Source organism: Erythrolamprus reginae, chromosome 11, assembly GCF_031021105.1.
Source record: "Erythrolamprus reginae isolate rEryReg1 chromosome 11, rEryReg1.hap1, whole genome shotgun sequence".
NCBI lineage: Eukaryota > Metazoa > Chordata > Lepidosauria > Squamata > Dipsadidae > Erythrolamprus > Erythrolamprus reginae.
This window is the reverse complement of record NC_091960.1, coordinates 30,003,918-30,076,006: the sequence shown is the minus strand read 5'-3', so window position 1 is coordinate 30,076,006 and position 72,089 is coordinate 30,003,918. Positions and strand designations below refer to the sequence as shown.

At 42.6% G+C, this 72,089-nt stretch overlaps 1 protein-coding gene across 1 annotated transcript; it reads left to right on the top strand.

Annotated features, from left to right (window-relative positions):
* The first annotated feature begins 24,374 nt into the window (after nt 1–24,374).
* Nucleotides 24,375–70,928, top strand: IFNLR1 (interferon lambda receptor 1). Its single transcript, XM_070764094.1, has 8 exons — nt 24,375–24,671; nt 28,233–28,350; nt 29,396–29,580; nt 31,638–31,783; nt 34,020–34,191; nt 42,215–42,339; nt 52,786–53,610; nt 70,856–70,928. The coding sequence occupies exons 1-7, from the start codon at nt 24,608–24,610 to the stop codon at nt 53,596–53,598; spliced, it is 1,623 nt and encodes a 540-aa protein (XP_070620195.1). The 5' UTR covers nt 24,375–24,607; the 3' UTR covers nt 53,599–53,610; nt 70,856–70,928.
* Nucleotides 70,929–72,089: the final 1,161 nt, after the last annotated feature.

Genomic DNA, 72,089 nt, shown 5'->3' with positions numbered 1-72,089 from the left:
CCGGAGGGGTCCCAGGCTGAACCACAACACTATCTATCTATCTATCTATCTATCTAATCTATCTATCTATCTATCTATCTATCTATCTATCTATCTATCTATCTATCTATCTATCTATCTATCTATCTATCTAATCTATCTATCTATCTATCTATCTATCTATCTATCTATCTATCTATCTATCTATCTAATCTATCTATCTATCTATCTAATCTATCTATCTATCTATCTAATCTATCTATCTATCTATCTTTCTATCTATCTATCTAATCTATCTATCTATCTATCTATCTATCTATCTAATCTATCTATCTATCTATCTATCTATCTAATCTATCTATCTATCTATCTATCTATCTAATCTATCTATCTATCTATCTATCTAATCTATCTATCTATCTATCTATCTATCTAATCTATCTATCTATCTATCTATCTAATCTATCTATCTATCTATCTATCTAATCTATCTATCTATCTATCTATCTAATCTATCTATCTATCTAATCTATCTATCTATCTATCTATCTATCTATCTAATCTATCTATCTATCTAATCTATCTATCTATCTATCTATCTATCTATCTATCTATCTATCTAATCTATCTATCTATCTATCTATCTATCTATCTAATCTATCTATCTATCTATCTATCTAATCTATCTATCTATCTATCTATCTATCTATCTAATCTATCTATCTATCTAATCTATCTATCTATCTATCTATCTATCTATCTATCTATCTATCTAATCTATCTATCTATCTATCTATCTATCTATCTATCTAATCTATCTATCTATCTATCTATCTAATCTATCTATCTATCTATCTAATCTATCTATCTATCTATCTATCTAATCTATCTATCTATCTATCTATCTATCTATCTATCTATCTATCTATCTATCTAATCTATCTATCTATCTATCTATCTATCTATCTATCTATCTATCTATCTATCTATCTATCTATCTATCTATCTATCTATCTGTTCTGTCTGGGTTTTCCCAGACCTCCACACCCACTGAAAAACAGCCAGACACTCTGGTAAAATCCAAAAGTAATTTATAGCAGGAAAAAATAAGCACACAGGAAAACCTGTCTTCACAGCAGACAGGTTACAATACTTTACAACAGGGTCCTGATGTCCAGTCAATTCCAAAAGCTTCTTGCTGGCACACACCCCCAAGGTTTCAAGAGTCCAAGGCACAAACCAGGATTGTAGCCACCAAAGTTCACAAACAGGTCTCACGAATCTCCAAGATAAAACTCCACAAGCCAGGAAGGGTGGGGCCGCCTTTTATCCTTTCCCAAGCACCACACCCAAACCCAGCTGCGACCCCTAATGCTGGAAATATCTGGCCAATTGCGTTCTTCTCTCGTTAGCTCTCCTCTGTCGCATATCTATGAAGTCACTAGCATCTTCCCCCAGGGAATCCAGGCTGCTTGCTGGGGAGAGCTCCCCCTGGTGGAACTCTGGCTGTCCTTCATCTTCAGCCTGGGATTCAGCTTCTTCATCAGTCTGCCCCTCCTGGTCCTCAGCCTCTGAGCCGGACACCGACAGCAAATCAGCCATTCCCGGAGGGGTCCCAGGCTGAACCACAACACTATCTATCTATCTATCTATCTATCTAATCTATCTATCTATCTATCTATCTATCTATCTATCTATCTATCTATCTATCTATCTATCTAATCTATCTATCTATCTATCTATTTAATCTATCTATCTATCTATCTATCTATCTATCTAATCTATCTATCTATCTATCTAATCTATCTATCTATCTATCTATCTATCTAATCTATCTATCTATCTATCTATCTATCTAATCTATCTAATCTATCTATCTATCTATCTATCTATCTATCTATCTATCTATCTATCTATCTATCATTTATTGGATTTGTATGCCGCCCCTCTCCATGGACTCGGGGCGGCTAAGAACAATGATAAAAACAGCATGTAACTATCTAATAATAAAACAACTAAAAAACCCTTATTATAAAACCAAACATACATACAAACATACCATGCATAAATTGTAAAGGCCTAGGGGGAAAGAATATCTCAGTTCCCCCATGCCTGGCGGCAGAAGTGGGTTTTAAAGAGCTTACGAAAGGCGAGGAGGGAGGGGGCAATTCTAATCTCTGGGGGGAGTTGGTTCCAGAGGGCTGGGGCCGCCATAGAGAAGGCTCTTCCCCTGGGTCCTGCCAAGCGACATTGTTTAGTTGACGGGATTTGGAGAAGGCCCACTCTGTGGGACCTAACTGGTCGCTGGGATTCGTGCGGCAGAAGGCGGTCCCGGAGATATAGAGCTATTGCTAACATGTTGTAAGCAACCCTGAGTCTAAGGAGAAGGGCGGCATAAAAATTGAATAAATAAATAATAAATAAATAGGGCATAGAATGCAGCCGCATGAGCTCTTGTGGGTGCACCTAGATATACCCACATTACATCAACTCTCCGCAAGCTGCCAATCAGTCTCTGGATGCAATTCAAGGTGTTGGATATCACTGATAAAAACCTACAGGCAGGGGTGGGCAGCAGGCAGGACGGGGTGGAACACAGTTCCACCAGCGGAAATGAAGCTGTGTGCCCAGCTCCAGCTGACCATCCTCCCCTCCTGTCCTCCTCCTCAGACAGCGGCAGGGAGACCAGCACCAGCAGGAGTTGCAGGGGACCCATTTCCTCCCCCCTATTTTCTCAACAACTGATCAGCATCCATCTGCCTAGCTACCCAGCCTGAGGCAGGGGGCGACCCAGAAAGGAGAGCGCGGGAAACACAAAGCAAATTGTCACCCCAGCGAGCGACATTGGTGAGGTTGTAAGTCGAGGACTTAACAGTTCACTTGAACGATGATGATCATTCAAGCCACTTCCAAATGGTCACATGGCCAGCAAGCCACTCCTACCCAGTCACATGACTATCAAGCCAATCCCACAAAATAAGCCACACCCACACTATGGCAGTAAAAAAAATTTGCCCGACCATTACTGCCTACAGGGCATAGGGCCAGACTATCTTCACGGCCATCTCCTGTCGCATAACTCCCAGTGGCCGATAGGGGCCCACAAGGTTAGCCTTCTCCAGGCTCCATCGTCTAAGCAGTGTCGGTTGACGGGGCCGCAGGGGAGGGCCTTCTTTGTGGTGGCACCAGCTCTCTGGAACCAGCTGCCTCCAGAGATCCGTGCTGCCCCCACCCTACTGGCCTTCTGGAAAGACCTGGCTCTGCCGACAGGCCTGGGGCCGTTGACCAAATGACATCCCTTAGATCCGGCCCCCAAAGATACATATCCTTTTTAAAGGGATTTTAATTGTTATTAAATTGTTTTTAGGTGTCTTTTTTTTTCTGTTGTAAGCCGCCCAGAGTCCGTCGGGTGTTGAGCGGCATCTAAATTTGATTGATTGATTGATTAAGTAAGCAAGCATGCAAGCATGCAAGTAATTAAGTAATAATAATAATAATAATAATAATAATAATAATAATAATAATAATTTATTAGATTTTTATGCCACCCCTCTCCGAAGACTATAATAATAATAATAATAATAATAATAATAATAATAATAATAATAATAATAATAATAATAATAATATAATTTATTAGATTTGTATGCCACCCCTCTCCGGAGACTTGGAGCAGCTTACAATAACAACGATGTGACATACATACATACCATACTTACATACATACTTACTTACTTACATACATAAATAAATGAATGAATGAATGAATGAATGAATGAATAAATTTCCAAACACTCTCCTATTAAACCATGATTACTCCAGCAGAGTTAAATTGAGTTTAAACAATTTATTTATTTATTTATTTATTACTTGGATTTGTATGCCGCCCCTCTCCGAAGAATTGCTGTAGAAAAGAGCTTAGTGGCTGATAGTAATAACACTTAGAATTAAATACCGCTTCATATAGTGCTTCATATAGTGCCCCTCTAAGCATTTTACAGAGAGTCAATCTATCGCCCCGCAAAATCATTTTACTGACCTCGGAAGGATGGATGCCTGAGGCAACCTTGAATAGTTGAGATAGCTTCCAGGGGTCTCCAAATGTCTGGACTTCAACTCCCAGAATTCCTCATGCATGGCTTGCTGAGGAATTCTGGGAGTTGAAGTCCAGAAGTCTTAAAGTTGCCAAGTTTGGAGTCCCCTGAATTAAACCAAAGCATGGAGGGAGGGCTATAAAGCGTGAAATTAAATCAAGTGATTTTTAAAAAAGAAGAACAAGAGCACATATGGTATCCGTTGGAAAAATTCATTCCTGTATCATGCCACTTATTCTTAGATAATTTACTCCGTCCACCCAGAAAAAAAATTAAATCTCAGCAATATATCCAGTTGGCCAGTCACTCTCACTCAATGCCACTCACTCTGTAGTGGTGATAGTGTGAAGAAAATAGGAGGAGGAAGGAGCATTAAGTACATTCACTGCCTTGAGTTATTTATAAAAATAATAAAGACAGGATTTTTTTAAAAAAAAATCTTTAGAAAAACAAATAAAGACATAATGTGACAAATGATTACATAAGGAAAATTGACTGTTCTGATGCTTGACATTCCTCCACTTAATTAAAATAACCATCAAATCCACGGATTCCTCCATTAGGTTATTCTGACTTTTGTTCTTTTGCTTTGGGTGATTACAGAAAATAATAAATGAAATTGTTCTACAACTGCATTCAAAGGCCAAGAATCACCCCTTGCACATTTCATCTATAATGGCAGCCTCAATCTTCCTCCTTCCTTCCTTCCCTCCTTCCCGCCTTCCCGCCTTCCTTCCTTCCTTCCTTCCTTCCTTCCTTCATTCATTCATTCATTCATTCATTCATTCATTGGATTTATATGCTGCCCCTCTCCGCAGACTCGGGGCAGCTAACAACAGTAATAAAACAGCATATAATAATAATCCAATACTAAAAACAGTTTAAAACCCATTATTATAAAAACCAAACATACATACAGATATACCATGCATAAAATTGTAAAGGCCTAGGGGGAAAGAGTATCTCAATTCTCCCATGCCTGGCGGCAGAGGTGGGTTTTAAGCAGCTTATGAAAGGCAAGGAGGGTGGGGGCAATTCTAATCTCTGGGGGGAGTTGGTTCCAGAGGGCCGGGGCCGCTACAGAGAAGGCTCTTCCCCTGGGTCCCGCCAAGCGACATTGTTTAGTTGACGGGACCCGGAGAAGACCCACGCTGTGGGACCTAACTGGTCGCTGGGATTCGTGCAGCAGAAGGCGGTCCCGGAGATAATCTGGTCCAGTGCCATGAAGGGCTTTATAGGTCATAACCAACACTTTGAATTGTGACCGGAAACTGATCGGCAGCCAATGCAGACTGCGGAGTGTTGGTGTAACATGGGCATATTTGGGAAAGCCCATGACTGCTCTCGCAGCTGCATTCTGCACGATCTGAAGTTTCCGAACACTTTTCAAAAGTAGCCCCATGTAGAGAGCGTTACAGTAGTCGAGCCTTCCTTCCTTCCTTCCTTCCTTCCTTCCTTCCTTCCTTCCCTCCGGGCCTTCCCACCCTCCCTTTCTCCCTTTCCTTTCTTTTCCTTTTGTTTCTTTCTTCCCTCCTTCCTTTCTTTCTTTCCTTCCTTCCTTCCTTTCTCCCCTCCCTCCCTCCTTCCTCCTTCTTCTTTTTTCTTTTTTTAAATATCTTTATTAACTATTAACATTAAAAAAGACAAAGCAAATACAGAACAACAGAAAGAATTTACAATAAAGACAGAAACAAAAACTAAAAACAAAACATAACCTATACGAACATAAAAACCAACTTAAACACTTAAAAGATTTATAAGTTTGCCAACCTACTTATTGGCATTGCTACTACAGCTTTCTAAGTATTATTTTCTATATTGTTTATAAAAATCTTGACCGTGTTAATTTTACATTTATATCTAATAATATATTTTTTAAAGTAATAAGATTGCTAAACGATAATATATTTGACTGTGATGTGAATATTTAGGATTTTAAGTATTTTATTTTTGTTAATCCAATTGTACCATCTATTCCAAGTTTGATAGAATTCTGAGTTGTCTTTTTGTTGAATTTCCATTGTCATTTTGTACATCTCAGCGATTGCATAAATTTTATTTATTATATTTAAAGTTGATGGGATATTGCTTGATTTTCATGTTTGCGCAAAGGTAATTCTGGCTGCAGTAATTATATGTATTATTAAATATCTATCCTCTTTTGATATTTTTTGTCTAATAATTCCAAGCATAAATAATTCTGGTTTCAAAGGAATTTGTAAATTGGTTATTTGTTCTAGGTAATTTTTAATTTTGCTCCAAAACTTTTTGGCCATTGGACAGGTCCACCATGTATGATAGTATGTTCCGATTTTCTTTTGACATTTGCAACATTTTGGTGATAAATTTGGATACATTTTGGATAATCAAACAGGTGGCAAATTCCACCTGTAAAACATTTTGTAAATATTTTCTTTATAGGTGGATGATATTGTCTTCTTTCTTTCTTTCTTTCCTTCTTTTCTCCCCTCCCTCCTTCCTTGTTCTTTCTTTCTTTCCTTCTTTTCTCCCCTCCCTCCTTCCTTGTTCTTTCTTTCTTTCTTTCCTTCTTTTCTCCCCTCCCTCCTTCCTTGTTCTTTCTTTCCTTCCTTCTTTTCTCCCCTCCCTCCTTCCTTGTTCTTTCTTTCTTTCTTTCTTTCTTTCCTTCTTTTCTCCCCTCCCTCCTTCCTTGTTCTTTCTTTCTTTCTTTCTTTCCTTCTCTCCTCTGACCCTGGACTCTGCCCTCTCAGGAGGCTCCCATGGCTTTCCTTTCCAAGGGCAGTTAGGGGTTAAAAGCCCCTTCAAAAGATGAGCTGGAAAGAATGTCAGCCTGGGATCTCCAAAGTAGAGAGCTAATCCCAGGAACTTTCCATAAAGGAAAAAGGCCCCCTGGCTGTCTGGGGAGGGGGGCATGGGGGTTTCTCCCAAAGCCCTCCTGTCTCTCACCTGGCTGCAGAGACATACCTGGGGGTGGGGCCGGGGGAGGAAGGTTGCTAGCAGAAGCCTTAGGGCTGTTTTGACAGAGATTCTTTCGGTTAAATGTTCACGGCCAACAGGGAGGGTGAATGTTGCACTGCTGTGAAAAGCAGATGGAGTGATAAGGAACTCTAACCGAAAGTGAGGAAAATGAGATGTGGCCCTTTGGAGGAGAGGAGTGGAGAGGGGGGCAGAGGAAAGGAGAGGAAAGGAAAAAGAAGAGGAAAGGAGAGGAGAGGAGAGGAAAGGAAAAAGGAAAGGAGAGAAGAGGAAAGGAAAGGAAGGGAAAGGAAAAAAAGGAGAGGAGTGGAGAGGAAAGGAAAAAGAAGAGGAAAGGAAAGTAAAAAAAGAGGAAAGGAAAGGAAAAAGAAGAGGAAAGGAAAAGAAAAGAAAGGAAAAAGAAGAGGAAAGGGAAGGAAAAAGAAGAGAAAAGGAAAAAGGAGAGAAGAGAAGAGAAGAGGAAAGGGAAGGAAAAAGAAGAGGAAAAGAAAGGGGGGAAAGAGGAAAGGGAAGGAAAAAGAGGAGGAAAGGGAAGGGAAAAGAAGAGGAAAAGAAGAGGAAAGAAAGGAAGAAGAGGAAAGGGAAGGAAAAAAAGAGGAAAGGAAAGGAAAAAAGAGGAGAGGAAAGGAAAGGAAAAAAGAGGAAAGGAAAGGAAAAAAAAGAGGAAAGGAAAGGAAAAAAAGAGGAAAGGAAAGGAAAAAAGAGGAAAGGAAAGGAAAAAAAGAGGAGAGGAAAGGAAAGGAAAAAAGAGGAAAGGAAAGGAAAGGAAAAAAGAGGAAAGGGAAGGAAAAAAAGAGGAAAGGAAAGGAAAGAAGAGGAAAGGAAAGGAAAGGAAAAAAAGAGGAAAGGAAAGGAAAAAAGAGGAAAGGAAAGGAAAAAAGAGGAAAGGAAAGAAAAAAAGAGGAAAGGGAAGGAAAAAAGAGGAAAGGAAAGGAAAAAAGAGGAAAGGAAAGGAAAAAAAGAGGAAAGGAAAGGAAAAAAAGAGGAAAGGGAAGGAAAAAAAGAGGAAAGGAAAGGAAAGAAGGGGAAAGGAAAGGAAAAAAAGAGGAAAGGAAAGGAAAAAGAAGAGGAAAGGAAAAGAAAAGAAAGGAAAAAGAAGAGGAAAGGAAAGGAAAAAGAAGAGAAAAGGAAAAAGGAGAGGAGAGAAGAGAAGAGAAGAGGAAAGGGAAGGGAAAAAAAGAGGAAAGGAAAGGAAAAAAAGAGGAAAGGAAAGGAAAAAAGAGGAAAGGAAAGGAAAAAAAGAGGAAAGGAAAGGAAAAAAGAGGAAAGGAAAGGAAAAAAGAGGAAAGGAAAGGAAAGGAAAAAAGAGGAAAGGGAAGGAAAAAAAGAGGAAAGGAAAGGAAAGAAGAGGAAAGGAAAGGAAAGGAAAAAAAGAGGAAAGGAAAGGAAAAAAAGAGGAAAGGAAAGGAAAAAAAGAGGGAAAGGAAAGGAAAAAAAGAGGAAAGGGAAGGAAAAAAGAGGAAAGGAAAGGAAAAAAGAGGAAAGGAAAGGAAAAAAAGAGGAAAGGGAAGGAAAAAAAGAGGAAAGGAAAGGAAAGAAGAGGAAAGGAAAGGAAAGGAAAAAAAGAGGAAAGGAAAGGAAAAAAGAGGAAAGGAAAGGAAAAAAGAGGAAAGGAAAGGAAAAAAAGAGGAAAGGGAAGGAAAAAAAGAGGAAAGGAAAGGAAAGAAGAGGAAAGGGAAGGAAAAAAAGAGGAAAGGAAAGGAAAGAAGAGGAAAGGAAAGGAAAAAAAGAGGAAAGGAAAGGAAAAAAAGAGGAAAGGAAAGGAAAAAAGAGGAAAGGAAAGGAAAAAAAGAGGAAAGGAAAGGAAAAAAAGAGGAAAGGAAAGGAAAAAAGAGGAAAGGAAAGGAAAAAAAGAGGAAAGGGAAGGAAAAAAGAGGAAAGGAAAGGAAAGAAGAGGAAAGGAAAGGAAAAAAAGAGGAAAGGAAAGGAAAAAAGAGGAAAGGAAAGGAAAAAAGAGGAAAGGAAAGGAAAAAAAGAGGAAAGGAAAGGAAAAAAGAGGAAAGGGAAGGAAAAAAAGAGGAAAGGAAAGGAAAAAAAGAGGAAAGGAAAGGAAAAAAAGAGGAAAGGAAAGGAAAGAAGAGGAAAGGAAAGGAAAAAAAGAGGAAAGGGAAGGAAAAAAAGAGGAAAGGGAAGGAAAAAGAGGAGGAAAGGAAAAGAAAAGAAAGGAAAAAGAAGAGGAAAGGAAAGGAAAAAGAAGAGAAAAGGAAAAAGGAGAGGAGAGAAGAGAAGAGGAAAGGGAAGGAAAAAGAAGAGGAAAAGAAAGGGGGGGAAAGAGGAAAGGGAAGGAAAAAGAGGAGGAAAGGGAAGGGAAAAGAAGAGGAAAAGAAGAGGAAAGAAAGGAAGAAGAGGAAAGGAAAGGAAAAAGAAGAGAAAAGGAAAAAGGAGAGGAGAGAAGAGAAGAGGAAAGGAAAGGAAAGAAGAGGAAAGGAAAGGAAAAAAAGAGGAAAGGAAAGGAAAAAGAAGAGGAAAGGAAAAGAAAAGAAAGGAAAAAGAAGAGAAAAGGAAAAAGGAGAGGAGAGAAGAGAAGAGGAAAGGGAAGGAAAAAGAAGAGGAAAAGAAAGGGGGGAAAAGAGGAAAGGGAAGGAAAAAGAGGAGGAAAGGGAAGGGAAAAGAAGAGGAAAAGAAGAGGAAAGAAAGGAAGAAGAGGAAAGGAAAGGAAAAAGAAGAGAAAAGGAAAAAGGAGAGGAGAGAAGAGGAAAGGAAAGGAAAAAAAGAGGAAAGGAAAGGAAAAAAGAGGAAGGAAAGGAAAAAAAGAGGAAAGGGAAGGAAAAAAGAGGAAAGGAAAGGAAAGAAGAGGAAAGGAAAGGAAAAAAAGAGGAAAGGAAAGGAAAAAGAAGAGGAAAGGAAAAGAAAAGAAAGGAAAAAGAAGAGGAAAGGAAAGGAAAAAGAAGAGAAAAGGAAAAAGGAGAGGAGAGAAGAGAAGAGGAAAGGGAAGGAAAAAGAAGAGGAAAAGAAAGGGGGGGAAAGAGGAAAGGGAAGGAAAAAGAGGAGGAAAGGGAAGGGAAAAGAAGAGGAAAAGAAGAGGAAAGAAAGGAAGAAGAGGAAAGGAAAGGAAAAAGAAGAGAAAAGGAAAAAGGAGAGGAGAGAAGAGGAAAGGAAAGGAAAAAAAGAGGAAAGGAAAGGAAAAAAGGAGGAAAGGAAAGGAAAAAAAGAGGAAAGGGAAGGAAAAAAAGAGGAAAGGAAAGGAAAGAGGAGGAAAGGAAAGGAAAAAAAGAGGAAAGGAAAGGAAAAAGAAGAGGAAAGGAAAAGAAAAGAAAGGAAAAAGAAGAGGAAAGGAAAGGAAAAAGAAGAGAAAAGGAAAAGGAGAGGAGAGAAGAGAAGAGGAAAGGGAAGGAAAAAAGAGGAAAGGAAAGGAAAAAGAAGAGGAAAGGAAAGGAAAAAGAAGAGAAAAGGAAAAAGGAGAGGAGAGAAGAGAAGAGGAAAGGAAAGGAAAGAAGAGGAAAGGAAAGGAAAAAAAGAGGAAAGGAAAGGAAAAAGAAGAGGAAAGGAAAAGAAAAGAAAGGAAAAAGAAGAGGAAAGGAAAGGAAAAAGAAGAGAAAAGGAAAAAGGAGAGGAGAGAAGAGAAGAGGAAAGGGAAGGAAAAAGAGGAAAGGAAAGGAAAAAGAAGAGGAAAGGAAAGGAAAAAGAAGAGAAAAGGAAAAAGGAGAGGAGAGAAGAGGAAAGGAAAGGAAAAAAAGAGGAAAGGAAAGGAAAAAGAGGGAAAGGAAAGGAAAAAAAGAGGAAAGGGAAGGAAAAAAAGAGGAAAGGAAAGGAAAGAAGAGGAAAGGAAAGGAAAAAAAGAGGAAAGGAAAGGAAAAAGAAGAGGAAAGGAAAAGAAAAGAAAGGAAAAAGAAGAGGAAAGGAAAGGAAAAAGAAGAGAAAAGGAAAAAGGAGAGGAGAGAAGAGAAGAGGAAAGGGAAGGAAAAAAGAGGAAAGGAAAGGAAAAAGAAGAGGAAAGGAAAGGAAAAAGAAGAGAAAAGGAAAAAGGAGAGGAGAGAAGAGAAGAGGAAAGGAAAGGAAAGAAGAGGAAAGGAAAGGAAAAAAAGAGGAAAGGAAAGGAAAAAGAAGAGGAAAGGAAAAGAAAAGAAAGGAAAAAGAAGAGGAAAGGAAAGGAAAAAGAAGAGAAAAGGAAAAAGGAGAGGAGAGAAGAGAAGAGGAAAGGGAAGGAAAAAGAAGAGGAAAAGAAAGGGGGGGGAAAGAGGAAAGGGAAGGAAAAAGAGGAGGAAAGGGAAGGGAAAAGAAGAGGAAAAGAAGAGGAAAGAAAGGAAGAAGAGGAAAGGAAAGGAAAAAGAAGAGAAAAGGAAAAAGGAGAGGAGAGAAGAGGAAAGGAAAGGAAAAAAAGAGGAAAGGAAAGGAAAAAAGAGGAAAGGAAAGGAAAAAAAGAGGAAAGGGAAGGAAAAAAAGAGGAAAGGAAAGGAAAGAAGAGGAAAGGAAAGGAAAAAAAGAGGAAAGGAAAGGAAAAAGAAGAGGAAAGGAAAAGAAAAGAAAGGAAAAAGAAGAGGAAAGGAAAGGAAAAAGAAGAGAAAAGGAAAAAGGAGAGGAGAGAATAGAAGAGGAAAGGGAAGGAAAAAAGAGGAAAGGAAAGGAAAAAGAAGAGGAAAGGAAAGGAAAAAGAAGAGAAAAGGAAAAAGGAGAGGAGAGAAGAGAAGAGGAAAGGAAAGGAAAGAAGAGGAAAGGAAAGGAAAAAAAGAGGAAAGGAAAGGAAAAAGAAGAGGAAAGGAAAAGAAAAGAAAGGAAAAAGAAGAGGAAAGGAAAGGAAAAAGAAGAGAAAAGGAAAAAGGAGAGGAGAGAAGAGAAGAGGAAAGGGAAGGAAAAAAGAGGAAAGGAAAGGAAAAAGAAGAGGAAAGGAAAGGAAAAAGAAGAGAAAAGGAAAAAGGAGATGAGAGAAGAGGAAAGGAAAGGAAAAAAAGAGGAAAGGAAAGGAAAAAAGAGGAAAGGAAAGGAAAAAAAGAGGAAAGGGAAGGAAAAAAAGAGGAAAGGAAAGGAAAGAAGAGGAAAGGAAAGGAAAAAAAGAGGAAAGGAAAGGAAAAAGAAGAGGAAAGGAAAAGAAAAGAAAGGAAAAAGAAGAGGAAAGGAAAGGAAAAAGAAGAGAAAAGGAAAAAGGAGAGGAGAGAAGAGAAGAGGAAAGGGAAGGAAAAAAGAGGAAAGGAAAGGAAAAAGAAGAGGAAAGGAAAGGAAAAAGAAGAGAAAAGGAAAAAGGAGAGGAGAGAAGAGAAGAGGAAAGGGAAGGAAAAAAGAGGAAAGGAAAGGAAAAAGAAGAGGAAAGGAAAGGAAAAAGAAGAGAAAAGGAAAAAGGAGAGGAGAGAAGAGAAGAGGAAAGGAAAGGAAAAAAAGAGGAAAGGAAAGGAAAAAAAGAGGAAAGGGAAGGAAAAAAAGAGGAAAGGAAAGGAAAGAAGAGGAAAGGAAAGGAAAAAAAGAGGAAAGGAAGGAAAAAGATGAGGAAAGGAAAAGAAAAGAAAGGAAAAAGAAGAGGAAAGGAAGGAAAAAGAAGAGAAAAGGAAAAAGGAGAGGAGAGAAGAGAAGAGGAAAGGGAAGGAAAAAAGAGGGAAAGGAAAGGAAAAAAGAAGAGGAAAGGAAAGGAAAAAGAAGAGAAAAGGAAAAAGGAGAGGAGAGAAGAGAAGAGGAAAGGAAAGGAAAGAAGAGGAAAGGAAAGGAAAAAAAGAGGAAAGGAAAGGAAAAGAAGAGGAAAAGAAGAGGAAAGAAAGGAAGAAGAGGAAAGGAAAGGTTAAAGAAGAGAAAAGGAAAAAGGAGAGGAGAGAAGAGAAGAGGAAAGGAAAGGAAAGAAGAGGAAAGGAAAGGAAAAAAGAGGAAAGGAAAGGAAAAAGAAGAGGAAAGGAAAAGAAAAGAAGGAAAAAGACGAGGAAAGGAAAGGAAAAGAAGAGAAAGGAAAAGGAGAGGAGAGAAGAGAAGAGGAAAGGGAAGGAAAAAGAAGAGGAAAAGAAAGGGGGGGAAAGAGGAAAGGGAAGGAAAAAAGAGGAGTTGGGTTGGGTTTGTTGTGGAAAGAAGTGGAAAGGTAGAGAGGAAAGGAAAGGAAAAGAAGAGAAAAGGAAAAAGGGAGAGGAGAGAAGAGGAAAGGAAAGGAAAAAAAAGAGGAAAGGAAAGGAAAAAAGAGGAAAGGAAAGGAAAAAAAGAGGAAAGGGAAGGAAAAAAGAGGAAAGGAAAGGAAAGAAGAGGAAAGGAAAGGAAAAAAAGAGGAAAGGAAAGGAAAAAGAAGAGGAAAGGAAAAGAAAAGAAAGGAAAAAGAAGAGGAAAGGAAAGGAAAAAGAAGAGAAAAGGAAGAAAGGAGAGGAGAGAAGAGAAGAGGAAAGGAAAGGAAAGAAGAGGAAAGGAAAGGAAAAAAAGAGGAAAGGAAAGGAAAAGAAGAGGAAAGGAAAGAAAAGAAAGAAAAAGAAGAGGAAAGGAAAGGAAAAAGAAGAGAAAAGGAAAAAGGAGAGGAGAGAAGAGAAGAGGAAAGGGAAGGAAAAAGAAGAGGAAAAGAAAGGGGGGGGAAAGAGGAAAGGGAAGGAAAAAGAGGAGGAAAGGGAAGGGAAAAGAAGAGGAAAAGAAGAGGAAAGAAAGGAAGAAGAGGAAAGGAAAGGAAAAAGAAGAGAAAAGGAAAAAGGAGAGGGAGAGAAGAGGAAAGGAAAGGAAAAAAAGAGGAAAGGAAAGGGAAAAAAGAGGAAAGGAAAGGAAAAAAAGAGGAAAGGGAAGGAAAAAAGAGGAAAGGAAAGGAAAGAAGAGGAAGGAAAGGAAAAAAGAGGAAAGGAAAGGAAAAAGAAGAGGAAAGGAAAAGAAAAGAAAGGAAAAAGAAGAGGAAAGGAAAGGAAAAAGAAGAGAAAAGGAAAAAGGAGAGGAGAGAAGAGAAGAGGAAAGGAAAGGAAAGAAGAGGAAAGGAAAGGAAAAAAAGAGGAAAGGAAAGGAAAAAGAAGAGGAAAGGAAAAGAAAAGAAAGGAAAAAGAAGAGGAAAGGAAAGGAAAAAGAAGAGAAAAGGAAAAAGAGAGAGAGAGAGAAGAGAAGAGGAAAGGAAAGGAAAGAAGAGGAAAGGAAAGGAAAAAAAGAGGAAAGGAAAGGAAAAAGAAGAGGAAAGGAAAAGAAAAGAAAGGAAAAGAGGAGGAAAGGAAAGGAAAAAGAAGGAGAAAAGGAAAAAAGGAGAGGAGAGAAGAGAAGAGGAAAGGGAAGGAAAAAGAAGAGGAAAAGAAAGGGGGGGAAAGAGGAAAGGGAAGGAAAAAGAAGAGGAAAAGAAAGGGGGGGAAAGAGGAAAGGGAAGGAAAAAGAGGAGGGAAGGGAAGGGAAAAGAAGAGGAAAAGAAGAAGAAAGAAAGGAAGAAGAGGAAAGGAAAGGAAAAAGAAGAGAAAAGGAAAAAGGAGAGGAGAGAAGAGGAAAGGAAAGGAAAAAAAGAGGAAAGGGAAGGAAACTATGAGCAGAATTTTAAAAAAACATGAACAGTTCTTTTTGCTTTCTGGGCTTGGTTGTTTTCTTGCAGACGTTACATTATCCAAACTACATAACATGCTAGTGACTGGTTTTGTTAATAAAACATCTGCAAGAAAACAACCAAACCAAAAAGCACCAAGGACCCTTGTTTCAATCCTGAGCTATTAAGAAAAAGGAAACAACCCTACAGGTTCCTTTGGTAAAATGGTAAAAAAAAATATTGCACAATGGCTGAGGCCCCTGGCAGAAAGTCAAACAAGTCACTGTTGAGACAGAAAAGAAAAGCTACTTTCTAACATTTGTGTGTCCAGCAATAATAATGATAAGGTGGAGTTAAAATTATCAGTGAGGATGAAGTAACTCTACTTGCACCAGAGAGTAACTATGGTTCACATTGCTTTTCAAAAATTAATGGAATCTTGAAGGCAAATGCTGCCACCCAGCGGCATTTTTCCTTCATGGCATCACCAATTATTAATTACTATGCACCCCGTGCCGTTGCCCATTGACCTGCAGATTATGGAAGAGCAAGTTAAGGACCTGGCGTGCTGCTCACGGCACGGCGAGCGGCAGTGCAGTGGAATCTAGGAATCTCCTGGGAGGAAACAGGGCCAGAAAAGGTGGGGAGAAGCCTCCGTGGGGCCTCTCTAGGAATCTCCTGGGAGGAAACAGGCCCGGAAAAGGCTGGGAGAAGCCTCCGTGGGGCCTCTCTAGGAATCTCCTGGGAGGAAACAGGCCCGGAAAAGGCTGGGAGAAGCCTCCGCGGGGCCTCTCTAGGAATCTCCTGGGAGGAAACAGGCCCGGAAAAGGTGGGGAGAAGCCTCCGCGGGGCCTCTCTAGGAATCTCCTGGGAGGAAATAGGCCCGGAAAAGGTGGGGGAGAAGCCTCTGTAGGGCCTCTCTAGGAATCTCCTGGGAGGAAACAGGGCCAGAAAAGGCAGGGAGAAGCCTCCGTGGGGCCTCTCTAGGAATCTCCTGGGAGGAAACGGGGCCGGAAAAGGCAGGGAGAAGCCTCCGTGGGGCCTCTCTAGGAATCTCCTGGGAGGAAACGGGGCCGGAAAAGGCAGGGAGAAGCCTCCGTGGGGCCTCTCTAGGAATCTCCTGGGAGGAAACAGGACCGGAAAAGGCAAGGAGAAGCCTCCGTGGGGCCTCTCCAGGAATCTCCTGGGAGGAAACAGGGCTGGAAAAGGTGGGGAGAAGCCTCTGTGGGGCCTCTCTAGGAATCTCCTGGGAGGAAACAGGCCCGGGAAAGGCGGGGAGAAGTCTCTGTGGGGCCTCTCTAGGAATCTCCTGGGAGGAAACAGGCCCGGAAAATGCAGGGAGAAGCCTCCGCAGGGCCTCTCTAGGAATCTCCTGGGAGGAAACAGGCCCAGAAAAGGTAGGGAGAAGCCTCTGTGGGGCCTTTCTAGCAATCTCCTGGAGGAAACAGGGGCGGAAAAGGCTGGGAGAAGCCTCCGTGGGGCCTCTCTAGGAATCTCCTGGGTGGAAACAGGGCCTCCACCATTCCTGTGGTTTCCCCAATCGCACACATTATATGCTTTTATATTGATTCCTATGGGAAAAATTGCTTCTTCTTACAAAACCATACAACACACACATACCATACATAAAATGTAAAAGCCTGGGGGAGGTGTCTCAGTTCCCCCATGCCTGGCGATACAGGTGAGTCTTAAGTAACTTGCAAAAAGACAAGGAGGGTGGGGGCAGTTCTAATCTCTGGGGGGAGTTGATTCCAGAGGGCCAGGGCTACCACAGAGAAGGCTCTTCTCCTGGGGCCCACCAAACAACATTGTTTAGTCGACGGGACCCGGAGAAGGCCAACTCTGTGGGACCTTATCGGTCGCTGGGATTCGTGCGGTAGAAGGCGGTTCCGGAGGTACTCTGGTCCAATGCCATGTAGAGCTTTAAAGGTCATAACCAACACTTTGAATTGTAACCGGAAACTGATCGGCAGCCAGTGCAGGCCACGGAGTGTTGTGGAAACGTGGGCGAATCTGGGAAGCTCCACGATAGCTCTCGCGGCCACATTCTGCACGATCTGAAGTGTCCGAACACTTTTCAAAGGTAGCCCCATGTAGAGAGCGTTGCAGTAATCGAGCCTCGAGGTGATGAGGGCATGAGCGACTGTGAGCAATGACTCCCTGTCCAAATAGGGCCGCAACTGGTGCACCAGGCGAACCTGGGCAAACGCCCTCCTCGCCACAGCCGAAATATGGTGTTCCAATCCAAGCATTACAGTGTTGTAGGAATGACAAGACTCAGACCACGGAGTCAAAATAAGTTTGCCTTATTTGCACAAAAGGATTCAGAGCAATATAGCAGAAGCAACATCTGAACCCCCTTCTTATAGAAAAGCAAGTAGTTATATACTCCTCAAAAGTAGCAAAACACGGACACATCAATGATTCGTTACACATAGATCAGCTCTTGTTGCTATATTAAAGAACGCTAAAATATCTTGTTATCTATCTAAACTCCCTGCAGTTCATTTGTGGTTAATTCCACACTTGAAAAGCTGTGAATTCTGAGGTTTGACACCTGCCATTTCCTTTGTTCTTTCACATCCCTTAATGTCTACAGAGCTACATTACTTTATGACCTTCTTTATGTCTTGCTTCACTCTATGACTTGCTTCACTTTATGTCCTGCTTCAACAGGAAACAATGTCTTTATAAATATCTAAAATATCTTTATCCTGTTGCAAATATATATTTGTTCCTTAGTTAGGTGCCTATGAGGAAAAGCCCTTGGCCTGGTCTCAAAAACAGAATAAAAAACAACCCCCACCCCCACCCAAAAAAGATGAGAAATAAAAGAATGATGCAGCCAGCCCATATTTTTATAGTTTCTCTTCCTCTTTCCCTCGTCTCATTCCTTGTGGCTGTTTTCGTTTCGATTAGGAGCCTGCAGGTGAGATTAGCTCAGGTGCTCTGAAAGCTTTTTTGGCTGCAGAGCCGAGGGAAAATGTCACCCGTCCATAAATGAGGGACATTTTTCCCTTGTACGCTCATCTGCACACGCGTGGAATAGTGGCAGGGATGCAAAGTCCACCCAGTGTCTATGTTCTGCCTGGCCTCGAGCCACCCGGGAACAAAGTAATTAATCAAACACACAAAAAGCAGGCTTGTAAAAATAAAGCAATGATTGTCCTTTATATTCAGAAAACTGCAAACCACGGAGTTTCAGAGCAATTGTTAGTTTAACAAGTCAATAGGTCAGAGTAAATTACTCCAGTCAGTGCAGGAGCCCTTCAGACTTACGTCAGTCAGAAATAACTCACAAATTGAATGTCAGAAGGTCCAGAAAGCCTCAGCAAATACCAAACCGCAATTCATCAAACTTTCTTCAACGCTGAACGATAGACTCCCACAGAAATCATTCCAACCCTCCCCTTTTTCAAGGTTGCAGCAGCATTATTAAGTCTTATCATTATTATTATCATTAATGCAGCAGCATTATTAAGTCTTATCATAATTTGTTTCTGCGTTTGCATTTGTTTCTGTCTTCCCAGCATTCTCCGGACCCAAGCATTCAGAATAGGGTTGTTCATTAACTCTTCCCCTTCTGATTCAGATGAACCTCTGTCTGGAGATCTGACTGACTCCATTCCCCTCTCTGTCTCTCCAGTCCCTTCCTACTCCCTTTCCCTCCTTGTCTCTGCTTCTGGTTCACTGTCTGATTCGTCCTCCAGCCAGACTGGTCTTCTGTGAACAGACGGCTCCCACTCCTCTGCGTCAAAATCAGCCACCACATGAGCTGGCCTGAAGCCCACAACAACAGTCTACAAGTCACCTTTTACTCTGGGCTGGTTGGTTCGCTGAACCCATAGTGAGTTGGGTCTTGGCATCATCCCAAATTGCAGTTGATAAAGTAGCTAACTGCCTTGCTCATTCAACACAGTTCCTCAAGGGTGGCAGAGGCTGAAGCAGAGCCAGTTTGGTGTAGGGGTTAAGGTGTTGTGAGTTCTAGTTCCAATGTTGGCATGAAAGCCAGCTGGGTGACTTTGGGCCAACCACCAGGAGATTGTGGCTCAATCATTCTTCTTTGGAAGGACAGATACTGAAACTGAAGTTACAATACTTTGGCCACCTAAGGAAAAGAGAGGACTCTTTGGAAATGACCCAGATGTTGGGAAATAATAATAATAATAATAATAATAATAATAATAATAATTTATTGGATTTGTATGCCGCCCCTCTCCGTAGACTCAGAGCGGCTAACAACAATAATAAAAACAACATGTACAATCCAATAATAAAAAACAACTAAAAACCCCTATTATGAAACCAAACATACACACAAACATACCTGGGAAAGATGGAAGAGAGCTATTAAGTAGAAAATAACCTCTTAAATAAAGAAAATAAACTATTTGGTTACATTTTAGCCATTAGGTAGGTAAGCATTCATTCACTCATTCATTCATTCATTCATTCGATTTTTTGTGCCACCCTTCTCCTTAGACTCAGGGCAGCTTACAATGTGTTAGCAATGGCACTTTTTTTGTAACAGAGCCAGCATATTTCCCCCACAATCTGGGTCCTCGTTTTACTCACCTCGGAAGGATGGAAGGCTGAGTCAACCTTAAGCCAGTGATGAGATTTGAACCTCTGACCTGCAGATCTACAGTCAGCTTTAGTGGCCTGCAATACTGCACTCTAACCACTGCGTCACCTCGGCTAAGGTAGGTAAGTAGGCAGGCAGGCAGATAATAGTGATAGCACTTAAGATTTAAATGGCACCGGACCAGGGTATCTACAAGTCCACCTTCTGCCGCATGAATCCCAGCGTCCGGTTAGGTCCCACAGAGTTGGTCTCCTCCGGGTCCCGTGAACTAAACAATGTCATTTGGCGGGACCCAGAGGAAGAGCCTTCTCTGTGATGGCTCCAACCCTCTGGAATCAGCTCCCTCCAGAGATTAGAACTGCCCGCACCCTCCTTGCCTTTCGTAAACTCCTTAAAACCCACCTCTGTCGTCAAGCGTGGGGGAACTGAAACATCTCCCCCTGCCTATGTAGTTTTCCGTGTATGATATGACTGTATGTATGTTTTTTATACATTGGGGTTTTTTTTGTTTTTTAGACTTTTTAAATGTATTATTGTTATTTTAGATTCTAACTATTAGATTTGTCATTATATATTGTTTTTATCATTTGTGTAAGCCATCCCGAGTCTACGGAGAGGGGCGGCACACAAATCTAATTAATAATAATAATAATAATAATAATAATAATAATAATAATAATAAATAAATAAATAATAATAAAAAATACCGCTTCCCAGTGCTTTTCAGCCAGTGAAGGGCTACCAAAATTTTTACTACCACTCTGTGGGCGGGGCTTATGCATTTTCTTTCAACATCTTTCAGTGCAAATTGGGTACTCTGGGGTGGAGCTCCATTTTCGCTACCCCACTGCCTCCCCCCCCCCATCCAGACTGTAGCCCACACCTGTTTTCAGCCCTCTCTAAAGCCACCATATTGCCCCCAGCAATTTGGGTCCCCATTTTACTGACCTTGGAAGGATGGAAGGCTGAGTCAACCTTTGAGCCTGGTGAGATTCGATCTGCCAAACTGCCAGCAGGGAATAAGAGATAAAAAGACCTGAACTCTGTTTCTGAGTGGTCCAACACATGGAAACCCCAAATCTCAACTAGCAAATGCTCTGTCCTACACAATGGGAAAAAGAATCTGAACTTCAAATATCAACTGAATAATCAAATTATCACAGATAATCCCCACTCGGACCTCGGTATACTAACAACAAAAGATTTAAGTGCCAAAGCCCACTGCAACAATACAGTGGTCCCCCGATTATTGCGAGGGTTCCGTTCCAGGACCCCTCGCAATGATCGGTTTTTCGCGAAGTAGCGCTGCGGAAGTAAAAACACCATCTGCGCATGCGCAGATGGTGTTTTTACTTCCGCCGCAGCAGCGAGGAGCCGAAGATTGGGGTTTCCCCGCCGCCCACGCGAACTCCTCGCTGCTGCCGTGCCCGCCGCTTGTCTTGTCCGCCCGCCGCTTGTCCGCCGCCTGCCTGCCCGCGCGCCCGCCGCTCGCCTGCCCTTCGCCCGCCCACGCCGTTCGCTCGCGCTGCTTCCCAGCTGAGTCCTGAAGCCAGAAGGCAAAGGCGAACTTCCGTGTTTGGCTTCGGGACTCAGCTGGGAAGCGGCGCTGGGGTTTCCCCACCGCCCATGCAAACTCCTCGCTGCCGCTCACCCACCCTTCGCCCGCCCACGCCGTTCGCTCGCGCCGCTTCCCAGCTGAGTCCTGAAGCGAACTTCCGCGTTTGGCTTCAGGACTCAGCTGGGAAGCGGCGCTGGGGTTTCCCTGCCGCCCACGCAAACTCCTCGCTGATGCCTGCCGCTCGCCCTCCCGCCAGCAAGAGGGGGAAGACCCAGGGAAGCCGCCCAGCAGCTGATCTGCCCGGCGCCATCTACGCATGCGTGGCCATAGAAAAAAGGGCGCGCATGCGCAGATGGTGTTTTTACTTCCGGGTTGAAAAATCGCCATATAGCCGTTTCGCAATGATCGGGATCGCAATACCCGGGGGATCACTGTATAGCCAAGAAGGCTTCAAGAGTTGTAAACCTAATCCTATGTAGCTTCTCCTCTGGCAATCTCACACTACTTACCAGAGCTTACAAAACTTTTGCCAGACCCATCCTCGAATACAGCTCATCTGTTTGGAACCCATATCGCATCTCAGACATCAACACCCTTGAAAATGTCCAAAGATACTTCACCAGAAGAGCCCTTCACTCCTCCACTCGAAATAGAATACCCTACGAGATTAGACTTTCAATCCTGGGCCTAGAAAGCTTAGAACTAAGACGCCTTAAACAAGATCTAAGTATTGCCCACAAGATCATATGCTGCAACGTCCTGCCTGTCGGCGACTACTTCAGCTTCAACCACAACAACACAAGAGCACACAACAGATTTAAACTTAATATTAACCACTCCAAACTTGACTGTAAAAAATAGGACTTCAGTAACCGAGTTGTCGAAGCGTGGAACTCATTACCGGACTCCATAGTATCATCCCCAAACCCCCAACACTTTACCCTTAGATTATCTACAGTTGACCTATCCAGATTCCTAAGAGGTCAGTAAGGGGCGAGTACAAGTGCACTAGAGTGCCTTCTGTCCTTTGTCCTATTGCTCTCCTATATCTCCTGTACCTTTCTTCTATTCCTATATCTCTTCTTCTATTCTTTCATTGATATGTTCTATTACTATATCTTCTTTTCTATTCTTTCTTATATATATTTTACTATGAGTATCTCCTCTATAACCTTCATGTATTTTACTATGTATATTATATACATATACATATACATATACATATACATATACATATACATATACATATACATATACATATACATATACATATACATATACATATACATATACATATACATATACATATACATATACATATACATATACATATACATATACATATACATATACATATACATATACATATACATATATATATATATATATATATATATATATATATATATTTGTTTTCGTAGATGATGGTGAATGTGATTTCACCGAAACGTCGCATAGACACTCAAAATATTACACGGGGCAAAACCCAAACTCACATACATATACCCGTGAAAATCTACGAAAACAATACACCCACTAAAACCCTCAATGTGTGTTGGACAAAATAAATAAATAAAAATAAATAAGATAGTTTGGAGGGGGGGGGCTTGATTTCCCATCACCAAATGTGTCCCAACCGAACGAGGCCAGCCGTCTGAGGACATTTCAATTTGGATTGAGCAAAGCCTGCATTCCACTGCCGTCCAGCAGCTGCAGGAAAGTTACAATGCTGTGTAGAGCATGGTGACGCTCCCGAGCGCCAGGTTGCCTACCCTGGCTTCATTACTCGGCGGCTGGCCAAGCCCTGCTTGCAACCACTCGGCGGCAATAGAGACGAGATGAGGAGGGGGAATAGCCGGCCGGCGGGCGGGGCATCGATTACGATCTGGAAAGCGCTCAATTGCTTTGTGAATCGCGTGGGACAAAATTGCCTGTTGGGATTATTGACTCACAAGGAAACGGAATAAAGTCTCTTTCGGGCGGAGAGAAAGAACGAGGCAGGTAGAAGGGCTTCCCAAGTTGCGTGCCTCCCTTTGCAGGAGGAAAAAATGCAACAGATTTATTATTGTTGATGTTGTTTTGCTGCTGCTGCTGCTGCTGTTGTTGTTGTTATTATTTTATTCACAAAAAAACCAGTAATACCAAACGAGCAACACTTGTTGCTTGCATCCTTATGATTTATATTAGAATTGATTGTTTCCTGATTTCTTATTTGTACCCTATGACAATCATTAAGTGTTGCAGTAACTGTTGTACAGTTCCTTCCTTCCTTCCTTCCTTCCTTCCTTCCTTCCTTCCTTCCTTCCTTCCTTCCTTCCTTCCAATATCACTTAGACTTATATACTGCTTCACAGTACCTCTACTTAAAAACTTAATTTGTTCTGTGACCAGGTTCTTAAGTAGAAAAGTTATTAAGTAGAGGCAATTTTTCCCATAGGAATCAATGTAAAAGCAAATAATGCGTGCAAACCTACTAGGAAAGAAATAAAAGCTCGGAATTTGGATGGGAGGAGGAGGAAGAAGAGGACAGTGGCTGCCCAGAGCGAAAGGAGTGTTTCTTTTCTTTGGGTGCTGGCAGATCAGAAGCAACCTGAGAAAATATTATTTGACTGAAAGAGTAGTAGATGCTTGGAACAAACTCCCAGTAGACGTGGTTGGTAAATCCACAATCACTGAATTGAAACATGCCTGGGATAAATGTCCATCCATCCTAAGATAAAATACAGGAGATGGTATAGGGGCAGACTAGATGGACCATGAGGTCTTTTTCTGCCGTCAATCTTCTAGGTTTCTATGTTTTCCTCTTACACACATTGAAGGATGTCATACGTCTGGTTTGGTGCTGCAACCCAACAGAACCGACACAGACTTCAGAGGAGAATCAGAACTGCAGAAAAAACAAGTGCTGCCTTCCATTGAGGACCTGTATACTGCACGAGTCAAAAAGAGGCTTGGACATAAATTGTTTCAACTCCTACCCTCAAAACGTCGCTACAGAGCCCTGCACACCAAGACAAGAACAGTTTTTTCCCGAACGCCATCACTCTGCTAAACAAATAATTCCCTCAAGACTGTCAAACTTTTTACTAAGTCTGCACTTCTATTTCTACTAGTTTTTTCTCATCATTCCTATCATTCCGCCACACGAATCCCAGCGACCGGTTAGGTCCCACAGAGTTGGCCTTCTCCGTGTCCCATCGACTAAGCAATGTCGTTTGGTGGGACCCAGGAGAAGAGCCTTCTTTGTGGCGGCCCCGACCCTCTGGAACCAGCTCCCCCCCAGATATCAGAGTTGCCCCCACCCTCCTTGCCTTTCGCAAGCTCCTTAAAACCCACCTCTGTCGTCAGGCATGGGGGAATTGAAATTTCCCTTCCCCCTAGGCTTATAGAATTTATACATGGTATGCTTGTATGTATGAGTGGTTCTTTAAATTGGGGTTTTTAAAGATTATTTTTAATATTAGATTTGTTTTCATTGTCTTTTCATTGTTGTTAGCCGCCCCGAGTCTTCGGAGAGGGGCGGCATACAAATCTAATAAATAAATAAAATAAATAAATAAATCCTTTTCCTCCCACTTAGGACTGTGTGACTGTAACTTGTTGCTTGTATCCTAAGATTTTCATTAATATTGATTGTTTCTTCATTGCTTATTTGACCCCTACGACAATCATTAAGTGTTGTACCACATGATTCTTGACAAATGTCTCTTTTTCTTTTATGTACGCTGAGAGCCTATGCACCAAGACAAATTGTTTGTGTGTCCAATCACACTTGGCCAATAAAATTCTATTCTTCTTTTCCCCGATGTTTTGTTTGTACTCTGGCCTTAGAGCTGTAATAAATTGGACGTGGACTCCGACTCCAAGGAGCTGGACGGTGCCAGAGAAAGAAGCAAGAAGAGAGATCAGCGTGGTTTCCCTACCACCCCCACGAGAGCAGGTGGCTGAGGTGTTTTTTCCAGCCCGTAGAGGGCCATGGTTCACGTGTGTTGGTGCCACACAGAAAACCTGGAAGTGAAAGTAAGAAACCGAATTGGGCACAGAGTCAGCTGCCTCCCTTCCGAATGCCTGCGCTGGGATTCAGCCTCCTCCTGCTGATAATATTTGCTCCTTCCCAGCCCACCCAAGGTAAGATCCCCTCCCTCCCTCCCTCCCTCCCTCCCTCCCTCCCTCCCTCCGAATCTCGGGAAGAGATTGACTCCCGTCCACAGGGGGTTTTCAGAAAGTGCAACCGAGCCAGGAGCGGCACGTCTCTCTTTCAAAAGTCTCTGGATTGAAAGGTGTTACCTTTGACACCGGACTTGAGCAACAGGAAGGAGTGGGAGAGTTTTTCAGGCAAAGCCCCCCCCCTTCCCCTCCCCAGGGCATCCTGCACACTTCCTAGGCTCAGAGGGGAAAGAAGTGGTTTGAAATGGGGAATAGGGAAATTGGGACTAAAATTGGGAGAGGCGCCAGGTGTCTCGGTGACCTGGAGGCTTCCTGGGTTGGGAGTGGGACATCCTAGCTGCTACCAGCCTGCGGCTATGCTACCGTATCGGTAAGGTGCTATGCTCCGGTAGTGATTTTGGAGATGTGCATGCAGCTACACATCCCCTACGCATGCCCGCACGCACTCATGTGAGATTTGGCTTCTGCAAGTGAAATATAGTGGTACCTCTACTTAAGAACTTTTCTAGATAAGAACCGGGCGTTCAAGAATGTTTTGCCTCTTCTCAAGAATTATTTTCTACTTAAGAACCTGAGCCTGGAAAAATTTCCCAGGAAATTTGAGAGCGGCACGAAGACCCAGCCAGTTTCTTGCCATTCTCCCTTTAATCCTGGACATCTTGGGCTTTTCTGGGCTGCTAGAGGAGCCTTTCGGTGGCGCTTAAAGAGGTTTTGGCAGCGCAGAGCGAACAAAGCATTTTCATTTCTCTGGGTGCTTAGAGAGGGAATATGATTGGTTTCTAAATTGGGGTTTTAAATTAACTTAAATATTAGATTTGTTTACATTGTATTATTATTGCTGTTAGCTGCCCCGAGTCTGCGGAGAGGGGCGGCATACAAATCTGATTAATAAAATAATAATAATAATAATAATAATAATAATAATAATAATAATAATAATAAACCTCTGCCAGCGCCCAGAGAAAAGAAACGCTCCCTTCACTCTGGCAAGCGACTGTCCTCCTCCTCTTCTTCTTCCTCCTCCTCCTCCCACCCAAATTCCGAGCTTTTATTTCTTTCCTAATGGGTTTGCACACATTATTTGCTTTTACATTGATTCCTATGGGAAAAATTGCTTCTAATTACAAACTTTTCTACTTAAGAACCTGGTCACGGAATGAATTAAGTAGAGGTACCACTGTATTGTGTGAAGATGTTCGCACAAGTGAGATTTCAGTGGTTTTCGGCCATCTTTTGCTTCTGTGCAGAATGTCAAATAAACTGATTTACAACCAGACTTAAGTTTATAACTGCCTCAGCCATCCCTATCGTCACGCGATCAATATTTGAGTGCTTAGCCATTGCCATGTATTTATGACAAACGCAGCATCCCATTTGCAACATTCCCAGCTGGCTACTAACAAGAAAGTCATTGGGGGAAATCGGATCCGGTTCACAACCGAAAGAAAGAGGACAGAGAAGAGCAACAAAGAGGATTAGGGGACCGGAGGAGGCTAAAACATATGAAGAACGGTTGCAGGAAGTGGGCATGGCGAGTTTAATGAAAAGAAGGACCGGGGGGGACATGATAGCAGTCTTATTTATTTATTTATTTATTTATTGGATTTGTATGCCGCCCCTCTCCGCAGACTCGGGGCGGCTCACAACAGTGATAAAGACAATATATGGTAACAAATCTAATAATTTAAAATCTAAACTAACAGTTTTACATTAAAAAGTCTAAAACGAAAACCCCAATATATAAAATACATACACACAGTCATATCATGCACAAAACTACATAGGCAAGGGGGGGATGTCTCAGTTCCCCCAGGCCTGACGACAGAGGTGGGTCTTGAGTAGTTTGCGAACAACAAGGAGGGTGGGGGCCGTTCTAATCTCTGGGGGGAGTTGATTCCAGAGGGCCGGGGCCGTCACAGAGAAGGCTCTTCCCCTGGGCCTTGCCAAACGACATTGTTTGGTCGACGGGACCCGGAGAAGGCCAACTCTGTGGGACCTTATCGGCCGCTGGGATTCGTGCGGTAGAAGGCGGTTCCGGATGTATTCCAATATCTCAGGGGTTGTCACAAGGAGGGAGTCAACCTATTCTCCAAAGCACCTGAGGGTAGAACAAGAAGCAATGCGTGGAAACTAAACAAGGAGAGAAGCAACTTAGAACTAAGGTGAAATTTCCTGATAGTGAGAACAATTAATCAATGGAACAACTTGCCTCCAAAAGTTGTAGCTACTCCAACACTGGAAGTTTTTAAGAAGATGTTGGATAACCATCTGTCTGAAGTAGTGCAGGGTTTCCTGCCTAAGCAGGGGGCTGGACTAGAAGACCTCCAAGGTCCCTTCCAACTCTGTTAGTATTATTAACTCAACCTTGATAAGACGGAGTGGCTGTGGGTTTTGCCTCCCAAGGACAATTCCATCTGTCCGTCCATCACCCTGAAGGGGGAATTATTGACCCCCTCGGAGAGGGTTCGCAACTTGGGCGTCCTCCTCGATCCACAGCTCACATTAGAGCACCATCTTTCGGCTGTGGCGAGGGGGGCGTTTGCCCAGGTTCGCCTGGTGCACCAGTTGCGGCCCTATTTGGACCGGGAGTCACTGCTCACAGTCACTCATGCCCTCATCACCTCGAGGTTCGACTACTGTAACGCTCTCTACATGGGGCTACCTTTGAAAAGTGTTCGGAAACTTCAGATAGTGCAGAATGCAGCTGCGAGAGCAATCATGGGCTTCCCTAGGTATGCCCATGTTACAGCAACACTCCGCAGTCTGCATTGGTTGCCGATCAGTTTCCGGTCACAATTCAAAGTGTTGGTTATGACCTATAAAGCCCTTCATGGCACCGGACCAGAGTATCTGCGAGACCACCTTCTGCCGCATGAATCCCAGCGGCTGGTTAAGTCCCACAGAGTTGGCCTTCTCCGGGTCCCATTGACTAAGCAATGTTGGCTGGCGGGACCCAGGGGAAGAGCCTTCTCTGTGGCGGCCCCAGCCCTCTGGAACCAGTTCCCCCCAGATTAGGATTGCTCCTACCCTCCTTGCCTTTCGTAAATTCCTTAAAACCCACCTCTGCCGTCAGGCATGGGGGAACTGAGATGTCTCCCCTTGCCTATGTAGTTTTATGTATGGTATGTTGTATGTATGATTTTTAAACAATGGGGGTTTTAGAGTTTTAATGTTACATTTATTATTATAGACTTTTAATATTAGATTTGTCATTGTATACTGTTTTTATCACTGTTGTGAGCCGCCCCGAGTCTGCGGAGAGGGGCGACATACAAATCAAATCAAATCAAATCAAATCAAATCAAATCCAATAAATAAATAAATAAATAAATAAAACCAAACAAACAAACAAGATTTCAACTGTGGTCGTAATTGGAGGGCTACCTGTACGTTGTACCCATGAGTGAATTGGAGGAAGCGGGTGGGGGGAAAACTTGCTATCCCGCAAAACGTTCCGATCGATTGTACATCCCAGCCTTTGACTCAAGAAGAAATGACATCTCTGGCTTTAATTTCTGACAGGTGAAGAACTCCGGCCGCCCCAAAACATCACTTTTGTCTCAGAGGATTACAACCTGTTCGTGAAATGGCTGCCACCTAATGGTTCCCCACCAGGAGTGTCCTATACTGTCCTTTGGATGTGAGCTTTTGTAAAAAATACTTTTTAAATTGATTTTAAAATATAGAATATAAAACACACACAACATACAACTAGTGGTCAGTGATTGGTGTCCACCCACCATATATTCATCATATCCATCCATTTGTTATCCCTCCCTCCCTTCATCATATCCATCCATCCATCCACCCACCCATATATCTATCTATCTATTCATCCATCATATCCATCCATTTATTATTCCTCCCTCCCTTCATCATATCCATCCATCCATCCACCCACCATATATTCATCATATCCATCAATTTGTTATCCCTCCCTCCCTTCATCATATCCATCCATCTATCCACCCATATATCTATCTATCCATCCATCCATCCATCATATCCATCCATTTATTATTCCTCCCTCCCTTCATATCCATCCATCCATCCACCCTTATATTTATCCATCCAACCATCATATCCATCATATCCATCCATTTATTATTCCTCCCTCCCTTCATCATATCCATCTACCCACCCACCATATATTCATCATATCCATCCATTTGTTATCCCTCCCTCCCTTCATCATATCCATCCATCCATCCATCCATCCACCCTTATATTTATCCATCCAACCATCATATCCATCATATCTATCCATTTATTATTGGTGCCTCCCTTCATCATATCCATCCATCCATCCATCCATATATCTATCCATCCATCCATCATATCCATCCATCCATTTATTATTCCTCCCTCCTTTCATCATATCCATCCATCCATCTATCTATCCAACCTCTTAGAGGAGGGCAGATGGTTTGCAGTCAGGACCAAAGAAACTATAGATGGTGACCATAACTATGTTGCAATACATGGTTCTTTTTAAAGGTCAGGGCTTTGATTGCCTGGTCTGGACACCATTTTGACTTTTTGAACGTTTTTCCATGGACAGCCCTAGTGGGAGGCATTGAAGGCCCACGCTCTGCCACCTTGTGAGATTCAGTGAGGAAGAGAGAAATCACAGCATCGCAGGTGAATTGCAACGCTTAGCTGGTCCCTCTGATTTCTTCCTATAGAGACACTTTCAGTCCTCAGTGGGACGAAGTGCAGCATTGCCGAAATATCGCTGAAACCATTTGCAACATTACTTGTGTGTTTCAAGAACCAAGCAACCGTTACCGGTTCAAGGTGGAAGCTCAAAGCGGAATCGGGGCTGGATCCGTCCCATCAGCGCCTGAAAGCATCGATTACATCCTTCAAGGTAGGAGGATCCTGTGGGTGAAGATCTCCTCTTCCCTGGAAGCCTGGAAGGTGGTTTAAACTAGTTTCTGGAAGGGCTTTGTTTTTTGGGTTTGTAACCACGTAGCTTGGATTCACCTAGTCTCCGGCCGCCCCGAGTCTCCGGATAGGGGTGGCATACAAATCCAATCAATCAATCAATCAATCAATCAATCAATAAATAATAAATACAGCTCATCTGTTTGGAACCCATATCGCATCTCAGATATTAACACCCTTGAAAATGTCCAAAGATACTTCACCAGAAGAGCCCTTCACTCCTCCACTCGAAATAGAATCCCCTACGAGACTAGACTTTCAATCCTGTTTAGAACTAAGACGCCTTAAACATGATCTACGTATTGCCTACAAGATCATATGCTGCAACGTCCTGCCTGTCGGCGACTACTTCAGCTTCAACCACAACAACACAAGAGCACACAACAGATTTAAACTTAATATTAACCGCTCCAAACTTGACTGTAAAAAATATTTATTTATTTATTTATTTATTTATTAATAGAGTTGAAAGGGACCGTTAGGTCATCGAGTCCAACCCCCTGCCTGAGCAGGAAACCCTACAGCACCCCAGCCAAATGGAAGTCCAGTCTCCTCTTGAAGGTGTCCAGAGTTGGGGAGTTCACCACCTCCCCTGGCAGGCAGTTCCATTGGTTGATCGCTCTGACCGTCAGGAAGTTCTTCCTTATTTCCAGGTTGAATCTCTCCTTGGTCAGCTTCCAACCATTGTTCCTCGTCCGGCCCTCTGGTGCCCTGGGGAATAAAGAGACCCCCTCCTCACCGTGGCAACCCCTCAAGTATCTGTAAACTGCTATCATGTCCCCTCTAGACCTTCTTTTTTCTAGGCTGTCCATGCCCAGTTCTCTCAATCTCTCTTCGTAAGTCTTGGTTTCGAGTCCCCTAATCATTTTGGTTGCTCTTTTTTGCACCTTCTCCAGAGTTTCGATGTCTTTTTTGTAGTGAGGTGACCAAAATTGGATGCAGTACTCCAGGTGGGGTCTGACCAGGGCATAGTAGAGTGGTATTAGTACTTCCCTGGTCTTGGAGCGTATTCCTCTGTTGATGCAGCTTAGGATTGAGTTGGCTTTTTTGGCTGCTGCTGCACATTGCTGACTCATGTTTAGTTGATTGTCCACCAAGACTCCAAGATCTCTTTCGCAGTCACTACTGCTGAGTGGGGTATTTAACAATCGAGTTGTCGAAGCGTGGAACTCATTACCGGACTCCATTGTGTCATCCCCAAACCCCCAACACTGTACCCTTAGATTATCCACGGTTGACCTATCCAGATTCCTAAGAGGTCAGTAAGGGGCGAGTACAAGTGTCCTATTGCTCTCCTATATCTCCTATACCTTTCTATTCCTATATCTCTTCTTCTATTCTTTCATTGATATGTTCTATTACTATATCTTCTTTTCTATTATTTCTTAGATATATTTTACTATGAATATCTCCTCTATAACCTTCATCGTGTATTTTACTTTGTGTATATAGATATATACCCACTAAAACCCTCATTGTGTATTGGACTAACTAGATAGATAGATAGATAGATAGATAGATAGAGAGAGAGAGAGAGAGAGAGAGAGAGAGAGAGAGAGAGAGAGAGAGAGAGATAAATATAGGAATAGGAATAGGAATTCTGGGAGTTGTATTCCTATTTCATCTGTAAGGTAGCCAGCTAGGAATGGTTAGGCTAAGGGAAATATGATGTTCTGCATTTAGGTTATCCCAGGAAAATAATCTGTTCTATGCAGAAATTAGTACAACCAGCTTATTTTGATAACTTGATGTCAGGTTCCAAAAATCCAGAAAGACCTACAGAGTTAGAGTTTCCTTTATAGTTCCTGGCCTATAAACAAAACCAACTATTTCCATCATTAAAAATATACTCTGAGCACTTCTATTCTTAACTCTCTTCCTCCCAACCAAACTATCTAAACTTGAGTTCCTCCTTTCTGGGAATCCAGACTACACTCCACTGCACTTGCCCTAACCATCTGCCTTATTTTTTTTTTCCAGTGAAACTTGCTCCTCCAGTTCTCAGAGCAAAAAATACCAGAAATATCCTCACCGTGAACGTTTCTTTCACCTACCCTTCTTGCATGAAGGACGTCTTTCAAGATCTGACATATGACTTGGAGACTTGGCAAGGTGAAGTCCAGAAGGTGAGTCAGAGAATGATGCTACATTAATTTCTCCTCTCTTGCAGGTTTGCTTGGAAAATATTTATTAAATTTATATCCTGCCCTTCTTCCAAAGATCTTCAATTGAAAAAGCCTTTTTTCATCACGACTCATGAAATAAAATATAGAATCCTCGCACATTCCTTGACCATATTTGCTATCTTAATGATGGAGGGTGTGTTTAATTTGTTTAATCCTTCCTCCTTTGATAGATTATTCAAGAATATTAAAAACAAAGCCTAAAGCAAAAGTTAAAATAAATAAAATAAAGGACACTCTCTCTCTCTCTCTCTCTCTCTCTCTCTCTCTCTCTCTCTCTCTCTCTATTTTGTCCAATACACAATAATACACAATGAAGGTTATAGAGGATATAGTAGAGAAGAAATACGAGATGTAGGAGAGACTATAGGACAGGGGACGGAAGGCACTCTAGTGCACTTATGCACGCCCCTTACTGACCTCTTAGGAATCTGGAGAGGTCAACTGTGGATAGTCTAAAGGTAAAATGTTGGGGGTTAGGGGATGATACTATGGAGTCCGGTAATGAATTCCACGCTTCGACAACCCGATTACTAAAGTCATATTTTTTACACTCAAGTTTGGAGCGATTAATATTAAGCTTGAATCTGTTGTGTTCTCTTGTGTTGTTGTGGTTGAAGCTGAAGTAGTCTTTGACAGGCAGGACATTGCAGCATATAATCTTGTGGCCAATACTTAGATCATGTTTAAGGCGTCGTAGTTCTAAGCTTTCAAGACCCAGGATTGTAAGTCTAGTTTCGTAGGGTATTCTGTTTGAGTGGAGGAATGAAGGGCTCTTCTGGTGAAGTATCTTTGGACATTTTCAAGGGTGATAATGTCTGAGATGCGATATGGGTTCCAAACAGATGAGCTGTATTCGAGGATGGGTCTGGCGAAAGTTTTGTAAGCTCTGGTAAGTAGTGAGAGATTTCCAGAGCAGAAGCTACATAGGATTAGATTAACAACTCTTGAGGCCTTCTTAGCGATGTTGTTGCAGTGGGCTTTGGCACTTAGAGCTTTAGTTATCAGTATCCCGAGGTCCTTGACCGAATGGGGATTATCTGTGATAATTTGTTTATTAAGTTTGTATTTGAAGTTCTGATTCTTTTTGCCGATGTGTAGGACAGAGCATTTGCTGGGTTGAGATTTGGAGTTGCCATGTGTTGAACCAGTCAGAAACTGAGTCGAGGTCTTTTTGTAGAGTAGTTGTGTTATCAGTGGTGTTGAAGAGTTTTACATCATCTGCAAAAAGAACACAGTTGTTTGTGATGAGATCTCAAAGGTCGTTGATGTAGAGAATGAAGAGCATAGGTCCCAGTACGCTACCTTGGGGGACATCGCTTTTAACAGGGACGGGTGTGGATATGGAGCTTCCTATTTTGACCACTTGTTGCCTGTTAGATGTTGTGGTTAGCTCTGGCCCAGCTCCTGCCCCAAGGACTGTGGATGTGGGGGAGACATCCACATGCTGCAGGCCTGTTTTGCCCCCGGTGGAATCTGATGATGAAGGCTCCTCTGACCAAGAAGACATGAGTGACAGGGAGGAGGAGAGTGTGGCAGACAGCTCAGAAGGAGATCAATTATCTCTCTCCCCCTTGGATTCAGAACAAGAGTTAATGATACAGCCACGCATGTGGAGAGCGATGCATAGGCAACAACAACTGAGAGATTATTATCAAAGAAAATGAGGCCACCTGTGGTTGGGTGGGGCTGTGGTCATTAGTGAGGCTGCTATAAATAGCAGCCTGTGGGTTTGGCCATTGTGGAGGATTATCTGATCATTGTGTTTCATGACTGCTTTGCTGACTTTGATCTTTGTGTGCTGATTTCCCCCCGCTTTGAAACTAACCCAGAGCAAAGTGTGTTTCACTCTGTGAAAGAAGAAGGACTGTGAATTGCCTCACAGCTGCAAGCTAAGTATCACAGGACTGATAAGGGACTTGTACAAATTACCAGTTTGTTTGGAGACGAGTGCTCTTGCCTATACAAAAAGAGTGCTCTGTTTATTTGCATTTTCGGTATAAAGAACATTGTTTTGAATTTTCAAACGTGCGTGTGTCTGAAATTGTATCTGTGCATTTTTGGGAGGAGTCTACCAGAGAGCTCGACAGAACATTAGACAGCAATCCAATAATCTACAGGCTTTGTAGATTGGCCAGGATTCCTGCTGGGTTCAAGTTTCTGCTTGCTTATTTTTCAGTTGCCGTTAGAGGACCTGGACGAGCCTTCGGTGGAATTCAACACAACAGACTGGCTCCATGGTGAATACTGTCTTCGTGCCCGAACATCCTTTAGAAATGTGGACAGGAACTGGAGCAATTTCTCAGAGCCACTTTGCCTGTGGTTGCATGAAGAAGGCGCAGGAGTCAAAGGTCTGGAGCTTCTTTTTCCCAGTGAACTTGATCCAACACAGATCTTTATGTAGGGATGCAAACCTCCAGGTTTATACACCCAGGGCCAGTACAATCCCATTAAAATATTGCCCAGGTTCGCCTGGTGCTCCAGTTGCGGCCCTACTTGGACAGGGGGTCATTGCTCACGGTCGCTCATGCCCTTATCACCTCGAGGTTTGATTACTGCAACGCTCTCTACATGGGGCTACCTTTGAAAAGTGTTCGGAAACTTCAGATCGTGCAGAATGCGGCTGCGAGAGCCATCGTGGGACTTCCTAGATTCACCCACGTTTCTGCAACACTCCGTGGCCTGCACTGGCTGCCGATCAGTTTCCGGTTACAATTCAAAGTGTTGGTAATGACCTTTAAAGCCCTACATGGCATTGGGACAGAATACATCCGGAATCGCCTTCTACCGCACGAATCCCAGTGGCCGATAAGGTCCCACAGAGTTGGCCTTCTCCGGGTCCCGTCGACCTAACAATGTCGTTTGGCGGGCCCCAGGGGAAGAGCCTTCTCTGTGGCGGCCCCGGCCCTCTGGAATCAACTCTCCCCGGAGATTAGAATGGCCCACACCCACCTATATCACCAGGCATGGGGGAACTAAGACATCTCCCCCAGGCTTATTATATTTCACATTTGGTGTGTATGTGATGTATGGCTTTTAATTGTTGGGGTTTTTATATATTTTATTATTAGATTTGTCCCCATTATTATACTGTTTTTATTACTGTTATGAGTCGCCCCGAGTCTTCGGAGAGGGGCGGCATACAAATCTAATTAATAATAATAATAATAATAATAATAATAATAATAATAATTGCAATTGTTCTTTTGATGTAGACAACAAACACAGCATGAATGAATGAATGAATGAATGAATGAATGAATACATACCTACGTACATACATACATACATACATACATACATACATAAATCCAGAGAATTTTCGGCTACATGGGTGTTCAAATGTTCAAATTAATTATTACAGCCGTAGACCAAAACAAATAAAAACACTCCGTGAATACACAATCAAAAGTTATAGGATAAAATGATAAATAACAGATAAAATCCATGGCCTTGTTTTGGCCTCATCATCTAGCCATATCCATATATATTCAATTCAATTTCAATTTATTAGATTTGTATGCCGCCCCTCTCCGAAGACTCGGGGCGGCTCACAACATATATAATATTAGATTTGTATGCCGCCCCTCTCTGAGGGCTCGGAGCGGCTCACAACAAAAACAATATATATATTTGTGGCCAGCTTTTAAGTGCCTAATACATCTTAGCTAATTTATATGACAAATGTGGCAATCTTGTTTGTTTGTTTGTTTGTCTGTTTGTTTTATATATATATATATATATATATATATATATATATATATATATATATATATATATATACAAATATATATTATATATACAAACTAACTAACTAACAAACAAACAAACAAGGTTGCTACATTTGTCGTATAAATTAGCTAAGGTGTATTACGCACTTAAAAGCTGGCCACAAATGGTATACATACATACTGTACATACATACACAGTATAAATACACATGCTTACATATATATACACATATATGTATACACACATATATACACATATTCATATATACACACTTTCCTTGTTTTGGGGTTGTAGCTCTTTTACTTTTTGCCTCTTCTAGTGGCCTGGAGCGAGGTTACCTCCAGTTTTGGGACTCTTGTTTGGATACTATATCACTCCCTCCCATCTCCCTCCAGGCATTATAATTACCGTGATCCTCTCAACGAAGATGTCCAATGGCTATCAGACATAGTTCATTGGCAGAGCAAAAGGATTGTCTGTAAAAGATCTTGTTTCAGTCCTGGGGATCCCCTGAGAGAGTTAGGAAAGATTCTCAGTTCAAACTTTGGAGCCTAAGCCAATATGTGATATTGTTAGTTTGCTTTAAACTGGAAAATGTCTAGCTCAGCGTTTTGTACCTAGTTCTCCACTGCAGCTGGAAGGAGAGTCCAGCATGGGTTATTAACCAATCCCATTGGTAGAGACTGAGTGAAAAATTTACATAAATTATTAGGCACCGCCCCCACACTGCTCCCATGAGCCCAGTTTTAAAAACTCAGTCACAGTGTAGAGACGTACTGAGTTTTGCTCTAGGAGCAATGATATGTAATAAATCTGTCTTTTACCTGTTTAATGTTTTTTCTTTTGTCTCCTTACAGGAAACGAAGACAAGGAGGACAGATGGGGTTGCTACCCTCCGCGGGCAGCAATCCCCAACGCTCTCCTCAGGGGTCGCTTCCCTCCGAGGGAACTTCCCCGAAAAGGAGCACCCAGCCTGGGGTCCCTGGCCTCCGTGGCCAGACCAGGGCTGTGAGCCAAAGGTGGGGGGGTCCGCCCCCCCCCACTGGGAGGCTCAGGAGCGCTCGGGGAAAGGCTCCGGGAGGACGGAGCAGCGCTCATCAGCTGTTCGGCGGCCGGGGAGACCGCCGCCGCCGCAAGCCGCCGCGAGCCGCCGCTAGGGACGCTGAAGCGTCCGACGGGCTGGGAAGCCCCCCCCCCCGCCGTTGCAGATGCACAGAAACAGCCGAAAAGCCGAAGAAGCGGCTGAGGCTTGGCGGGGACGCGGCGAAGAGCGGCCAGATGCCCGGGGCGGCCATGCGAAGCCGCGAGCGGCATGGGCAGCGCCATATTGGGGCCGCTTTGAGCGCGATTCCCCTATTGGCGCCAACCGGAAGGACTTCCGGCAGCTGCTTGGCGCGAAGAGGCCATGGACCTCAGGGCGCAGGCGCAGAGCCTCTGAGAGGCGAGACGCCATTTTAAAAGCAGAATTTGGTGACGAAGCTATTTATTCTGGCTACCGAGGAGTCTTTGGATTGCAAAGGAGCTAAATTGACAATGGAGGACCAGCCTAGCAGCGAGAAGACTACATCCCCGGCCAGGCCAAAGGACAAGCCTAAGGGGAAGGCTAAAGATAAGTCCAAGTCCTCGCATTCCCCTGCTTCAGCCTCTTCTCTCAAGGAGGCTGAAAAACGCATCAAGGCCCTTGAGCAAAAGTTGGAAGCGGCCTTGCATAGCTCCCCAGCAGCGGTCCCTCTGACTCAGAGGCAGGCCTTCACACCAGACCCAATGACTCCCTTGTCACCACTTGGCCTATCTGGGGCTAGACAGGAAGACTGGTCCCCAGACCAACCATTTACTACTATGCCACCTGTACCCCCTTCTCCAGCCCCTTCATGGACCAGGCCTGGGTCATCAGGACATCCCAGGAGAGATCCACAAGGGCCATCAGCCACGTTCACGCCCACAGCGGCAGGGCTGAGGACACAGGCGGGTACTTGGCAAGACATGCCACCGGATTTGCAGGATTTAATTGCAAATGTATACTCGCAGGGCATAGCGACTGGAGCCCACCAGTATGCCCCAGTACCAACACAAGCACCAAGAAATGTGTGGTCAGCACCGCCCCCCTCGGGCTTGGGGTCCCTTTCAGAAGAACCACTATTGGGGGAGGACAGTGAGAAAGAATATGACTTTTCTGAGGATGAGGCTCCCCCAGAGCAACCAACCCCTGCAGGCTTGTTTAAGCCAAATCTATTTCGAACACTGCTATTTAAGGCCAAGCAGGTAATGAACTTACCTGGGGCGGCCAAAGCAGCTGAAGAGGCAGGCAAGACCTCAGCTACTCTCCTCAGGGAGCCCCAACCCGAGTCGGACCATTTCCCAGCATCGCATATCTTCGTGGAAGGGGTCAAGAAGCCTTGGCAGTACCCGGCAGCGGCCCAGGGACCGTCCAATTTAGAACGCAAATTTTATACCTTCGATGAGGAGGTTGAAAAATTGCTCGAGTACCCCCCAATTGATGAACCGGTTGTAACCTTGGTCTCCAGCGCCCTGGTTCCCTCGGAGACAGGAGAAAACCTGAAACCAGAGGAGAGGAAGGCGGAGACACTGCTGCGGAAGATCCACCAGATGGCTAGCTGGGGATTCAGGGCAGCAGCAGCGGCATCCTTCCTGAATAGGGCATCCCTGCTGTGGCTCCAGGAGATGCAATCTCGATTGGGCCCGGACGAGGGCAGACTTCGCCAGGATCTGAGTAAGTTGCAGGCGGCAGCTGAATTCTCCGCGGACGCCATCTTGCACGCAGCCAAGTTCTCCAGCAGGGGGATGGCCACGGCCCTATCGGCCCGTCGCTTGCTGTGGTTGAGGAACTGGCCAGCGGACCTGAAGTCCAAGTGGCGGTTGGCATCGGCACCATTCCAGGGTGCGACACTCTTTGGCGATATCTTGAACAAGGTCCTCGTGGAGGACAAAGACAAGAGGAAAGTTCTTCCCAGGTCGGGCAGAAGGCAGGATCGGAGGTCCACCCCTTATGCGAGGCGACAACAGCCACGATGGGATAACTCTGCCAACACGACACAGCAGCAAAGGCCCTTCAACCAGGGTCAATTCACGCAGCACACCTACAGAAGCGACCGGGGGTCGTTCCAGGACCGACCCAGGGGATACCAACAATCCCGGCGGCCCTTTCGGGGGGGGCAACCACCGAGGTTTCCGCCGATCCAAATGACTTGCCCAGCCAGCTGCCGATCGGGGGGAAACTGCAGCACTTCAGTGCCTCCTGGCGCAGCACGTCCTCCGATCAGTGGGTCATCGCCACAGTGTCGGGAGGTCTACGGCTGGAGTTCGTTGGGCGACCCCCCAACCGAGTTATACACTGTCCAACGCTCCGAGACCCTCGGAAGAGACTACAACTACAAGAGGAAATTTCACATTTGCTGGAGATCCAGGCCATAGAACCGGTACCGCCCCAGGAGAGGGGCAGAGGCTTCTATTCAAGGATCTTCATCGTGCCCAAAACCTCAGGAGGCTGCAGGTTAATCCTCAACCTCAAACAACTAAACATTTTCATCAAATACCGGAGATTTCATATGCACTCCCTACAGACCATCCTAGCCTCAATCAGGTCTCGCGACCTTCTGACTTCTATCGACTTGAAAGAGGCGTATCTTCATGTACCCATACACCCGGAGCACCGAAAATACCTGCGCTTCTGCTCCGAGGGAGTGCACTTCCAGTACAGAGCTATGCCATTTGGCCTTTCCTCCGCCCCACGCACCTTTACCAAGCTTCTGGATGCTCTGACGGCCCACCTGCGAGGGCACGCCATAAGGTTGATGGCATACCTGGACGACATCATTATTTTGTCCAGGTCCCAAGTGCAGGCGAGGCAGGATCTGGTTCAGACCATGCAAACACTGGAAGACCATGGCTTCACCATAAACATGGACAAGAGCCAACTGACACCCAGAACCAGGCTCCAACATCTGGGGGCCATTATAGACACCCAAACCAATACGGTGTCACTCTCCCCAGAGAGGCTAGAGAACATCCAGCGTCTCATCGCCAGCCTCAGCCAACACAGAAGGGTTCCCCTATCGCTACTTTCAAAGGTTCTGGGAACCCTGGTGTCGGCCATCGCAATCGTTCCGTGGGCCAGGCACCATATTCGGACCTTGCAGTGGTTCTTACTGCCAGCTCAGAGGACAAAGGTCAGCCACTCCCATCGGCAGGTCAAATTACCTCGGGAGGTCAAGGAGTCCCTAAAATGGTGGAAGTCGCAGGCAATTCGCAAGGGATCGCCATTCCACATGCAGGACAAAGTCATCCTTACCACAGACGCAAGTCTTTATGGTTGGGGAGCGCACATAGGCCATCACATGGCGCAGGGCATCTGGACACCTACAGACTTAAGCCCCATAAACATCAACTTCCTCGAGCTCAGGGCAGTCCACTTAGCCCTTCGGACCTTCCTACCGTTCGTACTGAACAGGCATGTCTTGATTTTAACAGACAACGTGGCGACCAGAGCCCACCTGAACCACCAAGGGGGTACGAGGTCGCAACGCCTTATGGAGGAGTCCAACGAGCTGTTCAACTGGGCCGAGGCACATCTAGCCTCTCTGTCTGCGGAACACATCGCTGGGGATATCAACACGCAGGCGCACTGGCTCAGCACGACCACCTTGGATCCATCAGAATGGAGGTTGGATCCAGGAATCTTCCAACAGATGTCTCACAGGTTCGGGGAACCCTTGGTGGACCTGTTCGCTACTCGGCAGAACGCTCAGACACCGAGGTTTTACTCGCGCTTTCCGGAACCGGGAGCGGAAGGGGTCAACGCCTTACTGACACCATGGCCAGCCGGTCTGCTTTACGCATTCCCTCCAGTGAACCTGATTCCAAGGGTGGTGGAGAAGATTCTGAGGGAGCGGGCGGAGGTGCTGATGATAGCACCGCATTGGCCACGTCGTCCGTGGTTCGCCGACCTGACAGCTATGTCCAGGTCACCACCATGGAGGATTCCGGACCACGTCATCTCCCTCAGCCAGGGGTCCCTGCAACATCCGGATCCCCAATGGCTACAACTAACCGTATGGCACTTGAGCGGCACAGACTGAGACATCTAGAGTTGCCGGAGAAGGTCATTGACACAATACAGGCCGCAAGGCGCCCTTCAACTTCTCGGATTTACCAGGCGTCGTGGGCGGCCTTCTGCAGGTTTTGCGACAGGGCAGGCAGGAATCCCAGAGATGCTTCCGTAATTACGGTATTGGAATTCCTCCAGTCAGGGATAGATCGGGGATTAGCCCCCAACACCCTGAGGAGACAGGTAGCGGCACTTGCCACCATGGTCCAGACATCAGAAGCTCGATCTTTAGCCTACCATCCACTAGTTAGAGACTTCATTCGGGGTGCTACAAACAAACACGCACCTCCGGTTAGGAGGTTTCCATCTTGGGACCTCACACTAGTGCTACAAGCGCTCACGAAACCACCTTTTGAGCCATTAAGGACGATTCCCCTACGGATCCTTTCCATAAAAACGGCCTTTCTAGTGGCAATCACGTCGGCACGCAGGGTTTCCGAGCTTTCAGCCCTTTCTGTGAGGCCGGATTTGTGTATATTCCATCCCGACAGGGTGGTGCTCCGTCTGGATCCCACCTTTATTCCAAAGGTGAATACACAGTTTCATAGAAAGCAGGAGTTGATCCTGCCGGACTTTTGCACACATGGAAATCACCCTTCCGAACTACGTTGGCATAAGGTTGATGTCAGAAGAGCCTTAAAAATATATATTAGGCGAACTGAACCGTTCAGGAAATCAGAGAAACTGTTTGTCTCTTTCTCTCAACATCACATGGGACTTGGAATCTCAGCCAAATCCATTAGTCGTTGGCTAAAGGATTGCATCACGGAGGCCTATAGAGCGGGTGGACACACCGTTCCAGCAGGACTAACGGCCCACTCGACCAGGAGTGCAGCCGCATCGGCAGCCTGGTCCACGCAGGCTTCTATCGATGACATTTGTAGAGCAGCTACCTGGGCAGCACCATCTACGTTTATTAAACATTATAAGTTGGATTCGTTTGCTTCAGCGGAGGCTGCATTCGGCAGGCGTGTACTACAGAGAGTTTGTGCATCTCCAACGTCCCTTTCAAGACCTTCTCCCTCCCATGGACCTTAAAACTTTGGCATATCCCATGCTGGACTCTCCTTCCAGCTGCAGTGGAGAAGACCCGTTGTACCTACCTGAACGGTCTTCTCGATGCACTGGAAGGAGAGTCCAAACCCACCCGGCATGTTGAGTTCAAGGGTCGCCGGAGATGGGAGTTATAGTTATGTTCTGGCAATAAAATTTGGTTATCCTCTTACATAGTTTTTTCGTTTTTAAAACTGGGCTCATGGGAGCAGTGTGGGGGCGGTGCCTAATAATTTATGTAAATTTTTCACTCAGTCTCTACCAATGGGATTGGTTAATAACCCATGCTGGACTCTCCTTCCAGTGCATCGAGAAGACCGTTCAGGTAGGTACAACGGGTCTTTTAGAGGGTTGGACTTCAGTGGCCTGAGTTAACTTGGTAATTAACAATTCCAGCTTCCTATCTATTGATATCTGAACGATGTATTTTAGTATCTCATAATTGCTTTTTTTTTCTTTTCCAGTAAAAAATTGGGAAATCATTGCCGGTTCTTTGATTGCTACCAGTATATTTGCTATTATTGGTGTTACGATGCTTCTCACCTATTGCAGATGCACGAGCAAGCAAGTTGAGATGCCTTCAGCTTTGGTATGGGAAGTGTGGAAGATTTATTGGATTTATATTTATATATATTTATATGGAAGGCTTGTTATGGTTGGCTTCCTTAGCAGTGTGAATCTTGTCATATACAGAACCTGCACTGATCTGATCTGAGATTGTTACTTGTTTCTTGCTTAGAATTCAGTTGCATGTTCTGTTGGATATTTATTTCATTTATTTATTTTATTTTATTGGATTTGTTTGCCGCTCCTCTCCGAGGGCTCAGGGCGGCTCACAACATGTACAAAAACAGAACAATAATATGAATACATTAAAACAATCATTAAAATTAAAAGAAGACCTATCAGACCAATCATTCAACAATCATACTATCATATTTGTTGCATACAATCATGTTTGTTGCATTTATATGCCGCTCACTCCAAAACAGACTCTGAGCAGCTAACAACGGTTATAAATATAATACTGATAAAAAGAGCAATAAAAAACATCCATAAAATCTACAATATGACCTATACAGCCCTTCATGGCATCGGACCAGAATATCTCTGGGACCGCCTTCTGCCGCACGAATCCCAGCAACCGGTTAGGTCCCACAGAGTTGGCCTTCTCCAGGTCCCGTCAACTAAACAATGTCATTTGGCGGGACCCAGGAGAAGAGCCTTCTCTGTGGCGGCCCCGACCCTCTGGAACCAGCTCCCCCCAGATATCAGAGTTGCCCCCACCCTCCTTGCCTTTCGCAAGCTCCTTAAAACCCGCCTCTGTCGTCAGGCGTGGGGGAATTGAAATTTCCCTTCCCCCTAGGCTTATAGAATTTATACATGGTATACTTGTATGTATGAGTGGTTCTTTAAATTGGGGTTTTTTAGATTATTTTTAATATTAGATTTGTTCACATTGTCTTTTTTATTGTTGTTAGCCGCCCCGAGTCTTCGGAGAGGAGCGGCATACAAATCTAATAAATACAATACAAATACAATACAAAAACTACTGCATAAGAAACCACACATACTAACAGTCAATCCTAATTCCAGGCCTGCCAGAAAAGCCAGATCTTGATGGCTTTCTGGAAGACCAGTAGGGAGGAGAATCTCTGGGAGCAATTGATTCCACAGGGTCGGAGCTACCACAGAGAAGGCTCTTCCCCAAGGTCCCGCCAACCAACATTGTTTGGCGGACGGGACATGGAAAAGGCTGACTCTGAAGGCCCTTATTGGCCGCAGTGAGGGAGGAGGGAGGAGACGGTCCTGTAAATAGTCTGGGCTTTAAAGGTAATAACCAACACCTTGAATTGCGTTTGGAGACTGACTGGCAACCAATGCAGCTTGCGTAAAGATGGAGTGATACGGGCATACCTTCGTACCCCCATAATTGCACGTGCTGCTGCATTTTGCACCAGCTGAAGTCTCCGAACGCTCTTCAAGGGTAGCCCCATGTAGAATGCATTGCAATAGTCAAGACATGGTTTAAGGATTCTAATGAATGGGAAATATCCATACCAGGATATACACTGTATAGGAAGGATAGAATAGAGAGAAGGGGAGGTGGAGTAGCCATTTATGTTAAAGAAACTCTAAAAACAATACTAATTCAAAATACATGTAAAGATCTGGAGACCCTCTGGATTTGCATGCAAAATAAAGAAGGTTCTGTCATTAGAATTGGGGTGATCTATAGGCCTCCAGGGCAATCTGAGGAATATGACAACAAGATGGTGGATGAAATTACCCAAATGGCAGTAAAGGGAGATATTGTGGTTATGGGTGATTTCAACATGCCTGATGTTGACTGGAATATCCCCAGTGCCCTTATATGCAAAAGTAAGAATATAGTAGAGGCCTTTACAGGAGCAGCTCTAGCACAGCTAGTTAAGACACCAACTAGAGGTGAGAATATTCTAGATTTAGTTTTTACAAATGGGAATTGGGTTTCAGAGGTCAAGGTGGGAGAAAATTTAGGTTGCAGTGACCATCTATGTTTGTGGTTTGATGTAAAAACTGATTGTGAGCAATCCTACACTGCAACCAAAGTATTAGATTTCAGAAAAACAAATTTTAATGCAATGGGGGAATATTTAAATAATGAATTAAAGGGGAGGGATAAAATGGCAGGAGCGAGCACCCAGTGGACTGTATTAAAAAAGGCCATCTTAAAAGCCACAAGACTTTATGTAAAGCAAATAACTAAAGGTAAAAGGAAGAAGAAACCGCTATGGTTTAGCAATGATGTAAGGGCTATAGTCAATGAAAAAAAGGCTGCCTATAGGAGGTATAAAGAGTCTGGAAGTATAGCTGATAGGTGTATAAAATGAGACAGAAGGAGGCGAAACAGATAATATATGCTGCTAAAGCCTCAAAAGAGGAAGAAATTGCAAAATCTGTAAAGAAGGGGGATAAAACCTTCTTCAGATATATTAGTGATAGGAAGAAGGAAAACTGCAGCATCACAAAGCTTAGTACCAGGAATAATAATGGCATTGATGGGAATAAGGAGATCGCTGACCATTTCAATAGCTACTTCTGTTCAGTTTTCTCAAAAGACACCTTACAAAATAATACTATAGGGGGATATAGCATTGCTTCCAGCTGTACGGATTCAGCTCCAGTGATCTTAGAAGCCGATGTCTTAGAAGAACTTGAACAATTAAAGATAAATAAGGTAATGGGTCCAGATGGCATCCACCCCAGAGTTCTTAAAGAACTCAGATCTGTCATTGCTGCCCCCCTAACTGATTTGTTTAACCAATCCCTGTTAACAGGAGATGTTCCTGAGGATTGGAGAATGGCCAGTGTTGTGCCTATCCACAAGAAGGGCAGTAGAGAAGAAGCTGGTAACTACAGGCCAGTTAGCTTGACATCAGTTGTAGTTAAAATGATGGAGACTCTACTCAAAAAGAGGATAAATCAGCACCTAAAAAACAATAACTTATTGGACCCCAATCAGCATGGCTTTACTGAAGGCAAATCATGTCAGACTAATCTCATTGATTTCTTTGACTATGTCACAAAGGTGTTGGATCAAGGTGGTGCCGTGGATATTGCCTATCTGGACTTCAGCAAAGCCTTTGATACGGTTCCACATAAAGAGCTGATAGATAAATTAGTGAAGATTGGACTTAATCCCTGGATAGTTCAGTGGATTTCAAGCTGGCTGAAGCATAGACATCAGAGAGTTATTGTTAATGGCAAGTATTCTGAGCAGAGACAGGTTACAAGCGGTGTGCCACAAGGGTCTGTTCTGGGTCCTATTCTTTTTAATATGTTTGTGAGTGACATAGGGGAAAGTCTGGTAGGGAAGGTTTGCCTATTTGCCGATGACTCTAAAGTGTGCAATAGGGTTGATATTCCTGGAGGGGTCAGTAATATGGTAAATGATTTAGCTTTACTAGATAAATGGTCAAAGCAATGGAAACTGCAGTTTAATGTTTCCAAATGTAAAATAATGCACTTGGGGAAAAGGAATCCTCAATCTGAGTATTGCATTGGCAGTTCTGTGTTAGCAAAAACTTCAGAAGAGAAGGATTTAGGGGTAGTGATTTCTGACAGTCTCAAAATGGGTGAGCAGTGTAGTCAGGCGGTAGGAAAGGCAAGTAGGATGCTTGGCTGCATAGCTAGAGGTATAACAAGCAGGAAGAGGGAGATTGTGATCCCCTTATACAGAGCGCTGGTGAGACCACATTTGGAGTACTGTGTTCAGTTCTGGAGACCTCACCTACAAAAAGATATTGACAAAATTGAACGGGTCCAAAGACAGGCTACAAGAATGGTGGAAGGTCTTAAGCATAAAACGTATCAGGAAAGACTTCATGAACTCAATCTGTATAGTCTGGAGGACAGAAGGAAAAGGGGGGACATGATCGAAACATTTAAATATGTTAAAGGGTTAAATAGGGTTCAGGAGGGAAGTGTTTTTAATAGGAAAGTGAACACAAGAACAAGGGGACACAATCTGAAGTTAGTTGGGGGAAAGATCAAAGGCAACATGAGAAAATATTATTTTACTGAAAGAGTAGTAGATCCTTGGAACAAACTTCCAGCAGACGTGGTTGGTAAATCCACAGTAACCGAATTTAAACATGCCTGGGATAAACATATATCCATTGTAAGATAAAATACAGGAAATAGTATAAGGGCAGACTAGATGGACCATGAGGTCTTTTTCTGCCATCAGTCTTCTATGTTTCTATGTTTCTAAGAGTTAAATTAAATATAGTAGCCACAAAACAGGGACAGGAATGAGGAGGAGGAGGAGGAGGAGGAAGAGAAGGAGGAGATGAAGAAGAAGAAGAAGAAAAAGAAGAAGACAGAAGAAGAAGAAGACAGAAGAAGAAGAAGACAGAAGAAGAAGAAGACAGAAGAAGACAGAAGAAGAAGAAGAAGAAGAAGAAGAAGAAGAAGAAGAAGAAGACAGAAGACAGAAGAAGAAGAGGACAGAAGAAGACAGAAGAGGAAGAGGAAGGAGAAGAAGAAGAAGAAGACAGAAGAAGACAGAAGAAGAAGAAGAAGAAGAAGAAGAAGAAGAAGAAGAAGAAGAAGAAGAAGAAGAAGAGGACAGAAGAAGAAGAGGACAGAAGAAGACAGAAGAGGAAGAGGAAGGAGAAGAAGAAGAAGAAGAAGAAGAAGAAGAAGAAGAAGAAGAAGAAGAAGAAGAAGAAGAAGAAGAAGAAGAAGCAGCAGCTTGCTTTAGTAACTAAAGAAGTGACTATCTTTGAGAAACTGCCTGCAAGACAGCCAGGATTCATCTTGGCCTTATCAACCATCATTTGTTCAGTGCAGAAGAAATAGCCGCAAGATTGATGACAAAGAGATTGTGAGAGTTGTGCTTAAGAATATCTAGAAGGCACCAAATTGATAAACTCTGCTGATTAAACCATGATCACACTATTTGCTTGCTGGTCTCTTAGGCAAGAGTGCTGATGTTGAATAAGGCCATTGATCAGCAATTTTTTCCAAGAATTCGGTTGTTTAACAGATCCCATGGTAAATATTGGCCTGCATTGTGGACAGAGGTTTAAACGTTATTAGTGTAGAGTCCTTCAGAGATATCACTTCAGAGGGTCTTCGGAGAGGGGCGGCCACACAAATCTAATAAATTATTATTATTATTATCTCGTTCCCAACCTTGGGCCCTGACTCCTTTTAAATGAGGAGGCTAATGTGGACTTAGGAGTTTTCTTCATCTTAAACAGATGCTTTGCTCATATAAATGGGATTGAAAACTGGCATTTAGCAGCTTATGATCTTGCACTAATGACATCTGATGGCAATTATTCTGCTCTTGTGGAATAACCCTTATGTTCTGTTCGGGTCTATTTGACCCAAAATTTAATTTATTATTTATTTATTATTTATTTATTGGATTTGTATGCAGCCCCTCTCCGCAGACTCGGGGCGGCTAACAACAATGATAAAAACAGCATGTAGAAATCCAATTAATAAAACAACTAAAAACCCTTATGATAAAACCAAACATACACACAAACATGCCATGCATAACTTGTAATGGCCTAGGGGGAAGGAATATCTTAACTCCCCCATGCCTGGCGGCATAAATGAGTCTTGAGTAGTTTATGAAAGACAGGGAGGGTGGGGGCAGTTCTAATCTCCGGGGGGAGTTGGTTCCAGAGGGCCGGGGCCGCCACAGAGAAGGCTCTTCCCCTGGGGCCCGCCAAACGACATTGTTTGGTCGACGGGACCCGGAGAAGGCCAACTCTGTGGGACCTTATCGGTCGCTGGGATTCGTGCGGTAGCAGGCGGTTCAGAGGTACTCTGGTCCAATGCCATGTAGGGCTTTAAAGGTCATGACCAACACTTTGAATTGTGACCGGAAACTGATCGGCAGCCAATGCAAGCTACGGAGTGTTGAAGAAACATGGGCGAATCTTGGAAGCCCCACGATGGCTCTCGCGGCCGCGTTCTGCACGATCTGATGTTTCCGAACACTTTTCAAAGATAGCCCCATGTAGAGAGCGTGGTAAGGCCATGAGCGACTGTGAGCAATGACTCCCTGTCCAAATAGGGCCGCAACTGCTGCACCAGGCGAACCTGGGCAAACGCCCTCCTCGCCACAGCCGAAAGATGATGTTCCAATGTCAGCTGTGGATCTAGGAGGACGCCCAAGTTGAGATCCTGTACAATTTTTTCCCTGCAGATCTGAAACTTGCAATTAAGTGACTTTGCCTCATTTGAGGGGTTCTTACTATGAGTGTTTCTTGGGTTTTTTAGTTTTTCCTGGGCACAGTTACTATACAGATGTGCTGTTCCGGGTCTATTTGACCCGAAGAGTTTTACAGATCTGAAACGTGTGATTAATTGACTTTTACAGGTCTGAAACCTATGATTGATTTACTTTTCCTCATTTGAGGGGTTCTTACTATGAGTGTATGTTTTTTTTTATGGGGGTAGGTTTGTTTACCTGTTGCTACGTGCTGATTGTTACACTTGTACTGTTTGGGTCAATATTTACCTGTAGCAACTGGTAAACCAAAAAAAAAAACACCCAACCCCTATTACCAAAAAACCCACACTCATAATAAGAACCCCTCAAATGAGAAAAAGTAAATCAATCACAAATTTCAGACCTGTAAAAGTCAATATTGACCTGAACAGTACAAGTACAAGATTTCTGACAGCCTCAAAATGGGTGAGCAGTGTGGTCGGGCAGTAGGAAAAGCAAGTAGGATGCTTGGTTGCATAGCTAGAGGTATAACAAGCAGGGAGAGGGAGATTGTGATCCCCTTATATAGAGCACTGGTGAGACCACATTTGGAATACTGTGTTCAGTTCTGGAGACCTCACCTACAAAAAGATATTGACAAAATTGAACGGGTCCAAAGACTGGCTACAAGAATGGTGGAAGGTCTTAAGCATCAAACGTATCAGGAAAGACTTAATGAACTCAATCTGTATAGTCTGGAGGACAGAAGGAAAAGGGGGGACATGATCGAAACATTTAAATATGTTAAAGGGTTAAATAAGGTTCAGGAGGGAAGTGTTTTTAATAGGAAAGTGAACACAAGAACAAGGGGACACAATCTGACGTTAGTTGGGGGAAAGATCAAAAGCAACGTGAGAAATTATTATTTCACTGAAAGAGTAGTAGATGCTTGGAACAAACTTCCAGCAGACGTGGTTGGTAAATCCACAGTAACTGAATTTAAACATGCCTGGGATAAACATATATCCATCCTAAGATAAAACACAGGAAATAGTATAAGGGCAGACTAGATGGACCATGAGGTCTTTTTCTGCCGTCAGTCTTCTATGTTTCTATGTTTCTAAGTATAACAATCAGCACGTAGCAATAGGTAAACCAAAAAAAACCAAGCCCCCACCCCAAAAACCCCCACACTCATAGTAAGAACCCCTCAAATGTACATCAATCACAAGTTTCAGACCTGTAAAACTCTTTGGGTCAAATAGACCCAAAACAGTACATGTGTATAATTACCTTTTTCTGAAAAAATAAAAATAAAATTTTAATTTCATTTTTCATTTGTTTGTGATCAATCATGTTCACATACAGTTTACTGATGAAATATGTATTCAAAAAAACCACTCACAGTAGCTAAAGCCAACATTTTAACCATGATGTTATTATGTTGGGGTCTATTTGACCCAAAACCATAAACGTGTCCAGTAATTGTGAACAGAACAGCAGGGTTAAATTCACCCAGACGTCCTTTCAAAGTCGCCCATCAGAAGGACCCCAGTGGGTTTAGCCTTCATAGGAATCAGATATATGGATTTAGCATGGTGTATTAATAAGTGCAAAGATCAGTTTCAAACTAAAATGTGTCATTAAAAAAAAAATCCAGTTATGATCTTCAAATGATTAACTGCATTCTCATGGTGCTAACTATGTATGCACCCATTTAATCATGTAATCTTAGACCGGTTCCATTTCTTAAGCATGTTTCAGTAGCAACTTATATATATTCTTTAACAGATGTTCTGAGTTTTGTTTCATGAGCGTTTCATTTGTTCGGATTTCTAAATAGGACATCTTTTCCTGGCTCTGTTTGAACTATGTCACTCAAAGATATTGAAACCAGCGAGAGAAATTCCTGAATTTTGATTCTCTTGTCTTATCTATTTATTTTTATTTTTATTTATTTATTAGATTTGTATGCCACCCCTTTCCGTGGACTCGGGGCGGCTCACAACACAATAAAACAATTCATGACAAACCTAATAATTTACAATTTAAAATATTAAAAAGCCCATTATTAAGCAAACATACATACAAGCATACCATACATGAATTGAATTGGATAGACCCGCCGGGGGGAGATATCTCAGTTCCCCCAGGTGGGTTTTAAGGAGTTTACGAAAGGCAAGGAGGGTAGGGGCAGTTCTAATCTCTGGGGGGAGCTGGTTCCAGAGAGTTGGGGCTGCCACAGAGAAGGCTCTTCCCCTGGGGCCCGCCAACCGACATTGTTTAGTTGACGGGACCCGGAGAAGGCCCACTCTGTGGGACCTAATCAGTCGCTGGGATTCGTGCGGCAGAAGGCGGTCTCGGAGATATTCTGGTCCGATGCCATGAAGGGCTTTATCTACCTTGCCAGGGACTGTAAGGCCAACAAAAAACAGAGAAGAGGGCCCAACCTTCTCTTTTTGAATAAAGCGTTTTATAATAGAAATACTTTTACAATTATTATTATTATTATTATTATTATTATTATTATTATTATTATTAATTAAATTTGTATGCCGCCCCTCTCCGTAGACTTGGGGCGGCTCACAACAATAGTGGCCAAACAATATGTAATACAAATCTAATAATTTAAACTAAAAACCCATAATTTGAAAACATGCACACAACACACCATACATAAACAATATAGGCCTGGGGAAGTTATTTCAGTTTCAGTGGGTTTTAAGGAGTTTACGAAAGGCGAGGAAAGTGGGGGCAATTCTAATCTCAGGGGGGAGCTGGTTCCAGAGGGTCGGGGCCACCACAGAGAAGGCTCTTCCCCTGGGACCCGCCAGACGACATTATTTAGTCGACGGGACCCGGAGAAGGCCAACTCTGTGGGACCTAATTTTAGCTTTACGTCCTTTGCAAATTCCCTGCATCCTTGAAAGAAAATCTCAGCGCAATTCATCTTCTTCCAGATCACAGCCACAGAAATAAATTATCAAAAGATTTCCCTGTATCAAGTAAAATCATATCTGCTTTCCCCTTTTCCTGGTACCTAGCAGCTTTTCCAAGCTTTATTGTTTCACACCTATAGTCAAAACCAATGGCGGGTTTAACTTTTTTACTACCATTTCTGTGGGCGTGGCTTGGGGAGCATGGCTTGGCTTGGTGGGTGTGGCAGGGGAAGGATACTGCAAAATCTCCATTTCCTCCTAATCAGCTGGGACTAGGGAGGCAGAGAATAGATGCTGGCGGGGCCAGCCATAGGTGGTGTTTACTGGTTCTCCAAAGTACTCAAAATTTCTGCTACTGGTTTCCTAAAATTGGTCGTAAGCTCCTGAAACTCACCTCTGATCAAAACGCTGCTCCACTGAGCATTCTACAGTCAGAGCCTACAATGCCATGAGTCCCAGCAACAGGTTAGGACACACAGAATCGGCCTTTTCCAGGTTCCGTCAACTAGACAATGTCGCTTGGCGGGACCTAGGGGAAGAGCCTTCTCTGTGGGGGGCCCGGCCCTCTGGAATCAGCTCCCCCCAGAGATTCGCACTCCCCACACCCTCCTCGCCTTCTGTAAGAGTCTGAAGACTCATCTATGTCGACAGGCTTGGGGCCACTAGATGCTAGACCCCCTGGCTGACAAACGTAATATATGTCTGTTGTTTGAATGGGAGTGAGTGTTTTTTAATGTTACTAAGGCTTTTTAGATTAATTAGTTAAATTAATTGGATTTAGGATATTTATATTGTTTCTTTTATACGTTGTAAGCTGCCCCAAGAAAGAAAGAAGGAAAGAAAGAAGGAAGGAAGGAAGGAAAGAGAGAGAGAGAGAAAGAAAGAAAGAAAGAAAGAAAGAAAGAAATGTTACTAGGGCTTTTAGATTAATTAGTTAAATTAATTGGATTTAGGATATTTATATTGTTTCTTTTATATGTTGTAAGCTGCCCCAAGAAAGAAAGAAGGAAAGAAGGAACGAAGAAAGAAAGAAAGAAAGAAAGAAAGAAAGAAAGAAAGAAAATTTGTGAACAATTAGGGGGAATAAATTACTGGTTTAATTACCATCTTAAATGAATTCAATTTAACTTCCAGATCTAGTTTTTGGCGGATGAGCTTAATTATACTTTTCCACGTTTCTAAATTTCAAGTCAAAGTTTTGATGTAGCTAATACAGATATCCATTTATAATAAGTCTGTGTTAATACAATACGTAAACAAAGCACAGCCTCTCAACAATCCTGTCGATTTGTGAGCTGTTCCTCTTGCTTCCTGTTTCTCAGTTTAAAAAAATGAAAATGTCTCTCTCTTCTTCCCCACTTCTCCCTTCCCAAATTAGAATTTTTCTAAGTACCAGCACCCAAAGAACGTTCTGGAATTGGGTGAAATAAAGTTGACCAAAATGAATGTCTGCTTTATTCTGGAAATCATACCTGCCCGGTTACCTCTTTCAGCGGATTCTTCATTAAAAGAAAGTGAGGAGAGCGATGATGAGGATGATAGTAGTAGTCGCGTTCCTTACACCGCAACACTTCGGTTCCAGAGGGATGAAAACTGCTCAACCGTTGGCACCTTTCCAACATTTTACGGCTCTTCTTCTGGATCTCGGGATTCTCAGCAAAGTGGAGAAAATTGGCCAGCTGCAAAGATATCAGAGCCCCTTTTTACAGCCGAATGGATGACAACAGGCGCTTCTTCTGGACTCTTTGAGAAGACTTCCCTTTCTGAGGACTCCGTGATGGATGAATCGGTTAGCTTTGCAGATGACTTCTCATCTGCTCCTAGAGAAGGTCAAGAAATCCCAAACAGAGATCTCGACTTTCTGAACCAGTTAATGTTCTCAGGAAGTCACAACTTGCACTGTCCCAGAGGTTTGGAAATCAGAACTGCAGGAGTCCAATGCAGAAGCATTTGCGCAAGTCTACAAAACTCACAGGCATCCCTATGTAGTGAGCCTGAAGGGCAGGCTGTAGAAGAATGGAGATGTGAAAATGACTCTAGCAATGGTGAGGCTCTCCAGCTGGAAAGATCTATGCTTGGTGTGTCTTGTATAGACAGGGTTGAAAATGGAGAACAGGTTGAAAGCAATACTCGGAAATCTACAGGCCACAATTATCAACCCAGACAAGGACATTACATTTCAAGAACTTGATGCCTGCTACTGGTATGTATTCTAAGGGTAGAGAAGACCTTACCATGATTTTTCTAAAAGACCCTTTGGTGAGAGTTGCACTTTAAAAATCCCAGAAGAATTCTGTTGGGATTCGGATTCAACCAAAGAGGACAGGTATTATAGTTACATTCTACTTCTAGGTTGCCATCGTCTTCCATTACATCTTATCTTTAAAAACTGAAAAGCAAAACTGAACTTTCCTAAGTAAAATGCCATTGAGACTGAAAACTGGAACAGGGGTTTTCATTAGTGATTTATTCATGGAAATAAGAAGTTTCCTATGGAGAATTGGAATTATTGGAAAAGTAAGCGTTCTTTCCCAACTATTGAGATGTTCAGCTCAAAAATGACTATCATATTTTAGATATCCATATCCACTTCTCCATTTGTGGATATGTTTTCCCCATCTAAAATAGGTGAGGAAAGTGAACTTGTGAACCATAACGAGCCATTTGCAGGTCTCTTTAGTGACCACAAATTGGTTTAAGCTTGCTGACACCAATATTATTATTATTATTATTATTATTATTATTATTATTATTATTATTATTATTTATTGGATTTGTCTGCCGCCCCTCTCCGGAGACTCAGGGCGGCTAACAGCAATAATAAAACAGTGTACAGTAATAATCCAATACTAAAAACGATTAAAAACCCATTAATATAAAAAACCAAACATACATACAGACATACCATGCATAAAATTGTAAAGGCCTAGGGGGAAAGAGTATCTCAATTCCCCCATGCCTGGCAGCAGAGGTGGGTTTTAAGTAGCTTGCGAAAGGCAAGGAGGGTGGGGGCAATTCTAATCTCTGGGGGGAGTTGGTTCCAGAGGGCCAGGGCCGCCACAGAGAAGGCTCTTCCCCTGGGTCCCGCCAAGCGGCATTGTTTAGTTGACAGGACCCGGAGAAGACCCACTCTTTTGGACCTAACTGGTCGCTGGGATTTGTACAGCAGAAAGCGGTCCCTGAGATATGGGAATAAATATGGGAATAAATATGGGAATAAATAACAATTCAATCTGGGATCAAGAATTGAGAACAGGAAGATTCTTATGAAACTGTTAGGCATTGCATTATGTGAGCAAATCTAGACTGGTGCTGTTCTTTTAAGGTGAAAGGAATTTTCGGCTTTCTAGAATGAAGAAAGAGATAAGGATAATTATTATTATTATTATTATTATTATTATTATTATTAATTGGACTTGTATGCTGCCACTCTCCGTGGACTTGGGGCAGCTCACAACACATCAATAGAAACAATACACAATGACATATCTGATCCAATTAATATAAATAACTAATCTAAAAAAACAATTCTAAAAAAGGCTAAGACATCAAAATAATATCTCCCTCTTTGGAGAAAGTTCCTTTAACCTCACACTAATTTAAGGCCTAACTTTTTTTTTCATCAACTCATTGCAAAGACAAGAAAGAAATATCAGACAGGCTCTTTATTGTGCAATTGTCTGCAGACAAACCTGGATCTACTGTAGAAATCACTGACATAGAGACATAGATTTCTTGAAACAAAGCTTGTCCGGATCAGGAATCTTTCTGTGTGAGCAGTTTCTGATTGGAAGCTCTGACTTCCTTGGACTAGCGGTTTATTTTTTATAACAAAATTTTTGTGGATGCAATCCCAATGATTGACTTGGTTGAAAGATAGCTAACTAGTAACAAGCAGAGGTGGGCTGCTAAGGTGGAACGCTGACGTGACTCCAGTGCAATTCTGCTACTGCATTTCTGCTACTGCATCTGGGCAGGTAGCAGAATCGTGCATGGAGACGCATGTACGCCCGTGTTTCCGCGTGGCAAAACCGAAAGAAAAGTAAAAGGTAAAACCGAAACACAGGAGCACCTACGTCTCCGCACGTGATTCTGCTACCTGCTCAGGTGCAGTAGCAGAATTGCTCTGAACTCCACTAGCACTCAGAGCCACAAGGGTGAGCACATGTCACTGTTCCACCTTATCTCTGGTAACAATATACAGCATACAGAAAGTTCAGACTAAGCAAGTGAGCATAGTTTAACCTTTTGCTCTTAGCTAGAACAATAGAAGAGCTGAATAAGCAAGCAACCTTTATCCTAGAGACATATAAGGGTCTTCTAGAATTAAGGAAGAGATAAAGATTATTATTATTATTGATTGGACTTGTATGCTGCCCCTCTCCGTGGACTCGGGGCAGCTCACAACACATCAGTAAAAAGAATATACAATGACATGTCTGATCCAATTAATAAAAATAATCTTTTTAAAAAATTCTAAAAAGGCTAAAACATTAAAAAACCAATTCTAAAAAGAATTAGGTGAAAGGAAGCCTAAATGAATAATTATTTCCTTAAATTAAGAAAAGGAGTGGATTACCTTTGACCAGGCATGTAGCTTTTATTCTTATCACGTCTACAGAGGGCATTCCACATTCTTGCAGGCATGGAAGGTTAACCCACATCTACGTTTATATTGTAGGGAAGCACCAGTAAAGGAAAATATAAGGGGGTGCTTAGTGCTCCCTGAGCTTGCTTTTTTCCTTGCATCACCCATCTAGATAACATCATCAGTGCTGGTGATGATGGCACTGCTAGATGCTAGTGATGCTGTCTACTGATGATGATGCCTAGTTTGAGCAGTGAAATGCCTGCAGGAAATAAAAGCAAGCACACAGAGCACCGAGGACCCCCTAACTGTGAAGTAGTCTACGGAGAGGGCCGGCATACAAATCTTATTATTATTATTATTATTATTATTATTATTATTATTATTAATAATAATAATAATAATAATAATAATAATAATAATAATAATTCTTCAAACCAAGAGCCACTTTCAGATTCCAAATATTTTTATAGAATGTCTTTGCGGTTATATGCTTTCATTTATAACTCATATTGAGATTGGGATGTTATGTCTCTCATTGGTCGGGGCCACAAAATTCATGGACTGTTGTAGCTCCGAGTTGAACTGTAGCTCTTTGGTGCTAGTTTTCTGCAGACATTTCAATATCAAACTAGGTAACACCATCAGTACTAAGGCAAGCAGTGATGATGTTCCTCCTTCCTTCAGGGCTTTCAAGGCTTGTCAGAGGAAGTCGGGGTGTGATTTCACCCAATTGATGTTCATTCCTGTTGTCACATAGGAGGTAACTTTCATCAGTTTAGATTACACCAGGTGTCCTTTTGTCCATGTTCCAAGAGGAGACACCCTTTGCTTATCTAAAAATTGCTTTTCAGTTTATCTTCCTCACCAAGCTGAGAAGGCATGGGAAACCACCATCCACACCTGTCTTCCTCTGTTGAGGGTCTTCCAAAGTTTTGATCTCTCAAAGTTCCCCAGTTAGCCTGTCTAAAAGAATCAGGGGGTATACCAGGTTGGAGACATGGGCCCCATACACACTTACGGCATTTTAACAGAGTTTACCTAAGGGATTTTAGCGCAATAAAATTTTACGTGCAAATATGTACAATTTCGAAATCCCTCTTATTGACAGTATTGGCTTGCTTTGTTGGATCAACAGTTTCTTCCTACACAAATAAGGTGGCAACTTTTAGGTCTTAAATGAGACAGTATTATTAAGTTAACCAAACCTAAGTTCGTTGATAAATACAGCTGCAACTAGAACTCCCTATGGGCTTTCCAAATGTTGCTACTGAATAGAAAGATGGAGCGTTATTCTGTTAAGGCTTTGACTCCCACAGCAAGGCTGGCTGGGGAATTCTGGGAGTTGAAGTCCACATATCTTAGTGGCCGAGGTTGAGAAAACAGAGGCTAAAGGGAATTGTTGGTCGTGGGAGGCATTAGACTAGCTTTACCTATTGATTTTGAAGAATGTATTTAGAGGAAAGACTCCCGTTAGGGGGAAATGCAATGTAGGTATCCATAACTATAATCAAAGCCGTACACTTTTTACCTAGGTGCAATGTAGGTGATCTCATAAATTCCATAATTTCATATTTGGTGCTCATGAGTATAACTTGGGAAACTAACTGCCCAAATTAATTTTCTAAAATGCATTAAAAAGATTCGTGCAGACTAAAGGGAGTTCTTTGGTTGATAGGAAATTAAGTCCTCATATTTCAAATGATTTATTTTTGTACATCTTTCTTCTTGGTTATGTATACTGTACTGTTGATTAATTGTACTGTTTATAAATACAATTTTTTAAATGCATAGGTGTGTTTATATTTGTGTGTGTGGTTTTTTTTATTGTTGTCATTATCCCAAAGCAGATCAGAGCAGGATAAAGTCCTTTTCATTGAAGGCTATTGTTATGTCTGTCAATTGAACAAATAAAGCAATCTGATTGGTTCCCGCATGGCTGCCGGCAACAGCTGTTGATTGGCTGAGACAATGCTGCCCAAAATAAACGGCTGTCTCGGTCTCTTCCCACCAAGTTGAGAAGGTATAAATAGAGCAATGGTTTGCCGGCGTGGGTCATTGGTGTAGATAGTTGTTAGTTACTGGTTATCGTTACAGCTCTTGTAAAATAAATACAAATTTAGCTACAACAGATTCAGCATTGTTAATGACTTAACAGCTATGGTCCATAATCTACCATGCTGGTCCAAAACAGATTGCAGGTTGTCCTCAATTTATGATTATAAATCATGCCAGTCATTAAGCATGATTGTGCCTGATTTTATCTCCTTTTCTGCAGTGGTCTTTAAGTAGCTCTCTACATGGGGCTACCTTTGAAGAGTGTTCGGAAACTTCAGATCGTGCAGAATGCAGCTGCGAGAGCAATCATGGGCTTCCCTAAGTATGCCCATGTTATACCAACACTCCACAGTCTGCATTGGTTGCCGATCGGTTTCCGGTCACAATTCAAAGTGTTGGTTATGACCTATAAAGCCCTTCATGGCACCTTCTGCGAGACCGCCTTCTGCCGCACGAATCCCAGCGGCCGGTTAGGACCCACAGAGTTGGACTTCTCCGGGTCCCATTGACTAAACAATGTCAGTTGGCGTGACCCAGGGGAAGAGCCTTCTCTGTGGCGGCCCCAACCCTCTGAAATCAGCTCCCCCCCGGAGGTCAGGACTGCCCCCACCCTCCATGCCTTTCGTAAACTTCTTAAAACCCACCTCTGCCGTCAGGCATGGGGGAACTGAGACATCTCCCCTTGCCTATGTAGTTTTATGTATGGAATGTTTGTGTGTATGTTTTTATATAAGGGTGTTTTTAGGTTTTTAATGTAAAATTGTTATTTTAGACTTAATATTAGATTTGCCATTGTATACTGTTTTATCACTGCTGTGAGCCGCCCCGAGTCTGTGGAGAGGGGCGGCATACAAATCAAATCAAGAAAGAAAGAAAGAGGGAGGGAGGAAGGAAAGAAAGAAAGAAAGAAAGAAAGAAAGAAAGCTCACCTGTAGTCAGAGGTGGACTGCTAGGGTGGAACGGTGTCCCGTGGCTCTGAGTACTAGCGGAGTCCAGTGGAATTATGCTACTGTACCTGGGCCACGGGCGGCCCTGCGTGTCCACGCGCAATTTCGCTCCCTGCCCAGGTGCAATAGCAGAATTGCGCTGGAATCTGCTGGCACTGAGAGCCATGGAGGCAAGCACACCTCACCGTTCCACCGTAGCAGCCCACCTCTGCCTGTAGTAGATGTATAATTATTCCATTTCCCTACTTGGATTAGGAGAGAACAACTTTGCTTAAGGGAGGACTCGAACTCAGGTCTCTCTGTTCCTAGTCCAGCATCTTAACCAACATCCAGCGCAGGCTGTGGGCCAGGTTTCCCTCACCACCGCTGTCTGTCCCTGAGTGAGGACTCAAATCTAAGTCTCCCCTCCCTTGATTCCAACACCTTCATTGCTACACTTCTCCTGTCTGTGTAATAGTTTCAGATCGGGCAGGAAGCGGCAATGGTTATGCTGAGAACTAACTTGAAAGGAGACCATGAGTCACCAAGTGGGAAATTATTAGTTACCTCTCCAGAATTTGCTTCTGTGCTGCATTTGGGAGTCCTTCCTCCTTCCTTCTTTTCCCCAGGTCGGAGCCTCTCCTGCTAGCCTGCTGGGGGTCAGGAGGTTTTCTTTTGAATTTAGATACCGTATTTTTTTGGTCTATAAGACACACCGTATAACAGTGTTTCCCAACCTTGGCAACTTGAAGGTATTTGGACTTCAACTCCCAGAATTCCCCAGCCAGGGAATGCTGGCTGGGGAATTCTGGGAGTTGAAGTCCAAATATCTTCAAGTTGCCAGGGTTGGGAAACACTGCCGCATAAGACACACCTTAGTTTTGGGGAAGGAAAATGAGAAGAGAAAGGTTACAAGCGGTGTGCCACAAGGGTCTGTTCTGGGTCCTATTCTTTTTAATATGTTTGTGAGTGATGTAGGGGAAGTTTTGATAGGGAAGCTTTGCCTATTTGCCGATGACTCTAAAGTGTGCAATAGGGTTGATATTCCTGGAGGTGTCTGTAATATGGTAAATGATTTAGCTTTACTAGATAAATGGTCAAAGCAATGGAAACTGCAGTTTAATGTTTCCAAATGTAAAATAATGCACTTGGGGAAAAGGAATCTTCAATCTGAGTATTGTATTGGCAGTTCTGTGCTAGCAAAAACTTCAGAAGAGAAGGATTTAGGGGTAGTGATTTCTGACAGTCTCAAAATGGGTGAGCAGTGTGGTCGGGCAGTAGGAAAAGCAAGTAGGATCCTTGTGATCCTGCTATATAGAGCACTGGTGAGACCACATTTGAAATACTGTGTTCAGTTCTGGAGACCTCACCTACAAAAGGATATTGACAAAATTGAACGGGTCCAAAGACGGGCTACAAAAATGGTGGAAGGTCTTAAGCATAAAACTTATCAGGAAAGACTTCATGAACTCAATCTGTATAGTCTGGAAGACAGAAGGGAAAGGGGGGACAGGATCAAAACATTTAAATATGTTAAAGGGTTAAATAAGATTCAGGAGGTAAGTGGTTTTAATAGGAAAGTGAACACAAGTACAAGGAGGCACAATCTGAGGTTAGTTGGGGGAAAGATCAGAAACAACGTGAGAAAATATTATTTGACTGAAAGAGTAGTAGATGCTTGGAACAAACTTCCAGCAGATGTGGTTGGTAAATCCACAATAACTGAATTTAAACATGTGTGGGATAAACATAGATCCGTCCTAAGATAAAATACAGGAAATAGTATAAGGGAAGACTAGATGGACCATGAGGTCTTTTTCTGCCGTCAATCTTCTGTTTCTATATTTCCGTTTCCATACTTTACAGTGGTTTTATTTTATTTATTTAATTGTTCCAAGTGCTCTTACATATCCTTGACTTTGTTGAGTCTACGCAAAAGTTATCTCATTTCTGAGAACGATTGCAATAAGACCGAACAAGCAATACTGTACACTGGTTCCCAAGGGTTCAATGAGGTGAAGGTGATGATATATTTGGTGTGTTGCACTCGCAGGGCAGGCGGGCCGATGGGAGGCCTAGCTTGGTAAGGTGTGCCATTTACATACAAACAGTGCAGCCTGTGCAAATTACACCTCCGCAGAGGCACAAAACCATCTACCTCTCCATGATGTAACATCAACGTGGTAGGATCAGAGAAAGCATCGACATGGTGGAATCCGATTTGCATGTGATACAGTTTGTCTTTGACTTACAATGATACATTTAACAACTTTTCAAAGTCTTTCAAACAGAACTAGAAAAAGCGACTTACGACTGAGCGACTGACTGCCGATCAGTTTCCGGTCTCAATTCAAAGTGTTGGTAATTACCTTTAAAGCCCTACATGGCATCGGACCAGAATACCTCCAGAACCACCTTCTACCGCACGAATCCCAGCGGCCGATCAGGTCCCACAGAGTTGGCCTTCTCCGGGTCCTGTCGACTAAACAATGCCGTTTGGCAGGCCCCAGGGGAAGAGCCTTCAGAATGACAAAAGGGTGATGCAATTTTTCCTGGTTGGATTTTTTAAAGAGTTTCAGAACACGGAAATATTTTGTGGGCACCTGTCACTAATTTATGTGACAGCAGGAATATAACTAAAAAGCAAATACTACGGGCAAATTCCTCCATATCCTACACCTGTGGAGGTAGAAAAATTATGCACGGAGCCACAGGTATGCTCATGTTTCAGTGAAGGTTTTTTGCTTCTGCACATGCCAAAACACTGGCGCACCTGTGGCTCCATGCACGATTGTGCTACCTCCACAGGTGCAGCAGCAAAGTCGCTCTGGTCCTGCAAGAACTTACAAGCTGCGTTGATGAACGCAATTTAGCGTTCCGGCTCGTACCCCGCCGTTGACTTATCTCTATTTGGGCTGGGACTACATACATTTTGGAGTTGTAGAGCAAAACATGAGGTTGATAAGAGATGTTTTCTCTTTAAAATGTCAATGCTACTTTCAGTACAAAGCGCAAAAATAAAATGGAGTAAGTAACACAACAGAAACCAATAGATTACTTCATTCTACGATGTTTCACACGGGGTTAATATCCCAAGGATCATGTCCCTCAATTTTCTTCTCCAAAGCAAAATCTCTTTTTCTCAGCTGTAGGAACTACAATAGGCTAATAATTCAGATACTCTCTCTCTCTCACACACACACATACACACACACTCCCCAAATTCTAAGCCCAGCACCTTTCAAGACATGACATAAGGAGCCTAGAGGCACAATTAAAGCTAGGAATAAATGCTTTCTTGAAATTTCCCATTGAACTTGAAGATAAGGAAATCGGCTGGATGATTTCACTGAAATTCTCCAGGGGTGGGTACAAGATGCAAACAATAGGTAAGAAATAAAAAGGTTTGGCTATAACAATATACACTTGTAATATCTCTGTATCCAAAAAGATTCTGGGAGATTTCCAGAGCTGAAACTATCCAGTGAACAATTGAGAAATCTCGGTGGGTGATCCTTGGTTATTGCAGCCTTAAACTTTTTAAGTGCAGGAAAAAACATCAGAATAGATTTTTATTTTTTTTGCACTTGTGTCAGAAGCCACCACGGCACTTCAGGGTTGAAACGATTGCCCTGTGACATCACTGTTGCCTGGGGGGGCGGACACCCAGTTCGATGTCCATCAAGGAGCTGGAACGAAGGACGGGAGTTCAACCCCACCCTTCAGCAACAGTCGGGTCTTGGACACGGGCTTGCCAACCTCCAACCCAGTGTCCTAACCATGCAAGCCATTGAGTTCCCGGAGAAGAGTTGAAAAGTAGGACACCAGGTGATCCTTCCTCTGTTCTACCCCATGCATTTAGTGACAGAGTCCAACATATTGCACAGAACGACCCTTTATAAGTTATAAGTCCTTCATTGCCCAGGTTCGCCTGGTGCACCAGTTGCGGCCCTATCTGGACCGGGACACACTGCTCACAGTCACTCACGCCCTCATCACCTCGAGATTCGACTACTGTAATGCTCTCTACATGGGGCTACCTTTGAAGAGTGTTCGGAAACTCCAGATCGTGCAGAATGCAGCTGCGAGAGCAATCATGGGCTTCCCTGGGTATGCCCATGTCACTCCAACACTCTACAGTCTGCATTGGTTGCCGATCAATTTCTGGTCACAATTCAAAGTGTTGGTTATGACCTATAAATCCTAGCGACTGATTAGGTCCCACAGAGTTGGCCTTCTCCGGGTCCCGTCGACTAAACAATGTCGTCTGGCGGGTCCCAGGGGAAGAGCCTTCTCTGTAGCGGCCCCGACTCTCTGGAACCAGCTCCCCTCGGATATTAGAGCTGCCCCCACCCTCCTTGCCTTTCGTAAACTTCTTAAAACCCATCTCTGCCATCAGGCATGGGGGAATTGAGACACCTCCCCGGGCCTATACAATTCATGTATGATATGTTTGTGTGTATGTCTGCTTTAATAATGGGTTTTTTTTAATATTTTTAAAATTTATTAGATTTGTTATGAATTGTCTTATTGTATGCTGTGAGCCGCCCCGAGTCTACGGAGAGGGGTGGCATACAAATCAAATCAAATCAAATCAAATTAAAAAATAAATAAATATAAAGATCTTTTGGAGCAGTCCTTTAGACATTTCCACCCTTTATGCTTTCAGCTTTCCTGGAATTAGAAACCTATAAAGACTTTTTTTTTTCAATTGTCATCAATTTGTTTTCTTTTAAATATTTTTCCCGCCTTGGGCCTGAGAATGCCGGTGCTCCAAAATAAAACAAATGCAAAATTTAAAAAATCCGGCTTTAGAATAATAGTTCTTTAAGACTATTTTTAACTTTTGATTTCTTACATGCTCCAATTCTGCATCTTGTATTTATTTCTATTGTGAGTCTGTGGCGAAGGGCGGCATAGAAATCTAATTAATTAGTTAACTAACTAACTAACTAGCAAATAAGGAAGTAAGCAAGTAAGTAAGTAAGTAAATAAAGTAAGTAGGTAAGGTAGTAAATAAATTTAAAGATAAATAAATAAATAAATTTTATTGATTGATTGATTTTGTCCAATACACAATGAGGGTTTTAGTGGGTATACATACACATAGTTAAATACATAATGGAGGTTATAGAGGAGATACTCATAGTAAAATATATCTAAGAAAGAATAGAAGAGAAGATATAGGGAAAAAACATATCAATGAAAGAATAGAAGAAGAGATATAGGAATAGAAGAAAGGTATAGGAGATATAGGAGAGCAATAGGACAGGGGACGGAAGGCACTCTAGTGCACTTGTATAAATATAAATAAAATGAAATAAAATGAAATAAAAATGAAATGATATTTATTTATTTATTATTATTTATTTATTGTTTATTTATTTATTTATGTTTATTAGTATGCCTCCCCTCTCCGGGGATCAGCTTAATAATCAAGTCTCTTAGTTACATAGAAACATAGAAATCTGACAGCAGAAAAAGACCTCATGGTCCATCTAGTCTGCCCTTATACTATTTTCTGTATTTTATCTTTTAAGGTAGATATATGCTTATCCCAGGCATGTTTAAATTCAGTTACTGTGGATTTATCTACCACGTCTACTGGAAGTTTGTTCCAAGGATCTATTATTCCTTCAGTAAAATAATATTTTCTCATGTTGCTTTTGATCTTTCCCCCAACTAACGTCAGATTGTGTCCCCTTGTTCTTGTGTTCACTTTCCTATTAAAAACACTTCCCTCCTGGACCTTATTTAACCCTTTGACATATTTAAATGTTTTGATCATGTCCCCCCTTTTCCTTCTGTCCTCCAGACTATACAGATGGAGTTCATGAAGTCTTTCCTGATACGTTTTATGCTTAAGACCTTCCACCATTCTTGTAGCCCGTCTTTGGACCCGTTCAATTTTGTCAATATCTTTTTGTAGGTGAGCTCTCCAGAACTGAACACAGTATTCCAAATGTGGTTTAGTTTTTGAGGAACAGCAGAGCAGAGCAGAACAACCTCCTGGAAATAAAGTAGGTTCAAGCAGGAAAGCAGAATGTCTTTCAATAATAATAATGAAATGAGATGAGATGAGATGAGATGAAATGTAAAGTAAAGTAAAGTAAAGTAAAGTAAAGTAAAGTAAAGTAAAGTAAAGTAAAGTAAAATAAAATAAAATAAAATAAAATAAAATAAAATAATAAAATAAAATAAATTCCAGATGTTCTTCCACTGGCCCGAGATCACTGTAAGTTTTCTTGACTTCAGCAGCCGCATAAGCTGCAGAAGTCGCGGAGTGTGGGGTGTGGTGAGCGTCTTGCTTCAGCCTGTTGAGATGCGACTGAAAATAATATATAAATAAGCAAGCTGCCAGACCAGTAAAACTCCTCTGACGCCAAGGAATGATTGTAGGAAGCAGCTTATCAGAAGGGAGGCTTGCTTCAGAAGGATGGAGGGCTTCCAGGTGAGTGGCTGGTTGATCTGGCAACAGACGCTCCTCTGGGGGAGAGATTGAGGATTAATCACATCCCAAGGTGTTCATTCTCCCGTGGGCTACATGAGAACGAAGATGCCAGGTTAATTTCGCTATCTGGTGGAAAGGAATTGCTCAGCGTTGCCGGCAAAGGAAATTTGAAGACCTTCTGGAGAGCAAAGTAGTCCGTCTATGGGAAATTGTTTCTGTCTGGCTTGTCTTGTTACGCTATTAATGAAGAAGATTTTTCTTTACTGGGCCCTGTGCTCTCTAGCAGGTAAGCAGCCCTTTTGAGGGTTTTTTTTCTTTCATAAATGTCTTTTAAAAAAAAATCAAGTCTCTGAGTTTTTGAGGAACAGCAGAGCAGAACACAGCAACCTCCTGGAAATAGGTCCAAGCAGGAAAGCAGAATGTCTTTCAATAATAATAATATTGCATTGGCGTCTTTCAGTCTCGAAAGACCATGATATCATGCTCTGGATTCCCCAGAGCATGAAGCCTGGGTAGATTAGAATGGATATAATAATACTAATAATACTAATACTAATAATACTAATACTAATAATACTAATACTAATAATACTAATACTACTACTACTACTACTACTAATAATAATAATAATAATAATAGAAACACAGAAGATTGACGGCAGAAAAAGACCGCATGGTCCATCTAGTCTGCGCTTATACTATTTCCTGTATCTTATCTTAGGATGGATATATGTTAATCCCAGGCATGTTTAAATTCAGTTACTGTGGATTTACCAACCACGTCTGCTGGAAGTTTGTTCCAAGCATCTACTACTCTTTCAGCAAAATAATATTTTCTCACGTTGCATTTGATCTTTCCCCCAACTAACTTCAGATTGTGTCCCCTTGTTCTTGTGTTCACTTTCCTATTAAAAACACTTCCCTCCTGAATCTTATTTAACCCTTTCACATATTTAAATGTTTCGATCATGTCCCCCCTTTTTCCTTCTGTCCTCCAGACTATACAGATTGAGTTCATTAAGTCTTTCCTGATATGTTTGATGCTTAAGATCTTCCATTTTTGTAGCCCGTCTTTGGACCCGTTCAATTTTGTCAATATCTTTTTGTAGGCGAGGTCTCCAGAACTGAACACAGTATTCCAAATGTGGTCTCACCAGCGCTCTATACAGTGGGATCACAATCTCCCTCTTCCTGCTTGTTATATCTCTAGCTATGCAGCCAAGCATTCTACTTGCTTTCCCTACCGCCTGACTGCACATTTTGAGACTTGTCAGAAATCAGTACCCCTAATAATAACAACAACAACCATAGAGTTGGAAGGGACCTTGGAGGTCTTCTAGCTTTGCTTGAGCAGGGTGTTGAAGACCTCCAAGGTCCTTTCCAATTCTGTTATTCTGTTAAGAACTCCTGTATGGGAAAATAAAAGGAAGGATGGGAAATTAAATGCTTTCCCATGTGCAGCTGATAAAGAGATGGAATATGAGTACAATAAGTCTATTGCTTTGTAATCTGCTGTATCTTACTATTTGCACTCTACTGTACTGGTTAGCCTGCCACCCGGAGATGTTTTATATGCTCTGGGTGACAGTATAAATATTTTGGACAGGTAAAATCAAGAGTCTCTTGAAGCCTATTGTGTTTGTTTTGACGGTGGATGTAATTGGGTTTATCTCCAGCCCTTGTAAAGTAGACAGTGGCTATGTTCCGTGAAGTACCAAAACATCACCGTCTTAAGGAGGAATTGTCCTTGGCTTGAACTTCATAGGCATGATGCCCAATTAGGTTGAAAATAATGCAATGGAAATAAAGAATAGACTAAACAATGTCACTTGGCGGGACCCAGGGGAAGAGCCTTCTCTGTGGCGGCTCCGACCCTCTGGAATCAGCTCCCTCCAGAGATCAGAACTGCCCCCACCCTCCTTGCCTTTCGTAAACTCCTTAAAACCCACCTCTGCCGTCAAGCGTGGTGGAACTGAAACATCTCCCCCTGCCTATGTAATTATTTGGGTATGATATGACTGTATGTATGTTTTTATATATTGGGGTTTCTTGTGTTTTAGACTTTTTAAATGTATTATTGTTATTTTAGATCCTAATTATTAGATTTGTTATTATATATTGTTTTTATCATTGCTGTAAGCCGCCCCGAGTCTACGGAGAGGGGCGGCATACAAATATAATAAAGAATAATAAGAATAATAAGAATAAGAATAATAGAATAGAATAGAATAGAATAGAATTCTTTAATGGCACAAGTGTGATTCAGCACATTTCTTGGCATAAATATTTCTTGGCAGACCACATAATAAAGTTAATATAGCAGATGTAGAAACATAGAAACATAGAAGACTGACGGCAGAAAAAGACCTCCTGGTCCATCTAGTCTGCCCTTATACTATTTCCTGTATTTTATCTCAGAATGGATATATGTTTATCCCAGGCATGTTTAAATTCAGTTACTGTGGATTTACCAACCACGTCTGCTGGAAGTTTGTTCCAAGCATCTACTACTCTTTCAGTGAAATAATATTTCCTCACGTTGCTTTTGATCTTTCCCCCAACTAACTTCAGATTGTGTCCCCTTGTTCTTGTGTTCACTATCCTATTATAGAAAGTTCTGAAGTCTACAATTTTATTTTGGAAGCTTGTGATTTGAATCTCAGTGTCTTTGGCAAATCCTTCACCCTTGGTTTTAGTTATACGGGTACATATATATATAGGCTCCGTGGCTTGTAAAGGTTACTAAAAGTTGTATATGGAAAGACAAAACAAGTCCCCACCCTTTGGTGTCCTCATACTAGCTGGTGTATTGACTACACTAGCTCAGAAGTGTGATGCTAAAATCTACCTGAAGGATAGAAAGCTGAGCTGGGTTTCATTTACATAGAGAGCAAGCACGAGATTGCAGGAAAGAAAATCAAATCAGGAATGGATTCATTCCAGAGATAAATATTAATGTCTAGAATCACAGAGTAAATTGCTAAGCATTGTATACTGCTGTATACTGCTTGGGAATTTCCCTCTTGTTTAGCTCTTTTCATTATCTTGGAAAGCAAATAAAGGATAATTACACTGAAAGGTCATATTTTGACTCAGTTTTGAAACTCTCCAGGTGACCTTCACTCAGGGAATAATTTATTGGGAGTTAATAATTTCCCCAGTGACTGAGATACATGGTGCTTTTGTTTTGTCCCAGTGATGAGCCCCCCCCCAAAGAAATAGCCCCCCACACATTGATTTTATAAGATTTAAGCATGCCGTTCTAATATTTTAGGAGCAGGGAGATTTGGATTTATTGATTTGATTTTTATTTATTTATTTATTTATTATTTAGATTTGTATGCCGCCCCTCTCCGCAGACTTGGGGCGGCTCACAACAAAGTGAAAACGATTTACAACAAATCTAAATTACTGTTTAAAAATATTTAAAAGACCCCATTTTCTAAACAAACATACATACAGACATACCATTCATAAATTGTATATGCCCGGGGGAGATGTCTCAGTTTTGATTTGATTTGACTTGACTTGACTTGACTTGATTTGATTTGATTTGTATGCCGCCCCTCTCCGAAGACTCGGGGCGGCTAACAACAGTAAGAAAGACAATGTAAACAAATGTAATATTAAAATAATGTAAAAAACCCCAATTTAAAGAACCACTCATACATACAAGCATACCATGTATAAATTCTATAAGCCTAGGGGAAGGGAAAATTTCAATTCCCCCATGCCTGACGACAGAGGTGGGTTTTAAGGAGCTTGCAAGAGGCAAGGAGGGTGGGGGCAACTCTGATATCTGGGGGGAGCTGCTTCCAGAGGTTCGGGGCCGCCACAGAGAAGGCTCTTCTCCTGGGTCCCGCCAAACGACATTGTTTAGTTGACGGGACCCAGAGAGGGCCAACTCTGTGGGACCTAACCGGTCGCTGGGATTCGTGCGGCAGAAGGCGGTCCCGGAGATATTCTGGTCCGATGCCATGAAGGGCATCGGCAAGAAATCCAGCAAGAAATCCAGCAATAAAACAAGAAATAAGTCTGTTTGGTGCCAACTGCTAATTAGAGCCCAACACAGAAATCCAACTCACAGATATTGCTGATATTGCCACTGATACTGCATGAGTATTGTACCATACTTTATACAGTGATGGGCTCCTATGGGTATGGTCAGGTACGCAGAACCGGTAGAAAAAGTTTGAATTTTTTTCTTTTTTTCCCTTTTGGGCTCTGGGTATGTTTTTCCTATCTTGAATCCCCACGTGCGCAGGATCTTGAGAAGGCAGGAACAGCTGCGCAGGCGTAAAAGCAGATAATGGAGTGCAGCTGTTCAGAGTTTAATTACGCTGCTGAGACCCTGATGAATAAGGGAGGGTTGGAGTGCTGGGCGTGGGCGTTTATCGTTAGCAGTTTGGAAGAAGAAAGAAAATTGAGCAACGTGGTTTGCTTTCTGTTTCGGGATTTCTGTGAACTCTGTGACATTCAAGCCAGATAAGGCTGTGCGGAGTGTGAAACTCTGGCTTTATTGATTCATAAATCACTCCTCTGCGTGTCAAGTGAACTTTTGGTGAGAGTAACTGTAAGCTTTTGGGACTCGTAAAACAGTTATTGGTTTTGCATTTCAAGCAGGTGTTTTAGCCTCTGTACATAAAAGAGACTTTCTTGATTCAATTGCCATGTGTTTGACTTAATTCTGGACTCGTGGGTGGCTAATTGCCATTAGCCAGGCAGAACACCAAAAAACCCTAAAACAAGATGGCAATGCATGTGCAGCGCTGGAAACTTAGCTTCTGTGCATGCTTAGAAGAAAAAAAAAATTAAAATTCCAAAAAAAGATGGCAGTGCCCATGGACCGGCACTGACCGAACCAGTTCTATGACATCATTGTGATGTCACCAGCAGGTGACTACCGGTTCATGCAAACCGGTCTGAACTGACCTCTGCTTTAATGGCAGCAAAGAATCCTAAGCATAAAACGTATCAGGAAAGACTTAATGAACTCAATCTGTATAGTCTGGAGGACAGAAGGAAAAGGGGGACATGATTGAAACATTTAAATATGTTAAATATGTTAAAGGTCCAGGAGGGAAGTGTTTTTAATAGGAAAGTGAACACAAGAACAAGGGGACACAATCTGAAGTTAGTTGGGGGAAAGATCAAAAGCAACATGAGAAAATATTATTTTACTGAAAGAGTAGTAGATCCTTGGAACAAACTTCCAGCAGACGTGGTAGATAAATCCACAGTAACTGAATTTAAACATGCCTGGGATAAACATAGATCCATCCTAAGATAAAATACAGAAAATAGTAAAAGGGCAGACTAGATGGACCATGAGGTCTTTTTCTGCCGTTTCTATGAATTATAACATAATTATAACATAATTTTCTACCAAAGCTGATCCTGAATCCTCATTCATGCTTCCTTGCAGGAAATTCACTGGGAGAAAGATCACCAATCATTCAAGAAGCAACTTTTCGGTCTATAAACTTTGAAAGTATCCTCACGTGGAAGATTAATGGGGAGACGCCCCCAGGCACGCTCTACGATGTTCGGTATAAGATGTAAGGATGCTTTGCTTTTTTTCATAAAACTCTGTGGGATGCATTGTAGGAACTGGATACGTGGATATTTCAAATAGGGTAGAGGCAGAGGAGGGCTGCTAAGGTGGAACTGTGACATGTGCTCGCCCCTGTGGCTCTGAGTGCTAGCAGAGTCCAGCGCAATTCTACTGCACCTGGGCAGGGAGCGAAATTGCGCATAGATGCGCATGGGCACCAATGTGCATGGGCACCAATAGCAGAATTGGCCTGGACTCCGCTAGCACTCAGAGCCATGGGGCAAGCACCTTAGCAGCCCACCTCTGGGTACAGGTAGCCCCCAACGGACAACCACAATTGAATGCAAATTTTGTGAGACATTTGTGAAATGAATTTTGCTCCATCTTATTATATTATATTATATTATACTGTATTATATTATATTATATTATATTATATTATATTATATTATATTATATTATATTATATTATATTATATTATATTATATTATATTATATTATATTATATTATATTATATTATATTATATTATATTATATTATATTATATTATATTATATTATATTATATTATATTATATTATATTATATTATATTATATTATATTATATTATATTATATTATATTATTTTATTTTATTAAATTTGTATGCCGCCCCTCTCCGCAGACTCGGGGCAGCTCACAACAGTAACAGAAAACAATATATAATACAAATTCAATAATTAGAAAGCTAAAAACCCATAATTTTTAAAAAAACATGCACACAACATACCATACATAAACAATATAGGCCCGGGGAAGATATTTCAGTTCCCCCATGCCTGACGGCAGAGGTGGGTTTTAAGGAGTTTGCGGAAGGCAAGGAGGGTGGGGGCAATTCTAATCTCAGGGGGGAGCTGGTTCCAGAGGGTCGGGGCCGCCACAGAGAAGGCTCTTCCCCTGGGACCCGCCAAACGACATTGTTTAGTCGATGGGACCCAGAGAAGGCCAACTCTGTGGGACCTAATCTTGCCACCATTGTTAAGTGAATCACCCCCATTGTTAAATTAATAACACGCTTATTGCGTGAACCCTGTTTTTTCCTGTTTTTTCAATGCAATTTGTAAC

Bases quoted from the DNA above. Each gene is read 5' to 3' on its own strand.
- IFNLR1 (XM_070764094.1), top strand. From the start codon at position 24,608: ATGCCTGCGCTGGGATTCAGCCTCCTCCTGCTGATAATATTTGCTCCT. The intron at 24,672-28,232 runs GTAAGATCCCCT...AATTTCTGACAG, and splicing joins TCCTTCCCAGCCCACCCAAG to GTGAAGAACTCCGGCCGCCC. The intron at 29,581-31,637 runs GTAGGAGGATCC...TTTTTTTTCCAG, and splicing joins CATCGATTACATCCTTCAAG to TGAAACTTGCTCCTCCAGTT.